The 60,948-nt window shown below is 39.9% G+C and overlaps 1 protein-coding gene and 1 long non-coding RNA gene across 8 annotated transcripts; both read left to right on the forward strand.

The window, feature by feature from the left end:
- The first annotated feature begins 25,233 nt into the window (after window positions 1–25,233).
- LOC129435013 (uncharacterized) lies at window positions 25,234–35,922 on the forward strand. Of its 3 annotated transcripts, none has more exons than XR_012369796.1 (5): window positions 25,234–25,527; window positions 32,120–32,215; window positions 33,264–33,396; window positions 33,479–33,532; window positions 34,822–35,922. It is a non-coding gene; the product is annotated as an uncharacterized lncRNA (long non-coding RNA). The 3 variants fall into 3 exon arrangements; XR_012369797.1 differs by lacking the exon at window positions 25,234–25,527 and adding an exon at window positions 31,698–32,039; XR_012369795.1 differs by lacking the exon at window positions 25,234–25,527 and having other exon boundaries at window positions 31,705–32,215.
- A 191-nt stretch (window positions 35,923–36,113) lies between these two features.
- Window positions 36,114–39,206, forward strand: LOC141364215 (uncharacterized). Of its 5 annotated transcripts, none has more exons than XM_073868316.1 (3): window positions 36,114–36,461; window positions 36,530–37,321; window positions 37,832–39,206. In XM_073868316.1, exon 3 carries the CDS (start codon window positions 37,861–37,863, stop codon window positions 38,938–38,940), a length of 1,080 nt encoding a protein of 359 aa, XP_073724417.1. In that variant the 5' UTR covers window positions 36,114–36,461; window positions 36,530–37,321; window positions 37,832–37,860; the 3' UTR covers window positions 38,941–39,206. The 5 variants fall into 5 exon arrangements, with proteins under 5 accessions (XP_073724417.1, XP_073724419.1, XP_073724416.1 ...); XM_073868318.1 differs by having other exon boundaries at window positions 36,530–36,701; window positions 36,782–39,206; XM_073868315.1 differs by having other exon boundaries at window positions 36,114–36,289; window positions 36,358–36,461; window positions 36,530–39,206.
- The last annotated feature ends 21,742 nt before the right edge of the window (window positions 39,207–60,948 follow it).

Consider the following 60,948-nt stretch of genomic DNA (forward strand, 5'->3'; position numbering starts at 1 on the left):
TTTCACGTATTGGTTATTCAATTGTTTTTCCTATTTTCTTACCATTGTCGCTTGGGATTGGGGTTAGAACAACATTCTGTTACATAAAATGACATCCTCACCCTAACCCAACTTTAACCCCAACTCCAAGCAAGAACAATTAAAATTTCTGACAAATAAACATATAAACAATGCCATTCTAACCCAAACCCAACTTTGTCCTCGCGCGAAAACAGTATAAAAATCTGCCAAAAACCACAAATCTAACCCCAATCCCAATCGACAATGGTTTAAAAAAGGAAAAAAAATTGAATAACCAATACGTGAAACTGGCACGAAAAAGAAAGTCGTGCCACGAACACGTGAAAACGCGTCACTTAAATGCTCGAAACGTTTCGAGCTGAATTCAAAAACAGTCTCGTTCCTATTTTACCATATCTGCGCTACTCATCTGACCAACGGTGAGCTCGAACTGCTTCACTGCAGAAGCTGCCTTGGAGGCTCCGCCGAGGCCATAAACCAGTAACGAGCATTTTGATTGGTCGTTTTTGTGAACCAATCACATTCTTTCTGCCCTCAGAACATGTTTGAGTAAGGAAAACTCCTATCTACATTTTTTTCTTATCTTGGAAGTAGATGTTGGCTGTTTCATTTAAAGTCACCATTATTGTGATCAGTGGTTGTTTTAATTGGACTTTGAGTCTTAGTCTTAACTTTTCAGCTTTTTTGGCTGTTATAATTACATGTGTTTAAAATGTGTTTGTTGTGGCCAAAGAAGAAACACTAATGCATTTCCATGGTTGTTAGGATATACTTTCAAATAACACTCTCTTTAAAAATGATTTCTTCTGTGATTTCTTACTAGAAGTGTTTATTTCTGTTAATAATATGATACTGTAGTATGAAATCCAGCCATCTCAGCAGTCTTTCATTCTGAACCATTTTTAAACACTGACCCTTACAAATTAACTGCTGCAAAATGTAGACACACAAACATCAAGAATCAGAGTATAAATCACAATGATGGTGACAATAGAATGAAAAACTTCATGCTGCAATGCATGATGGGTATCAACAAATTACAAATCTCATCCAGGACTCCCAGAATGCACTGGGGCATGAATAAAGAATGAACTTTTTTACCATTTCCTTTGTCACCATCGTTGTGGTTCGTGCTCCGATTCTTGATGTCTTTGTGTCTACATGGTTCAGCGGTTAATGTTTTTGTGCACACTATCAAAATCCTTCAGAATAACAAACTGCTATGAGAGTTCTCGAGCTTAAACTGTGGCATTTCATTATTAACAGATAAAGACACTTTTGATGAGTGAGGAAATCTATATTAATAAATCTGTTCATTTAAATGTTTATGTTTGACATTATATATTAACCATCAATATTCAATTACACAATTGCTTTTTCTTTGCTATAACTTATGTGTTTTGAACACGCTAAAATAAAGCAGTTCACGAGTTCGCATTAACATGTAATCGATAGGGAATGAGATAAAGCATATTTGGCGTGCTGTCCGAGGAGAGGGCTCCGAGCTCGGAATTTTAGCCCGAACCCAGAGTACTCCCCAAAAATGCCACATAAATGACAGACAGCAGCCAGAAAAAACATCCCCAAAAAGTGTAAGCGTAAAGACCTATAGAAAGCGGTGGGAAAACTAGTGGTTTGACTGGGAGGGCTCTCGCAGCATCCGACGGGGGCATTGTCTGAGATGCTCGCAGCATCGGACGGGAAAGCCCCGCCAGCAGTCAAACGGGGAGCGCATTTGCGAACTAGAACAAGGTGCGGAATTAAACGAGTTAAGGCCAATTCACTGGAAGGCCGCTGCAGTGTCCAACGAGAGCTTTAGTTGAGATGCTAGCAGCATCGAACGAGACGTCTCCACATGCAGAGGGGAAATGCTGGTGAGGACGGTGAGAAATTTAATAAGCGAGACAAGCAAAATTCAAATTAGGCATTTGACCGGGAAGACCCTCGCAGCATCTGACGGGGGCTTTGGCTGAGGTGCTCACGGCATCAGACGGGAAGTTCCTGCCAGCAGTCAAACGGAAATGCTTTACGATACATTTTTTAAATAAGCAAAATTAAGCGTCCAACCGGGAGGACCCTCGCTGCATCCGAAGGGAGCTTGAGCGAAAATGCTCGCTGCATCGGATGGGTAGGTCCCGCCTGTATTAAAAAGGAAATGCTTGATATAAGGTTTAAAAAGCAAAAATTTTGGTGTTCGACCGGGAGAACCTTCACAGCGTTCGAAGGGAGCTTTAACGGAGATACTCACAGCATCGAACGGGTAGGTCCCGCCTGCAGTCAAACAGGAAGGCTCTAGAATAGGGTTAAAAAGGCAAAAATTTGGTGTCCGACCAGGAGGACCCTCGCAGCATCCAAAGGGAGCTTTTGCGGAGATGCTCACAGCATTGGATGGGTAGGTCCTTTTGCAAATTCAACATGAAATATAAAGGTAAGAAAATTATGAGTGATGGGGCTCGACCAGCGATTTGAAGGGGCGAAACTTAAATTGGTGAAAGAAAATCCCGCACTGTCTACAAACGGGGAGCCCATACAACGACGTGCACGGTAGAGTGCAACTGTGTGTGAAAAAAAATGCTGGGAAAAAATATATACGAATACTGTACATACAGTGTATTCTCACAAGTATGAACGCACACAGATAAATATACATATAATTATTTATTCATTTTAATGAATGTGCAGGTGAAACAAACAAAACAAACTAGGCGTACACGAGATTTTCTGATATGCAAGTGGTTGAATCTAATTTGAATGATTCTGACATACGGCAACTGAGGGCCTAAGTTTGTTGATTAGAGAGGCCGTTTGGAGCGGGAGTGGTTGGAGCACTGATGCTGAATGAATTAGCTGAATGAAAATTTAATTGCTTGGATATCAGACTGGATTAAAACAAATTTTACCAAAATCTCGTAGCCAATTAAATTTGGTTGTCGATGAAAAGAGGATCAAAACAAGTTTCGACCAGGATCGTCTGTACTGCAGGTAATTTAGTAGCGAATTATATAATTGGATGGGGTTCGGTAAACTGAAAATAGAAAGTGCCCCTTCTTAAATTTGAAAGTCTTACTTTGTTTGAAGAAAAACGAGATTGTATCAAGGTTTTAGAACTTTTTAATCAGAAGTTGTAGGGTAGATGACTGGACTGAAATTTTAGATGACTGCAAATCCTGAACAGTGAAAAAAGCAAAAAAGCAAAAAACACAAAATGAACACAAATGAATTTTTTGGAGCAAAACTGGGCATCGAATTTAAGTGTTTGACAGGGAGGACCCTCGCAGCGTCTGCGGGAGCTTTAGCTGGAATGCTCACAGCACCAGAAGGGTAGGTCCCACCTGCGGTCGAATGGGGATCACCCAGCACTTTGAAGGGGCAAGACGAATATAAACAGAAGAAAGAAACTTTGCATAGTTTCTGATTGGGGGAAATGTGCAGTAATGCAAATAGCAGAGCTTAAAAAGAAAACTATTGTTATTTAATGACAATATAATGAGGTTTAGACAAGCAGCAAATGCTGATACAAATTTACGTGAAACAAGAGCTGATATGCAAGCGCTGAGCAATTAGAAAAAACACGATTGAATTGGCATGTGAACATGCGAATGTGATTGGTAACAGCGGGAATGCTCAGGTGTTGGAAATGAGCAAATTAATTAGTTCCAGGTGTGGTTTCCTTACACTGTAAAAATCCAATTAATGAAATGTTGGACGGGCAAAAAAAAAATTATATACAATTTTCTTAGTTACTAAAAAATAATTAATTGGGCCAACAATTTGATTTTTACAGTGTAGAGAAAAAAGAGTTCATGGTTAAATGATTTATCGTTGAATAATACCTTTGGAGGATAGGGTGAATATAAATCTGAATATAAATCGAGGTATCAAGATTTTACCTGGTGACTTTGTAAAAACGGTTTTGTATGATGACTTACTAGGGATGGACTTGCATCCAGTTCTGATGCCAGCAGGCTAACTACCGGTGATGGGAAAAAAAAATTAATACGATTTTGCTCCCTGGCACATTCGTGGCAGTTAAATTTGATTCCGAAGACCATCGTAAAAGCATAGCGAGGGGGCGCAGTGTTTCGTTGACAAATTTAGAAAATTTGGGCGTTTTCAATTTTATTTAGAATGCTACCAGAGCAGCATGTAGGACAGAACAAAATTTTAGATGAGAGGAGTTTACATTTAAAACAAAACTGGCTAAGGAGATTAAATACGACAACGCTATATGACCGAAATATAGCTTAAAACCCAGAAACCCGAAGCGATTGCACTCAGCGATGCCAAAATGCCAAAATGCCAGGATCTTTAAAACTCTTTGAACTGTGAGGGAGATCTGCTGGAAAAGCATCGGGTGGTTAGATTGAGATTTTTCAGCGAATATGGGAATTGCATAGTTACATTAAATAAAACCGAAAACCCAACTTCTTTGCGACTGATTTCCCCACAAGTTAAATAAACCGTGATGCGGAATTGAATGCGGTAGCCTATATTACGCCAGCGGGCGTTAAATGAATGCTGCGAATCAGGGTATTAGACTAACGTCAACTTTCCCATGGTCTATACTTGCAGGTTTTTATTTTATGGGCTGGTTAAAAAGGTTAAAGGTTAAAGCTTAAAGGTTACCTTGTGCGGCATATGATTTAAACAGCTCGGGATCTGCAGAGGCAGATTGGAATAATATATTTCGAGTATGCAGGGATCCTGGGACAGAATTAAGCAATGATTAATGTCAGACATCATTTAAATGGTAAAATCAGCGTCATAGCTCCACCATCGACTACAAAAGAACGAATCGACTGGCAGGTGACGAATATAGAGTTAGATTTTGAAATAAATAACCCCTTAACGTGAAGGAAACATGCGGAGCGCGCTGCGGGTGCTGAAAAACCCTGGTAAGCTGTATATCCATCAGGGTATGACGCGAACAAGGAACAGCTTTTAACGTCGGCGGCAAGGATGGAGCTAGTTAGTGCACTTCTTAGGGAACAAAACACCGTCCTGTAGAAGGACATACGAGCCGACACTTTAATGCCGGGCACGATAGAGGCACGGTTTCGGCAGTAAATGATCGTCTTAATAGCCGGAAAAACCATTAAAGTAAGTTCGTATTGGGGGTCTGTGACGAGAATACGCAATATATTCTAAAATAGTGTGTAATAAGCGAGTTAGGTCCGCCTGGTAGCGTATCACCAGCAGCTGGAGATAACTTACATAATGGCAAATGTGAGATCGCACGACTCGAAAAACTACAGAACTGACTGACAGATTTGATTTAATAGTATGATTCGGGCCGGTGGTGATAGCGCAAAAGTCAGCCGTTGTGATGAAAGCGTGAGCGGTTGCTTATTAGGTTTGCAACTAGAGGGAAAAGCAGAGCAAATTATTTCTGTACAGTAGCTAAATCAATACAAAACGAAGGATGTAAGTACAATACTTTAAGTGTAACGTGGAAAGAAAAATCAACACGGTCTACATTGAGATCGAGAAATCCGAGTTGCGGAGGAAAATATCGATAAAAAGGGGAAGCATATATTATATCGATTAAAACCAATGACTATTTTGGGTCCCTGTGTTAATAATCCGTGCGTTTCAAAACAATTGCATGGGGAGGTACTGAATGAATAAGGATCGGTGGTCTGCGGAGGCAATCTCCCGTTATATTTGGTGATATTTAGAACAGGTTGAACTAAAAACATAGGAATGAGAGATAATAGCGTCAGGGCTTGAGCCGCTAGCGGAGGCAGCCTCACGCTAGGAAGCACCTGAAGTTAACATCCTATGGACAAAAATACAGATGAGGAAAACGGATTGCGACGCTGGCGGATATAACAGAAATATTTGGTGAAATGGAAGCGGGAGCCACTGTTATGCGGGCGAGGGAACTGATTGAAACCGGCGGTCTAGGACGCGGCCCAGACCTGCCGAGCACCTGCCACCGGTGGTAAGAGGTATTAGGAAAAAACCCGGTACTCGGCGGAGTAGGGTGGAAGGTGGAGGGCGCAAAATTGGGCCCGGTGGCCTTGCTTGCTAGATGAGAGGCTCAATGGGAAATGGTTAGTAGTCTGAAAGGAGACATTTAGTCATAGCGTTAAACCTGCGCGAAAGATATAGTTCAATAGTGATCGTTTTGAGGCTTTTATCAGTCCCTGTTTAATGATTCGGCTCGATTGGGCCGGATAGGAACCGAGGCGAAAAATGGCGGACGTCTCGCTGGCAGGGGCGAGAGTAGGATTCGGCGTCCTGGTGTGAAGTGGAAAGTGTCGGTTAATATCCCCAAATTTTCAGGTAGAAAGAAATTAATCCTTGCTGGGTAAGTAGTGGCGGGCCGAGAAAGCATGTCGTCGCACAACAACGCTCGAAACCGGATGTGACGACACATGGGCGGGGCCAAATGCTGCAAAAAATCTTGTCACGGGACAAAGGTGAGGGACTGCCATTTATAGGCACCTCTTTGCACTGATTGGTTGGATCACATGACCATGCTCCTCCCAAACTTAGTTAAATAAACTTCATTTAGAAAAAACCAACAAGTTAACAGTCAAGAGTCAAGAGTCAAGTCCAACTAAAACAACAACTGATCACAATAATGGTGACTTTAAATTAAACAGCCAACATCTAAACCTAAGTTAAGAAAATGACTCTACAAGTAAGATGTAAAATTTAATTTTAGGTTTCAAACAGAGATGGTGATAGAGAGGATAAAGTCACAGATTGTAGCTTTTAACTCTCTCCGGTCTTACTTTTTTAACACTCTGGAGAGTGGACCTATATAAACACCGAGCAGTGTTAATTTAACTCCTGGGATTTTGCAGTGTACCTGTCATGCAGTTATATTAAACCTTTCCAATGCCATCAGTTGTTAACTTCCCACCAAACATGGAACGCCTGGGAGACATTCAGATCATGTCTGTATAACGTCCGTTAGTTCAGACCCACTTTTAAACATCTGCTGGATGTGCAATAGAGGGTCAGTGTCTGGACATCACTCTTGCACCCCTTTTGGATGTCTGTGAACGTGCCAAAATGTTCAGTGTATGAACGTCAGACTACCACCCCTTATGGATGTCTGTGGATGTGCAAAACAGGGTCCGTATCTGGACGTCACTGTTGCACCCCTCTTGGATTTCTGTGGACGTGCCAAAAAGGTTCAGTGTATGAACGTCAGACTACCACCCCTTATTGATGTCTGTGGACGTGCAAAACAGGGTCAGTGTCTGGACGTCACTCTTACACCCCTTTTGGATGTCTGTGGACGTGCCAAAAAGGTTCAGTGTATGAACATCAGACTACCACCCCTTATGGATGTCTGTGGACGTGCAAAACAGGGTCAGTGTCTGGATGTCACTCTTGCACCCCTTTGGATGTCTGTGGACTTGCCAAAAAGGTTCAGGGTATGAACGTCAGACTACCACCCCTTATGGATGTCTGTGGACGTGCAAAACAGGGTCAGTGTCTGGACGTCACTCTTGCACCCCTTTTGGATGTCTGTATACGTGCCAAAAAGGTTCAGTGTATGAAAGTCAGACTACCACCCCTTATGGATGTCTGTGGACGTGCAAAACAGGGTCAGTGTCTGGACGTCATTCTTGCACCCCTTTTGGATGTCTGTGGACGTGCCAAAAAGGTTCAGTGTATGAACGTCAGACTACCACCCCTTATGGATGTCTGTGGACGTGCCAAAAAGGTTCAGGGTATGAACGTCAGACTACCACCCCTTATGGATGTCTGTGGACGTGCAAAACAGGGTCAGTGTCTGGACGTCACTCTTGCACCCCTTTTGGATGTCTGTAGATGTGCCAAAAAGGTTCAGTGTATGAAAGTCAGACTACCACCCCTTATGGATGTCTGTGGACGTGCAAAACAGGGTCAGTGTCTGGACGTCACTCTTGCACCCCTTTTGGATGTCTGTGGACGTGCCAAAAAGGTTCAGGGTATGAACGTCAGACTACCACCCCTTATGGATGTCTGTGGACGTGCAAAACAGGGTCAGTGTCTGGACGTCACTCTTGCACCCCTTTTGGATGTCTGTGGACGTGCCAAAAAGGTTCAGTGTATGAAAGTCAGACTACCACCCCTTATGGATGTCTGTGGATGTGCAAAACAGGGTCAGTGTCTGGACGTCCCTCTTGCACCCCTTTTGGATGTCTGTGGACGTGCCAAAAGGGTTCAGTATATGAACGTCAGACTACCACCCCTTATGGTTGTCTGTGGACGTGCAAAAAGGTTCATTGTATGAACGTCAGACTATGACCCCTGATGGATGTCTGTGGACGTGCCAAAAAGGTTCAGTGTATGAACGTCAGACTACCACCCCTTATGGATGTCTGTGGACGTGCAAAACAGGGTCAGTATCTGGACGTTACTCTTGCACCCCTTTTGGATGTCTGTGGACGTGCCAGAAAGGTTCAGTGTATGAATGTCAGACTACACCCCTTATAGATGTCTGTGGACGTGCAGAACAGGGTCAGTATCTGGACGTCACTAGTCAGATGTTTTTGTCCTACATTCATAGGGTGAACCAAACAGACGTTCATACATTGAACCTTTCTGGCACGTCCACAGACATCCATAAGGGGTGGTAGTCTAATGTTCATACACTGAACCTTTTTGGCACGTCAACAGACATCCAAGAGGTGGCAAGAACTGGTTAATTCATTAACAAGTTTTATTCAGACTCAGGTTGGGGGAGGGACAATTTGACAACTTGCATGTTTTTGGCCAATGGGAGGAAACCGGAGTAAACCCACGGTGACACAGGGAAAACATCCAAACTCCACCCCAGATAGCAGACGGACTCAGCCCGAATGTGGCCTCATGATGGCACTGCTGGCATCAGCCAAGTATGGGCCAGGTGTGGCAATGATAGCACTGCACTCTAAAAAAAATCCGTAAAAAAACGGACAAAGTACTGTGTAAATATGAAGGAATTTTCCGTATTTATGTTTTACAGGCATTTATCTGTTTTTTTAATAACATGTTGCATTATGGGTGCAATAACTCCTGCTGCAATCTTTCACTTTTGCCTCTCTATCACCATCTCTGTTTGAAAACTAAAATTACAACTTGCTTGCAGAGTTCTTTCTAACATGGATGATGTTTAACTTCTAAACAAATGCTGTCAGAACAAGATACAAGTGTTCAACTATTCCAGCATCCACACATGTGATTTAGTAGACAAATCTTCTTTCTGACGTGACGTGTAAGTCAAATGGATATTTACCACAACATTTATCACATTAAATCTACAGTTTGTGTTTGTTTTAGATTCATTTGAAGTCACCACTATGGAGATTAGTGTTCCCTTTAGTTGGGCTTTTGTCCCTTGACCTTCCAGAACTGACTTGGCTCTTTTAACATTGCAACAGCGTGTTTACTTGTAGCAATTACAACTTGTTTATTGCTTGAGTAAGGGAAGTGTCTATGATGTCATAAACTTGGTTGTTTTTATGTTATGCTGCCTAACATATATGAAATATGAAATGATAAAATAAGAATAATGAACTGAAATGTATAAGAGTGACACTCTACGCTGATCTAAAACACTCTATATTTAATAAGATTGCTGCAAATGTATCAGCTGTGGTTTTTGCTTCAGAGACATCAACACTTTGGATACAAATCTCAACAATGGTGAGAGTAAATGTTAAGAAAGAGTTTTCCACAATCCTGGTACCCAGCATGCATTGTGGCGTGAAGCTTTGTTGTTGATTGGCACCGTTGTTGCGTTTCATAGGCGGATTGATGTGTCCCTAAAGGTTACGGACAATGTTCTGTAAATTTACGGACAGTGTTCTATAAATCTACAGAATGTTCAGTTTTTGAATAAACGGAAACTCTGTAAACACAACAGAAAAAGTGCCGGTAATTTTCTGCCAGGACATTATCCGTTTTTTTACGGATTATTTTTTTAGAGTGTGGATCCATGATGGCAGATAACATTTGGGCCAGTTGTGGGAGGTATGTGGCCCAGATCAGTGTAGTGATTGTGGCCCAGATCAGTCTAGTGATTGTAAGCCACATTTGAAATACTGTGTTTTATAATAAATAATTATACGAATTGAAGGATTTTCAGGCTATCTTAATCTTAAAGGGGACATATTATGAGATTTTTTTTAAGATGTAAACTAAGTCTAAAATAGGTCTGAGCAAAAGTGTGCCGTTTAGGGTGTGTCATTTAAAATGCAAATGAGCGGATGAAGTGCAACCACTGATCACAATGATGGTGGTTTGTTGCAATTGAAACTCTATTGTGCTGTCAAATATTTTATCTCTCTCTTTCTCTCCATACTAAATGGTTGTGCTGTGGTTGGATAGTGAAGATAAAGTGGGCGGTATTACCTTATTCTGACATCACAATAAGGGCCAAATTACAATGACCTATTTTTTCACATGCTTGCAGAAAATGGTTTACCAAAACTAAGTTATTGGGTTGATCTTTTTCACATTTTCTAGGTTGATAGAAGCACTGGGGACACAATTATAGCACTTAAACATGGAAAAAGTCAGATTTTCATAATATGTCCCCTTTAATGTTAATTTAACATTTATTAAATAAAATGTTAGTTTTGTATTAAAAGAAGTTAATATTGGAAAAAATAATGTTTGTCTACATTTTAATCACATAACCATGCCTTCAGATCATGGGTCAAGATTATTTTGTTCAAATGACCCTGAACTTCCAGAAGATTTTTTTCTGAATTTAAAAGTTTTGATAACGTTGCTTTGAGAAGCACAATGAATCGATTTGATTTAAACTTGCTTTTGCACGATTTCATTGTAGCAGGAGTTTATTCCTGCTGAAGATTTCTCACTTCAATGACTAAGTAAAACTATCATTGTGTACAATCAGATGTACAATACTGTAGAAATACACAATATGTTTCACTGTGCTTTTGCCTGCCGAAGTGTTAAAAGGATCAAATCTTTGTGCCAGTTAACATTCGCGTTACGTTTAGGATGCACAGTTTATTTATGCAGTGCAACAAGAACCTACACGCGGATGACATCAAAGTACTGTGAGAGCGACTGGAATGATCATGGGCAGGATTCTGATTTCAAATCGCTCTCGCAGTATTTTAACCTCATCCGTTTGTCAGTTCCTGCAACGCAGCATTTCTTTAAACACCTTGTCAGAAATGATTGAGATGGCCAATCAAATAAAAAAATGCGAGTGCCACTGGCCAATTACATAACAGCAGACAAGCTTTCCTGTTAACGCAAGCCGAGTGTTGGACTTTAAGGCGTCCATCTGCATGTTCATAATTGGAGGAAAGACACAAATATCTAAATTGAATATTTATTGATCAGATATGAAAAAGTTTACAGCGCGCCGGGTTGTTTCAAGGCCCCAATCGGCAAGCAACAACCCCCAGCATTTGGGAAAACAACTATTTATAGAGTATGTGACGTCGATCTTCTTCTTAGAATCTCCACCCACAAAGGCTGCTTTTCCTCGTGAATCTGACTCCCTCACCACACCCAGTTTTAGCCTATAGGCAAAGATAAACACACAGACAAAGTAAAAAACAACTGCTCTCCCCCAACTTTGAGAGTCCTGCAGTTTGTCAGTACTTTTCCACTTTACATATGATTGACTTCACATAGCATTTTATAATGCTTTCTTAAAAACAAATCATTAATAAAACATTCATTTATTCATAAAAAACAAACTGTAAGATAAAAGTGATTATTATGTAGAACACATTTCAATATCATGACATAATTTCATTATTCGTAAAATTGGTTATATGAATAAGGCACACATTAACTTCTTTAGATAGATAAACACATATTAAATCTTTTACTGCAATACTACTTCTAAGCAAACACTTTTATCATCATTAAAAAACATTTGTTCAGTATGTTTTCCCTTCAGGGCTTTTTACAGCCCCCCTGGCTCCCACACACATCAGCCACTTTGTGCCCTCGAGCATTTCATCCCTACATGTCAATGTCTTATTACAGGGCAATCTTCTACATTAGTCATGGGCACAAAGGCATAATCATTTATATATTTTAACACATTAATATTCATAGCAACATGTAATTTTATAAATCCAAACACCTCTACATGTAACAATCTGGAAATGAATGATTGCCAGTGAACTAATATCAAAAGCCTGCACTTCTTTGTCTGTGTGTTTTCTCCTTAAAGCTTTGCTCTTATCTCGGCCATCACCAGCTGGAAATTCCTTCACTCAAGCTACCTCCCCCCAATAACCATCCACACACAGACAGCTCTCTTGTACTCAGCACAGAAATCATTGTTTTAAAAATACACATGAATTAAGATTATAAACAGCACGACTAATAAAATAAAATCAAATCCCACAATTCCCTCTCTTGACCTCTGAAAGAGGTCACACAATTTCTTATTCCTCCTCATCCAGGTTCTGTAAGCCTAATAGGGGCATGCTACATGGGGGTGGATTGTTCTCTTTTTTTCTCTATTGCAGATACTATTAATCTGTTGCACAGGGATCTAAGACAGGGAATGCAACAACATCCACAGGTCACCAGGATGGCCACGAATACACCAATGGACAGTACTATGGAGGTTACTATTGCCCTCCACAATCTATCATACTGCATAAATCAAAGGTGTATGACAACATCCACAGGTCACCAGGATGGCCACGAATACACCAATGGACAGTACTATGGAGGTTACTATTGCCCTCCACAATCTATCATACTGCATAAATCAAAGGTGTATGACGTACTTGAATTTTTTGTGTAATTCAATTCAATTCCCCCATATCTCTGTACACACTAATCTTGTGGTGTTGTTTTGGATCTTTTGTCAATTTTCAGATTACCTCCATTGTTTATGCTAACTATTATGGTGATTATAATTGCAGTTATAACCCCTAGGGCCCACAGAACCTTCCAATTGCCATATAGCTTCATCTCTGTGGAAAAAATACACTTATGCCTATTGGCTTAATTAAAAAAAAAAAAAAACACTCTTAAATTGAAACTTAATAACAGGTAAGAGTATAGCAAAAGAAGTAAAATGATGGAAAAAATACACTTATATAACGTTTACAATCACTTCTGTCAGGATCTCCACCACCTTATGGAAATCCAATTTATCTAACCCACACCCCATCCGGGGAGTGGATACACTTGTTATTCCTTTTTCCTCACACCAATCTCTCATACATCTGAGGCTGTTGGTAAAATTCTCATATGTTGGTAAATCAGTACAGTTTTGTTTGGTTATTAAATGAAAAATCAGTCTGCCGTCGTCCTCATGAGTAACTGCACATTCACCTGTGTGTTTGTTCTGTCTTACAACCTTTTGTATTCCGTACTTGGTCTTGAATTGTACGGCTATACCTGCTCCATAGGCACAATCTGCACTCACACAGTGTGTGAGGGGTTCTGTTGCTGGGCTAGGAAAAAAATGTCAGCTTTATTATGCACAATTTTACAGAGTGTTTGTTGACTTTGTTGTTGGTGTTGTGTGAGTGTTACCACTGATATGTTACCACTGATGTTTCACTTCCTGTTTGTTCTCTCTGTATTCCAGCTGATTCACTTTCACTTTCACTTTCAACACTCTCCCTCTCTTGGACCTGAGTCCTCAGGTCCACACCGATTTCTGTGAGAGACCTGCTGGGAGAATCACATGTAACACAAGAAGAGATGGAACCAGGTGTCGCCTTTGACCTGTAGCTGGACACAATGTTAGGTTTTTGCTTTTACTCTGGGTAGCCTGGACCGTCTCGGTTCGGCCCAGCACCGTCTGAACACCTTCACTTTTATTCAATCATCATTTGTAACAGCTTGGTCTTTGTCCCGGTGTCGTGTAGCCTGGCAGGAAAAATGTTTAATCATAGCAGTTAGTTTGTAGAAATAAACATCATTAGTTAGTGGCAGGATTGGATCCTACACCAAGGCGTTCCGTGGGCCTGGAAACTGTCGACCTGTAAGCAATTCAAAGGATGTGAAACCAGAAATCCTGTTAACAGAAGAGCAAATAGACATTAATGCAATTGGCAATGCGTCAAGCCATGTTATTTTTGTCTGTGCACAGATTTTGTCAAGTCAAGTTTTAGTGTCAAAGTCAGGTTCATTATTTCAGCTTTGCTTTGGCATTGGGGTGATAAGCAGCCCCGAAACTATATGTCAATTCCAGTTCATGTTTGTCAATTTTGTCAGATCTAACTTTGTCTTGGGAAACCATGGTTGGAGATATAAGTGGCTTATTAGGCAGTTGACAACAGCCACTTCATTAGGTACCTTCACAGCCTGTATTATTTGTCAGGCTTCGCTAGCATTTATTATAGGCCGGCCTTTCCTGGTTTAAAACCCACCTATCTGCCATATGGCAGTTCCATATATACTGCACCAATCACATATGCATAGTCACTATAAATAATCACCCTCTCTTCACCAGTGTAGTGCAAGGCTTTGATAACAGCTATCATTTCAGCTGTCTGTGCTGACTGCTTACCCTCCAATTTACCACTCACTCTAGTTACAAAATCACCCTCAACCTAGTCAACCACAGCAAACCCTGCCTTTAGCATACCATCTGATGCTCTAAAACAAAGCCATCCATAAATAACGTGATTACCGGTGGGGGAGTTGTCAGTGGTACCACGAACAAACCATCTCTCAATTTGTTTACTTTTTCAGTCAATGGTATGCATTCATGTGGCTCACCCTCAGTGATAAGATCAGTCATATTTACACCCTCATGGACATAATTTCAGGTTTGGTTGGCCAGGATTTTTTGGTAAACTTTATATAGAACACCGTTTTATATATTGGTGCATACCTTGTTATCTATTGTTTGTTGTTTATAAGGCCCAAAAAATAAAATAAAAATAAATAAATAACAACATAAGTCTTTGGTCCTGGGTCAGACATAAGGCTCTATCTCACCATAGTTTAATTAGTCATTCATTTGTTCCCCGTCCGTCCGGGGGCACATTACAACATTGACAGGTCATTGTAATTTCTAGGTCCCTATCTTTTAATAACTAGTGTGTTGGAGGAATACAGAAATGCGTGCGAACTAGACTGGTTTGCTACCTTATAGGGTAGTGGTTTGTTGATAGTCACTTTTCAATTTTACCAGAAACCCATTATCCCCACCGTTGTTGAAACTTTTTTTTTTTTTTTTTTACGGTGGACTATTTAGGCCCATTATCCACTAGGGCTCTTAGTGGTCCATGAGAGGCCCAGCCATTCCTTTCATGGTGGGTTCCTGTGTGCCCCGTTATTCATCCGCATCACTCCCTTTGGCCCCATGTTGGGTGCATAGGCGCCATTAAATCTGGTTGTGATGGGTTGTGCGATCTCGGTGGCCCCCTGCCATAGCCACCTGCTCCACGCCCGGCACCACCTCCTCGGGGACCCCATCCCCCCGCAGGTGGTCCGTTAAGTGGGCTCGCACCTGAATTTTGGGGCTGTGACCAATACATGGGACACTCTCGTCCCCAATGACCCTCCTGTCCACACACATAACATGTATTCCTGCCAAAACCTCCAAAACCTCCCTGTTTTGGTCTACTACTCCTTCTTGGCCTTCCCCTTCTCTGTTCGTTATATCCCTCCCACGGGTTTCCTGTATAGGGTGGGCCTTTATATGGATCTATGGGCTGATTGGGATATTGGATGTTGTCTGGGACACTAGTTGTCATAGCTACTGGTGTTGGTTGAGCCTGCTGGGGCATTTGTTTCTTTTTTGTGTTTGCCTGTTCCAGCTGCAGTTTCAAAAGCTCATTCTTAATCGTATGTTTATGGCCCTGTCTGTGTAATACACAAGATCTCTTTCCCATGTTGTTATCATTTATATTTCTCTGTAATAGTTGTGATTATCTCTCCCTGTGTCATAATTGTTTGTTCTAATCTTTCCATTTTTCTTTTCAGGGCCTTTATTTCATCAAATTCAACATCTAGTTCACCGCTGTTTACTGTTAACACCGGCTGTTGCTTTGAGATCGAAACAGACTTTTCCTCATAAGGAGGAGGTGTGTGCAGTGAGGGGTATAGTGACTTCACTTGAGGAGGAGCCATGGGTGGGGCTGAGGGTACTGGCTCAGTGTTTCCTTGTCCTTTTACTTGCTCACAGCACAACTGTCAACTTCCCCTTTTTCTTTGATTTAATAGCCTGCATGGCAGCAGCAACCAGAGCTAATCTCGTCCAAATTCTCAAATCTGTTTCTAAGTCTTTTACAGTTGGTCCCTTTCCAAACTACTTGCCCTTTTTCCATTGCACATACACTGTTAGGCAACCATACTCATCACATTTTTTTATTTATTTAGCCATTTTCACACAATTTACAAGCATTCAAAATTTCAAAAAAGCACAAAACGTCACTCTTATCTAACAAAAGGATATATACACCAGTAGTTTTCAGGAGTTTCACCCACGCGACTACTGACCCGTCTTTTTAACAAAAATTGAAAGCGATTAACAATATGTAACACCAGTAGTTTTCAGGACTTGCACCCGCGCGACTACTGACCCGAGTATTAGCAAAACTTAAAACAATTAAAAAATATCCGGACACACCAATTCACTATTTACGGAACTTTCATCCGAGGGACTTTAACCTACTTTGGTACTTTATAATGTCTAATACATTAATGGACTCCAACCACAATTTTACCTTTATGGGATTTTCACCCAAGGGACCATTCAACCCTATTGGTACTTTATAATGTCTAATACATTAATGGACTCCAACCACAATTTACCTTTATGGGGATTTCATCCAAGGGACCATTCAACCCATCTCTCTCTTTCTATTAACCTTATTTTTTTTTAAAGTTTTTCAATCTGATCTTTTATTCAATTATTTATTACTTTCAGTTTGGATCTCCTTATCAACACAATTAATTTGGTATATGTCCAATAGCAGAATTTGATAAAACAGGCTTCTGCTTACCTTTGTTTTAGAAGACCGGTCTTTTGTGTTGAAATGGAGCCCTCCCTTACTCAATCTTAAGCAATTCGAAACTTCTCTTAATCTTCTTTTCCCTCCAACAACGTCGGGGATCACCAATTGTTGGACTTTAAGGCGTCCATCTGCATGTTCATAATTGGAGGAAAGACACAAATATCTAAATTGAATATTTATTGATCAGATATGAAAAAGTTTACAGCGCGCCGGGTTGTTTCAAGGCCCCAATCGGCAAGCAACAACCCCCAGCATTTGGGAAAACAACTATTTATAGAGTATGTGACGTCGATCTTCTTCTTAGAATCTCCACCCACAAAGGCTGCTTTTCCTTGTGAATCTGACTCCCTCACCACACCCAGTTTTAGCCTATAGGCAAAGATAAACACACAGACAAAGGAAAAAACAACTGCTCTCCCCCAACTTTGAGAGTCCTGCAGTTTGTCAGTACTTTTCCACTTTACATATGATTGACTTCACATAGCATTTTATAATGCTTTCTTAAAAACAAATCATTAATAAAACATTCATTTATTCATAAAAAACAAACTGTAAGATAAAAGTGATTATTATGTAGAACACATTTCAATATCATGACATAATTTCATTATTCGTAAAATTGGTTATATGAATAAGGCACACATTAACTTCTTTAGATAGATAAACACATATTAAATCTTTTACTGCAATACTACTTCTAAGCAAACACTTTTATCATCATTAAAAAACATTTGTTCAGTATGTTTTCCCTTCAGGGCTTTTTACAGCCCCCCTGGCTCCCACACACATCAGCCACTTTGTGCCCTCGAGCATTTCATCCCTACATGTCAATGTCTTATTACAGGGCAATCTTCTACATTAGTCATGGGCACAAAGGCATAATCATTTATATATTTTAACACATTAATATTCATAGCAACATGTAATTTTATAAATCCAAACACCTCTACATGTAACAATCTGGAAATGAATGATTGCCAGTGAACTAATATCAAAAGCATGCACTTCTTTGTCTGTGTGTTTTCTCCTTAAAGCTTTGCTCTTATCTCGGCCATCACCAGCTGGAAATTCCTTCACTCAAGCTACCTCCCCCCAATAACCCTCCACACACAGACAGCTCTCTTGTACTCAGCACAGAAATCATTGTTTTAAAAATACACATGAATTAAGATTATAAACAGCACGACTAATAAAATAAAATCAAATCCCACACGAGCGGCGGCCAATCAAATTAACCAATAGGCAGGGTTACCGTCAGGACAGGAGTAACAGTTACGTCGCGTCAATCAATCATAACGGCCACAGATCTCAAAGGCAGAAGGATGAAAGATAACTAGTAAGTACCTGAACTTAAATATTTAAACTTTTTCAATCATAATAATGTTTTTGTTTATGGGGCGGTTTCCCGGACAGGGATTAGACTAGTCCTAGACTTAAACACTTTCATGCTCTCCAAACTGAAAACAACTTCTTGCACAGACATATCTTAAAATACATCAGTGCCCTTTGTTTTACCTCAAAATTCACACAGGTAATGTTTTTAGTAAGGCATGTTTGTTAAAACTAGTTATTTTCCTAATTAAACTAAGGCCTAGTCCTGGATTAAGCTAATCCTGGTCCGGGAAACCGCCCCTAAATGTCTAACAAATGTATAAAGGGATGCAAACGTTTACGTGATTCATGTGTAATGTAATGCGTTATATAAAGACTCACTTTTTTAGGATAGCCTTTTTATGACCCTTTTATTTGTTGTGTGTTCTTACATGTATGTATGCATTACTTGTCTCATTTTTACATGTACGTATGCATTTACTTGTTTTATTCTTACATGTATGTATGCATTACTTGTCTCATTTTGTGTGCGTTGTTTTCTTATTTTCTGTTATGTAAAGCGCCTTGAGAAGCTGCTTTAAAGGCGCTATATAAAAATAAAGTTATTATTATTATTATTATTATATTGTCCGTGTGACATAAATTGATATTAAATTAGCTGTTTTCTATAAGGTTAAGAATTACTGTGATCATATTATAATGAAGTAATCGAACTTGGTTATCTGGTCTTCCTGATGTTAGAAAATGTATTTAAAAAATAATATTTATTGGAAAATGTATTTCTGTAATGTTTAATTTTATTTTTTTGTGAAAGTGTATCAGGTCTGTGTTCATCAAGAAGGATGATGGGGTGTATATTCCAATAGACACATTAAAGTAAATTAAATATTGAGGCTCATGTTTGCATCTTTGTGTTTATATATCAAAAGATTGCTCTATATGGCTAAATAGTCACATTGTGATTTCAGTAAAAGCTGATTAATACAGAGGGCTGGACAGTGGTTTCATTCATTAGGTGAGTAAGAACTGACAATAGCCTAACATTGCTTTGGTTACCCGAATTGCATTGTTGAATACAAAGGAAAATGGTAAAAATACAAATATTTTGAATATATGGAATACTGTGAAATTATTTTCTGTTAATCATCTGCTGTGTTTGCTTCAGGTAAAGAGGTGGGACAACGATGCTGACAGGACAGGAGGAGGTGACATTCAGGTTAGTGACAGTACATCAGGGCCACCATTTAATTTAATGTTAATTTGTTTGCTTCCAAAATCAATACTTGACAAATCTTTAGAATTATATTTGCAAAGCTGAATTTCTCATAGGTGGATAAAGTATGATAGCAATTGTGAAGACCTTAGACGTCGTGCAGTATATGGTTCTTCTCATAAATTGTTGTTTACTCACTCCTCTTTCATTTATATTGATTTGACTTAATTTTCTTGGAAAATGATAATGGGGATATTCCTAATATAATATTTTTAAGTACATGCTTAGAACATATCTCATTTGCTCATTTGCTTTGTATCTAAATGAAAAGTACCTCTTTAAGGTCTAAGCTATGTTACATTTTATTTAGACATTCAGCGCAGACATTTTCATCCAAAGCAACTTGAGGAAGAAAACAGAAACAGTTCATCCTAAAAGGTTCATCTTCTAATTCTCTATCTAACTGTTTGTTTTTAAGTATATTTTTATGCTTTTAATTACTTTATTATATGGCTTTTGCTTCATAACAATTATTGATTTGCATCTGTTTTCTTTTATATAACAGTGGGCTGCTGTAATGTTTACATATGAGGAGCTGAGAAGAAAAGAGAGGCTGGAAAGCAGTACTTCTTGTTGGGGACAATCCTCAATAGGAACACTTTCTCTACATTATTATTAGTGTTTGATTTTTTTTTTTCATTTTTATTAATTGTATTGTTTTAATTTTTCATTTTATTTGAAATTACCTAAGTTAGATTCATGCTAATACTTTAACTGAATCTTGTATCTTTGCTGGCTGGCTGTAGAGTCGGTTTCAAATACACATGAAGTTTCTAATTAACTTTTAAGTTCAGTTTGGTTTAAACTTGTATTTACCCATGGTAATTCATTTAAATTTAAATTCATGCTAATATGTTATATACAATGAAAACTTCTGTATTTGTGTATAGCTGGTAATTTGGGGCAAACTACGTTTCACACAACAATGTAACTGTCACAAAGGTTTTTTTTTATTATCAGTTTGTTCTAAACTTTTGTTTTTGTTTACTAAGGATGAAATTGCTTTGTAATTTAAGTTGTTAGTGTTAGATTAATTCCAATAATGTATTTGAACAAACTAGTATTTTTGTTTATTGCTGGCAGTTTATACTAGAAGAGTTTTAACACATACAATGTTGTAGTTTTATTGACTTGTGTGTTATTGATTAATAAAAAGGCAAACAATTTGAAAGTAATTTTTCGTGTGATTTATTTATTAATATAATTTGGGCAAGATCAGGCTGAGTTATGGCTCAGTTATGGAAGTTTTGGTTAAATGCTGGTTTTAATATGGTTGACCTATGGCTGAGAAGTGGTACCGATGTTAGAACCTGTTCTGGCCCAGGTTTGGGCCTATTATGGGCTATTATCTGGCAGAGACATGGGCCAGTTATGGCCCATGTGTGGGCCTTGTCTGTAATTCAGAACTGGGCCAATGTAGGGCCGTCATTCTTCGTTGTATGTGGGCCGAGGAAAAACTGGTTGTGTGGGCCGGAGCTGGGCCGGAACAAAATTGCTATCTGGGACACAGAAAGGCCACCTAGCCAGGGAAGAGAAGAGATCGCCATAACGGGCTGCTGATGAGAGATAGAGGCTACACGTGAAAAGGTGAGTAAAAACATACATTTAATGTTTTCGATTAATTTTATGTGACATGTAAATTTGTCAACTTGCGCGGGTAGCCCCATTAAAACTTGCAAATATCCCGATTGATGGCTTGGTGTCTTGGTATGTTTTGAAACCGTATTTTTAATCACATATAATCACATTATTGGAATTTATCATGTTAACCCATTTTGTTTGGTGAACAAACTTTCCATGGTCGTGAAAGCACGTTTTGTACTTTAAAATGTTGTTTCCAAACAAAGCGTTTGGAATGGTAAATATCACACTTAGGGTGAAGCGATTAAAACAGGCATTTCAAAGCTACTGTAGGCGGTAACGTTATCCCATTCATTATCGCATGTGAGCGATTGTGAATTGGATATTGCTTAGCTTGTCAGTAAACTCGCTGCGTCCCAAACCACCCAGGTAGCAAAGTATTATGGCCCAGATTTGGCATGAAGCCGGCACAGCTGGCATTTAGTCGGCACTGGCATGAGGCATGTGAACCGAACATGGCCCGGTTATGGGGGAGATTGGACCGTCTTTAAGGTGGCAAACAGGATATGGGCCAGTGGTTACGTGTATTATTTGGCCCACATATAAAATATAGAAATGTGGCCCATAGTTAATTGTAATTTAAGATATTTCATAATTAATAATATTTAAATACACACAGCTGTTTCCCCTATTCCTGTTTGCAGTGTGGTTTTATTCTCTCTATCAACAAGGTTTAATGAATACAGTTTTTTACAATTGCTATGACACTTTTTTCAATACGTTTAACAAATTTTCTAAACTCTTAACACAGTTAGCACTACATCCACCTATGTAAGCTATACTATTAACACATTTCTTGTTGGTTTAACACAAAATGCATACAATTAACACAAATTTAAGATGCTTTAACTTCTTTTACAGACAAGCTCAAACAAGACCAAAACAGTAGATTTTAAATGTCAAATTTACAAATGCTTTCACACAGCATGTCAAAACAGATAACATAATGTGCTAAACCTCACTTATAGTCAAAGTAAACAGCTATTTATATGATGAATTGAAGCATAAACATATCCCCTGTATTTTATTCCATTGGGATTGAAAAACAACTTACAGTTTTTTACGATTGCTATGACAGATTTTTCAATACTTTTAACAAGATTTCAAAACTCTTAACACAGTTAGCACTACATCCACCTATGTAAGCTATACTATTAACACATTTCTTGTTGGTTTAACACAAAATGCATACAATTAACACAAATTTAAAATGCTTTAACTTATTTTACAGACAAGCTCAAACAAGACCAAAACAATAGATTTTTAATGTCAAATTTACAAATGCTTTCACACAGCATGTCAAAACAGATAACATCGGGCCAGTTGTTCAAAAAGTTTAATCTGGATCAAAATTATCCAGATTTGGAAATCCCATGTTTTGCTATCCAGGATCAGGTAAACCATCTCACTTTCATCTTGGTTTTTCAAAGCAAAATAGGACTGGACCAACCTGATCCAGATTCACACTTTTTCAGATTAGCAAATCTGGATTACAATTGTTTTAAATAAGATCACATGTCAATGTTGATTATAAGCTATACAACAGGTCACTAAGTGTTTTACTTGAAGAGACAATAAAACACAACTTTCCCTTAATTTTTCTCTTAATTTATTTTAATTGAACATTGTCTGTTCTTCTGGCCCACAAAAAAACAAACAAATATAGTTTATACCCAAACACATGAATTTTAAGTCATAAAGAGGCTAAATGTCTGGTAGTTTACATTTGTAGAGATGCCGGTTGTTAAAACTACTTTTGACTGTTTGGTCTCTAATGTGATTGTAATCAATATACTTTACAGTGCCCAATGACAGCTAAAGATTACTTTTCTTAAAATTAAATTTTTTGCTATTGACTGCTCTATGAGGGATTTATATGGACTTTTTTCTTTCTTAATTGACTGTGAACGTTTGGTATACCTCAATGTTATACTTTATCATTATAAGGATTGAACTTATCAAGAGCAACATTTCAACAAAAAATGATACATTTATAAATATTACATGATAGAAATGTTGTATTGTACACTCACTGTAGGTTTGTATGTTTTAGTAAAATCTTTTTAGAAGTTTAATTACACATTTGTTCCTGAAATCCACCCTTCTGATGGGATCAGTATAATCCTACTTTTTGGGATCAAACAAATCCCAATCTTGCTAAAAAGTTTTGAACAGCACAAAGTCCTGATTTGATCGAGATCAAAACCCAGATTGGATTTTGTGATCCAATCCAAATTATTTCAGAATCAATTTTTTATGAACAACCCATTTTGAAATAATCTGATAGCTGAAATCCAAATGAATTACTTTTGAACAACTGGCCCATCATGTGCTAAACCTCACTTATAGTCAAAGTTAACAGCTGTTTATATGATGAATTGAAACATTAATATATCCCCTGTATTTTATTCCATTGGGATTGAAAAACAACTTATTACCAATGCAAATATATAAATCACAGCTGATTCCCACCTAGGAAACACACTCAGTTTCTTTCAATTGGATGACTATATGGTATACAATAGAGTAAAGGAGGGCCTCTTTAGGTCGATCTTGTGTTGAAAAGGAACAATATGAGCAACACAAAAATAAGATATGTCTGCACGAGTCAACTGAAGACCACCATGACAAGGGAGAGGTTTTTCTCCAGTCCCACCTGGATGTAATAGATGGTGCATTTCCAGACATCACAACTGAACACTGTCAGAGACATGGCAAAAGATTCTTCACAAGATGCCTTGCCAGAGAAAAATCAGGTGTAATGTGAATGAGAACATGTGGCCAAATAGAAACGCAATAGATTAGATGATGAAATTTTCTTTTTTGCTTTATTCTTGTTTGTATTTGTTTATTTTTTACTTTTTTACTGTAAATGGAAGTAATATTGAATATGTTTGTTATCTTGCAGTAATGTCCTGTTGTAAATACTGTAAAGTCTTTACTGCAACAATTCTACTTTTTTTCATAAACTGTACTCTAAGATGAATGACTCATTTTTGTCTTGAATTGCTGCAGCAAAACAAACATGCATTTACTAAACCCAACTAAACAAAAATATAACAAAGTTTTCAAAAGAAACTGCAGTGCAAAACTCAGTCTATAATCATACAAACAACTGTTTGTTGTATAAGGACAGACTTACACATAAACTTATGCAGCTTTTGTTTTTCCATCTTATGTTTGTGTTTTTCTTGACATTGTGTTATGATTGACTAAATGTTTCTGTTGGAAGAGAACATGTGTTGGTGATCTGGTATAACTTGTTGATTCTGAAACATGTTTACAGTGTTTTTGTAAACAGTGTGAGAGTTTAGTTTACAATGTGTGATTTTGAGGATAAAATTAACTGTTTTGCCAGTTGTGTGTTTTAGGTGTGTTGGTGTGTTGGGAGTTTGGAAGATTTGTTGAAAGTATTGAAAGGGGTGTCATAGCAATCGTAAAAAACTGTAATAGTGTAAAGGAGGGCCTCTATAGGTTGGTCTTGTGTGGAAAAGGAACAATATGAGCAACACACAAAAAAAAGATATATGTCTGCACAAGTCAACGGAAGACCACCAGGACAGTTTTCCTCAAGTCCCACCTGGATGCAATAGATGGTGCATTCCCAGACATTACACCTGAACACTGTCAGGGATGGATAAGACATGGCAAAAGATTCTTAGTAGATATCAGGTGTGATGTGAATGAGAACATATGGCCAAATAGAAACGCAATAGATTAGAGGATGAGATTTTCTTTTTTTGCTTTATTCTTCAGTGGCTTTTTCTGTTTGTATTTTTTTTACTTTTTACTGTAAAAGGAAGTAATATTGAATATGTTTGTTATCTTGCAGTAATGTCCTGTTGTACACTCTAAAAAACGTTGGGTTGTTTTTTCAACTCAACTGCTGGGTTGAGCCCGTTGGGTTATTTTGTTGGGTTGTTTTATCAGTGTTGGGTAGTTTTTGTGTAACCCAACTTGTTGGGTTATATGTTGGGTAATTTTGAAGCAGAGCCAACTTAATAGATACATATAGCTGTTTCTCAATTTTACTTTCACAAAATGTATTTTAAACATAAGTTCAGGCGAGAATATATATGTATAATGTTCAAATTTGCAGTCGGTTTGTAAAGTGAACGCCAATTTTAAAGTTTAATTTCAAAAAGTCGGAATGTTACCGGCGCGACCACTGGGTGTCAGTGTTGTTCTTCCCCAGAGAGAACTTCTCCCTTCCCCCACACAGTCGCGTCAGAGTCCTGTCACAGCTGCAACCACGCTACCTGACACGGAAATTTACATCACCTCAGGATTCATAAACGGGTTTTCATCGACTTATCTTTGATTTATTTGAAGGAAAAGGTTTGTGTCATTGTTTTTAATCATTTAAACTATTTCTGAATGCAAAAGTATGCAAAATGATGGTTCACAATTCAATTCAATTCAATTTTATTTATATAGCGCTTTTCACAATACTCAATTGTTTCAAAGCAGCTTTACATTAATAGAAGCAGTAAAAGCACAGAAAAACAACAGAAAGCATAACATAATACACAATAGCATAAGCAGTCAAATTTGCTGCGGCTATGACGCAACATTATGAGCGAGCATATTACTAACGTAACGTCTAGAAGAAGAAGCTAAGTTAAGCCAAAGCAGGCTACCTCCCCGGGGTAAAAAACCGCCTAGGAGAAAAAAAACAAAAACCCCGGGTTGTTTAGCCGAGGAAATAAAAATAAAAGTCCTAGGAGGGAAAAACCCTTGGGAGATATACATGTATATACACACATATAAACGGATAAGGAGCTTAAGCGGAGATTAAGCAGAGATTAAGCGGATATTAAGCGGGTCCTGCCGGTGGTCGTTGGTCAGGCATCAGCTGGGCATCACATTGAAGGACGACCAGTAGATCAGAGGTGTGCCGACTTTCACATCTACCGGAACTGGGTCTGTTTGTCCCATTGTCCTCAGGGTCAATGGGACCCAGGGACGAGACAGGGAGAGAAAAACAAAATCATATTAGCGTAGGGGCCGTTCACGTGTAATGCAAGTGTCACACAGTGATGTGGTTTAATCAGCTTAGTTTCAGACAGACTAACTATTGAGGCATAATTGTTTTATCCACAGTTGAGGATTTTGCAAATTGGGGGCCCACTGCGACGGTATATATGGTAACTAAGGGTCACCTTCCGATTTTTAAGTGAAAATGAAACCTGTCGACCCGTTTGACTAAGGCCTGTAACCCCACTGTCGTCGTTAATGCAGGTTCAGTGGCAAACGGGTCTATATTGCATACTATTTACAAGATCACGAGAAAACGCCAACATCGCAACGTGACCATACGTGTCAACCCGTTTGACTAAGGCTGGAGGCCCCACTGTCGTCGTTAATGCAGGTTCAGTGGCAAACGGGTCTGTATGGCATACTATTCACAAGACACAAGAAAGCGCCAAAATCGCAACCCGACCATACGTGCCAACCCGTTTGACTAAGGCCGGAAGCCCCACTGTCGTCGTTAATGCAGGTTCAGTGGCAAACGGGTCTGTATGGCATACTATTCGCAATAGAAAGAAAGCGCCAAAATCACAACCCAACCATACGTGCCAACCCGTTTGACTAAGGCCAAAAGCCCCACTGTCGTCGTTAATGCAGGTTCAGTGGCAAACGGATCTGTATGGCATACTATTTGCAATACAAAGAAAGCGCCAAAATCACAACCCAACCATACGTGCCAACCCGTTTGACTAAGGCTGGAAGCCCCACTGTCGTCGTTAATGCAGGTTCAGTGGCAAACGGGTTTGTATGGCATACTATTCACAATAACACGAAAGTTCCAAAATCGCAATCCGACTATAGGTTAAGATAAGGTTTTTATTTATTTATTTGGTTGGTCTGTGTTATGACCGCGAGTGCTTTGTTCCGTACAGATAACTATTTCGAGTTAAGTACTTTTACTAGACAAATTATGCGAATGCTTTGTTGAAGAGAAAAGTTTTAAGTCTAGATTTAAAATTATCGACTGATTCTCGGACATCGGTTGGTAAATCATTCCAGAGCTTAGGGGCTAAGTAGGAAAATGACCTTCCACTTTTAGACACTTTTGATAGTCTAGGGATAATCAAGAGACCAGAATTTTGCGACCGTAGTGTGCGTGATGGATTGTATTCTGATAGTAATTCTCTAAGATATGAGGGTGCTAGGCCATTTAAAGCTTTGTAGGTGATTAGTGATATTTTAAATTGTATGCAATATTTAACTGGTAGCCAGTGTAAAGATGCCAGAATTGGGCTTATGTGGTCATACTTTTTAGATCGAGTAAGTACCCTTGCGGAAGCGTTTTGAACTAGCTGAAGCTTGTTTACTTGATTTGCATGGCATCCCCCGAGTAGCGAGTTACAATAGTCTATTCTAGAGGTCATAAAAGCATGGATAAGCTTCTCTGCGTCAGATGTAGACAATATATGGCGTATTTTCGAGATATTTCTAAGATGGAAGAATGCTGTGCGGCAGACGTTGGCGATATGACTATCGAAGGATAAGTTGCTGTCGAACATCACACCTAAGTTCCTAACCGTGGAAGATGGCACCACAGTGCAGCCATCTATGTGCAACTTGTAATCTAACATATTATGTTTGTAGCGATTCGGTTTAATAATAAGTATCTCTGTCTTATTGGAGTTCAGCTTAAGAAAGTTATGTGCCATCCAGTCACTAACATCGCTAAGGCAGTCTGTTAGCTTAGAAAACGTGTGTGTTTCGCTGGGATGTGAGGAGATGTAAAGCTGGGTATCATCCGCATAGCAGTGAAAACTTATGTTATGTTTCCTGATAATGTCTCCTAGAGGTAACATGTATAACGAGAACAGGATGGGACCTAAAACCGAACCCTGCGGTACACCGTATTTAACCAGGGAGTGATATGACTCTTCCTCGTTTACATAAACAAAGTGATAGCGATTGGTTAGATACGACCTAAACCAGGCTAGCGCCTGACCACTGATACCAACATAGTTTTCTAGTCTATTGAGTAAGATTGTATGATCTATTGTGTCAAAGGCTGCACTAAGGTCTAATAATATAAGAATTGAGATTTCACCACGATCGGATGTTAATAGGAGGTCATTTGTAACTCTAAGCAACGCTGTCTCTGTGCTATGGTGGGGCCTGAATCCTGATTGGAACTTTTCATATGTACTATTATTTGTCAAGAATGTGCTTAACTGGCTTGCCACTACCTTTTCTAATATTTTCGAAAGAAAAGGGAGATTTGAGATTGGTCTAAAGTTATTAAGCTCTCCCTGGTCAAGCTGCGGTTTTTTAATCAGCGGTTTAATAACTGCTAGTTTGAAAGCTGTTGGAACGTATCCTATTTCTAGCGATGAGTTAAAGATATTTAGAACCGGGGTTGACACTACAGGGAATACCTCTTTAAGCAGTTTTGTGGGGACGGGGTCTAATATACAGGATGATGATTTGGACGATGTAACTAGTCTAGAGAGCTCATCTATTGTAGTAGGTTTAAATGAATCAAGATGTTCGTATGGTAGTCTAGTGTTAAGTGAACTAACGGGTAGAGTGGTGGCTGCCTGGGTAGCTACGATGTTGTCCCTTATAGCCGTAATTTTGTTAGAAAAGAAGTTCATGAAGTCGTTACTATTGTGTTGAAGTTTACTATTGGTTTCTGTTTGTTCTTTATTTCTAGTCAGTTTTGCAACGGTGCTGAAGAGGAAACGAGGGTTATTATGATTCTCATTTATAAGCTTGCTAAGATAGGTAGATCTGGCGGTTTTAATAACCTGTCTGTATTGTTTAACACTCTCTTTCCATGCTGCACGCCATACCTCTAACTTTGTGCTTCTATAATTTCTTTCCATTTTCCTAGTTGCCTTTTTGAGTGCTGTGGTGTGATGATCATACCATGGAGCTGGCGGTTTTTCTTTGATTCTCTTTTTTTCGAATGGGAGCAACGGCATCCAATGTGTTAGAACAGACATTGTTTAGGTTTTCTATTACAATATCTAGATCGTCACAGTTATCTGCTACATGTTTAGTTTGGGACAGGTCTGGAAGAGTGCTAATAAATCTATCTTTAGTGGTGGAAATTATTGTTCTGGCTAATCTGTAGCATGTTGTGGATTGAGTGATCCTATCTAGAAGTACAGTGTATGACACAAGGTAATGGTCAGAAACTGCATCACTCTGAGGTGATATTTTGATGTCATTAATATTGAGCCCGAGTGACAGAATTAAGTCTAATGTGTGCTTACGAGTATGCGTTGGCCCTGTCACGTTTTGTCTAATATTGAGAGAATTTAGAACATCCATAAATGCACGTCCTAGTGCATCTTTTGGGTTATCCACATGAATATTAAAATCACCAACGATAAGAGCTTTATCTACAGTGACTACAAGCTCAGACAGGAAATCTGCTATTTCTTTAAGGAAATCTGCATGGTGGCAAAAGAGAGCTGTTTGTGGTTACGATCGGTTATTTCCATATTTAACAACAATAGTTCGAATGATTTAAATTTTACTTCAGATTTTTGGTTTACTTTAAAAATGTTGTTGTATATTGTAGCTACACCACCCCCTCTCCCCTTTAATCGAGGTTCGTGTTTATAATAATAGTCTTGTGGGGTGGATTCGTTTAAACTAATGTAATCGTCTGCTTTAAGCCAGGTTTCTGTTAAACAGAGTGCATCTAAGTTTTGGTCTGTAACTATTTCATTGACAATAGGTTCTTTATTGGTAAGCGATCTAATGTTCAGAAGGCAGAATTTTAACATTCGAGGTTCATCTGTTAATGTATTGTTTTCTAATTTTATATTAATCAGATTTGTACCAGATGTGGCAAGCGGTGCTCTGTATTTATTTGTTCGGGGAACAGATACAGTTGAAATGTGTTGATATTCTGGTAAGATTGACTCGAAGTGCTGGGATATAACTGATCTTGACATATCACGGCAGCTAACAGATGGACGGTTAAGCCGATCCGTCTGTTGCCTGACTTGTACCCTGGATAGTCAGACTGTATTCGAAGTAAGACTATTGGTCAGATTTATAGAGAGAATCGCACTTCCTTCCTGAGATGGATGGAGGCCATCTCTCTTTAGCAGGTCAGGTCTCCCCCGAAAATGCTTCCAATTGTCTATAAACCCTACGTTATGCTGAGGGCACCATTTTGACATCCAGTCGTGAAGAGACAATAATCTACTGTAAGTTTCATCCCCCCGGTAGGCGGGGAGGGGACCAGAGCATATTACATTGTCTGACATTGTTTTAGCGATTTCACATATCTCTTTAATATTATCTTTGGTGATCTCCGACTGGCGGAGTCTGGTGTCATTAGTGCCGGCATGAATAACAATTTTAGAAAACTTACGCTTAGCATTAGCCAGCACTTTAAGTTTTGATCTAATGTCTGAAGACCTGGCTCCCGGTATACAATCGACTATGGTGGCTGGTGCCTCAATGTTCGCGTTCCTAAGTATCGAATCTCCAATGACCAAGGCACTTTTAACAGACGTCTCAGTCGGTGTATTGCTTAGAATATCGAACCTGTTTGAAATTACCAGGGGGGTCTTGGGTGGGCACCGGAAACGACTTTGCCGCCTGACAGTCACCCAGTTAGTCGGCCCCCTTGACTCAGATGATGGAACCGAGCTATGTGTATTACGTTTAACACTAGGCGCACCCGAAACAGTGTTTGTAGCATTAGCGGTATTAGCGTTTGTAGCATTAGCGGTATTAACGTTTGTAACATTAGCGGTATTAGCGTTTGTTACATTAGCGGTATTAGCGTTTGTAGCATTAGTGGTATTAGCGTTTGTAGCATTAGCGGTATTGCTGTCATCAACTAGCGCAGTGGTTCCCAATCCTGGTCCTCGTGGCCCCCCCGCCAGAAAGCCCCACATGTCTCCTTATTTAACACACCTGATTATACTCATCAGCTCGTTAAGGAGACATGTTTACCATTTTTGAAGTAGGCTGATAAGTTGAATCAGGTGTTTTAAAAAAAGGAGACTTTTTTTAAAACTTTCTGTCAGGGGGGCCTCGAGGACCAGGATTGGGAAACACTGAACTAGCGTTTGGATGCGCGCTTCTAGTTCTGCAATCTTCTCCGTCAGCCTTACTACTTCAATACACTTAGCACAAGTAAACCCCTCTGTGCTGATGGAAGAAGCTAAACTGTACATGTGGCAAGTAATGCAGGTTACAATAACAAGCGGAGTCTTACCGCTTTCATGTTGGGTGATGGCGTCTTCGGTCGCCTGGACGCGGTCCGTGAAGCTACATCGCGAGGGAAGCTCACTCGCAGCACGCCCCGATCGCCTGCGGACGTCTGTAGCCAGTGTGATGTGAGGCATGCTGAATCTGCGACGGCCGGGCAGCGGCTCCTCCACGGCTTCCCGATCGCTTTCATTCTGGGCGATGGCGTCTCCGTTCCCTCGAGCGCGGTCCGTGAAGCTGCTATATTTAGAAATGGTAACTAAAACCGGCCTGTCACAAGACATAACTCTTATTAAAAGTTTTATTAGCGTCCGTTGGCTAGTCTGTAATGCTCAGTAAATCTATATGCTTGTTTTTAAATGATTTAAATATTTCGTTTGATCAAACGTTTTATGAAATATGTCTAAAACATGGCTTTTAATAATTTTAGAAACGTTAGAATGTAACGTATTCTAATGGTTTAGAAATTCAGTTTAAAACAGATAACGTTAATATGAGGAAGAAACGTGTACGTTTTAAATAAATAATCGTTTGTTGTAAAAGTTGAAATCAAACTGATGCTTTTAATATCATGTTTAGATCATGAAACTTTAGCCTTGAGTTCAGAGACAGGGTCACACATTGTGAACTCTCATTTGGTCTGTGTAAGTTACAGACATTTTTGTCTTTTTCAAATGTTTTTGATGATGCCCACTTAAATCACAGTTTTGTCTCTTTTCCTCAGACCCTGATGGATAAAAGATGGATATTTTTTTCCTGGAGAAGCTAAAACAATGTCACTTTGAGGTTCTGATACCAGCTTTTACAAAGTTATTTACAGGTAACATGAAAATGCACTTGTTTTTTATTATTTAAAGTGATATGTTGATAATACAATGAGGCATATCAAAGCATTTCTTTATTAAGAATCCCTGCTTATTTTCCTGTGAGTATGTCATTTTCAAAAGTGGTATGTTAGGTTGCACGATTAAAGGAATAGTTCACCCAAAAGTTACATTAAACTCATGATTTACTCACCCCCAAGCCATTCGAGATGCATATGTCCATCATTTTTTAGACAAACACATTTTTAGATATTTTAGAAAATGTCTTAGATCTTTCAGTTAATCAAATGTAATGTTACAGGGTCCACTCCTTCACGTCCAAAAAATGTGCACCCATCCTTCACAAAAGAAATCCAAATGGCTCCACGATGATAAACAAAGGTCTTCTGAGGGTAATCCGTGCCGTTTTTTTGTAAAAATATCTATATTTAAACTTTATAAACAAAAATAACTAGCTTCCAGTAATACCGCCATCTTAGACTACTCTGTATTCAGGACAGCTCTCATCTTGAATGCGGACGCGACCAGGATGGCGCCATTAGCAGAAGCTAGTTATTTTTGTTATAATTCTACAACAACACTGCACGGATTGCCCTCGGAGGGCCTTTGTTTATTATCGTGGAGCCGTGTGGATTTATTTTGTGAGGGATGGATGCAAGTATTTTTGGACTTGAAGGAGTGGACCCCGTAACTTTGCATTTGATTAACTGAAAGATCTAAAACATTTTCTAAAATGACTGAAAATGTGTTGGTCTGAAGGGTGATGGACGTATGCATCTTGGATGGCTTGGAGGTAAGTAATCATGGGTTTAATATCATTTTTGGCCCAACTATCTCTTTAATTGTGTACAATTGTCAAGCCCATCTCATCGGTAAAGCCGGTTCTGTGATTAGAAGTAAAATGCCATCATCTGAAAACAGGTGAAGCACCATTTACTACACGCAGCCGTAGTTCACTGACAAGCTAGCCCATATAGCATTCATTATCGCATAAATTTACATTAAAGTTTTATTGAAAATTAATGCATGATTTGTCATTTTCAGAGTTCACAAGACTTCTCTGTGTTATTCCCTGACCATGCCGTAAAAGCTATTTGAAACTTGGGCACTGCATTTTACAGACAGAATCCTGCAAATTCCCAGCCAAGAACCAAGAGCATCAACAAATCACCTCCAGGTACACTTGGGAATACAATAGTTGTTTGCTGAGTATTATGACAGTAAAGTTACTAATTTAACCTAAACATTTTTCTCTACAGAACCCCATGATGATATTCCAACTCCTGTCTACAAAAGTGGGAAGAAAAGTTTATGTAAGTAATGGAAGTATTGCACACTTTGCTTTGCAAGCAACCTAAAACATTTAATATTTTGTTTGTGAACTAGCAAGAAGACATGTTTACAAGTAGGAATAGAGTGAAAACTCGGACAAGAAAAATTGTCTTTTACTCGCAACTCTAAAACATTAACTTTAGGGACAAACGTTAAAGGAATAGTCTACTCATTTTCAATATTAAACTATGTTATTACCTTAACTAAGAATTGTTGATACATCTGTGTGCGTGCACGTAAGCGCTGGAGCGCGCTGCGACACTTCGATAGCATTTAGCTTAGCCCCATTAATTCAATGGTACCAATCAGAGACAAAGCCAGAAGTGACCAAACACATCAACGCCTGAAAAGTCCGCTTCCCTTCTCCCTCTCATAATGGGAGAGGGAGGATGTTACTGCGCCGAGTCGAAGTACTCCCAAAAGTGCTATTACGCCATAAAATATAGTTCCTCTTTTAAATCCGCTTAGAAAAGCGCTATGTTTTATTTTGTACCACCAAACTTGCTCGTATAAACGTTGATGTGTTTGTGTTCACTTCTAACTTTATCTCTGATTGCTACCATTGAATGAATGGGGCTAAGCTAAATGCTATCGAAGTGTCGCTGCGCGCTCCAGCGCTTACGTGCACGCACACAGATGATAGAGGGATGTATCTTCTTAGTTAAAGGCGGAGTCCATGATGTTTGAAAGCCAATGTTGATATTTGAAATCACCTAAACAAACACGCCCCTACCCCAATAGAATCTGGACCTTCTGTTGATAGACCCGCCCCACACATACGCAACCCGGCATTTGATTTGATTTGATTGGCTATAAGTGTGTTTTGGTAGTCGGCCCGTCTCCTTTTCCAACGCGTTTTTCAAACATCGTGGACTCCGCCTTTAAGGTAATAACATAGTTTAATATTGAAAATGAGTAGACTATTCCTTTAATGTCCAGCCCTGTATTCATATACTATTAAAGTGTTGGCTATATTAAGTAATAAGGGCAAGTATGTAGGTTGTTGCAAAATCTAAAAAATCAGGCTTACTGCCAGGTAAAGTGACGTGGCAGAATCTGAAATTACTGTGAATCTGAGTTATTGGCATGAACAAAGAGTATATTGTAAGGTTATTGAAATAAAACATAAATTTATACATTTCATTACAATTAAACTAGATTACATTTGTGTGTATGAAATATGAATTGTTTGGTTTTGTATAATAATGCTGCATCATGCATTTAGCGTCTTTGCCTGCATTCTAACAAGTGTTTTGTATGTTTCCAACAGGTTGGGACCAACATGGTTGCATTCTTCTGAGAGGCTGAGGTGACAAAACCATTCCCATTTGTCCTTGAATTGGAAGATGACGATCTCTGCCATCAAGCCTTCGTTGTTTTTGACAGACAGTCACTCCAGCAATACACACTCCTTGGTGATGTTGTTGACATGTTTTAAACTTTTTTTATGTTTTGGACTTTAATTTTACTAAGCAGTGCACATCAGTGTGGGTGTTTTTGAAGACTGTTGTTTACAAACTCCCAAGAATGGAATCCCTTTCTATAAGAAGTCTGTGTAGTTATTTGTCATGCTAAGATTTTTCATGTTGATCATATATTGACTGTTTGTGCAACTTAGTGTTGATCTTATGTGTAAACATTAACCATTTCTTATTACACGGTTCTCTAAAATGCTAGTTTCTGATTGGCCAGTCGTGACATTCTACTACTGCTCAAAACTAAAAACTCCAATGCTGCAAATCATTTTGACAGGTACAGTGTTATATTACACAAAAAATAAATATCAATGTCTATTAATTACATATCCGACATTAAATTTACAAATGATTAAACCAATGTGTTTGTGACATTTGTTCTGAAGAATCTGTTGGGGCTTTTTTCTGTGATGACATGCTGCCAATACATTATCCCTTACTTGTACAACTTTTTACTTGATCTAATTGTAATGTTAACCGGGCATCTGTCATTTTAGATTGTGAGATATAATACTAATATTTTTTTTATTAGAAAGTTGATTGTTTGTGTAGGGCTATGTACTCTTTTATTGTTCATGTGCAATAAATATGCTTTTTCAATTAAATCTATGCTTTGTTATTTATAGACACCACAATGAAAGGTATGAAAGCAATTTAAACCACAAAATTTCAGCTTTAAACACATTAACCAAACGTTGGGTTGTTTCAACCCAACAAAAAGTTATTTCTACCCAACAGATGGGTTAAAAAATCAACCCAACTGGTTGGGTTAATTGTACAACCCAACTTGTTGGGTTAAAATAACCCAGTGTTGGGTTGGTCCATATTTAACCCAACGTTGGGTTGCAAAACAACCCAAGTTGGGTTAATTTTAACCCAACGTTTTTTAGAGTGTAAATACTGTAAAGTCTTTACTGCAACAATTCTACTTTTTTTCATAAACCGTACTCTAAGCTGAATGATTAATTTTTGTCTTGAATTGCTGCAACTAAAACAAACACTAATCACAATAAGGTTAAAATGACTTAAAATGAAACAAAACATCAACATCTAAACCTAGTAAGTGAATTGAGTTTTCTACATGTGGCATGTAGAGATCGGGAGGTCATTATTGGGTATTAGTTTATTCATTGGTTGGGGCCGATAGAGGGGGTTGGATTACGCATATATAAACAGCATACGTGTGGGTGACCCAGACGAGCGTCATTTCCCGGTATCCCGTTTCGCTTCCGGCATATGGACTGAGGGCTGTTGTTATCTTGGGTATGTGAAACTATTACCGCTATGTGCATCTCTTTAAAACATGGATTATACATTTCGGTTTTCTGCAGCTGTGCAGGACGATTGCTGCAATTGTAAACATCTCCGTGGCTGCAGATATTGTGGCTTTGACTTCACGGCGGCGTGTCTCATCTGTTTATGCGATCACATTCAGGTAACGTTGTGTTCTAATGGCGTGTTGACTGACTTGCATTTCATTAGTAACTTATGCCTTTATCATAGTCAATACGAGGCTGCGTATGGGCGGATGACGACTGTATACGCCAAGTTATTCTCCTCGTGTATCCTGAGCTCCACCAGCTGAGTGATTAAACTGAAACTAAAACTTTGCATTGCCACTATGGAGTATTATCTTCACCTCCACTGATTCCCGGGTCCCTGTGCCTGTTATTCGGTATGTCTCACTCATGTGGGTTTATTACAGAAATGTATTGTGACGACTGATTAACATGATTAGTTTTCCCCATGTTATAGAGTGATAGGGGTATGCAGTGACGTCACCGCTGTCTTGTTCCGGGTTGAATATTCGCGTTCGTGAACGTGAATCCCCTTTTGATACGTTTGTGAATCCGCTTATGCGGTGGGAGTGCTTTTGCACTTATATGGTCCAGTTATGTTTTCAGTTGATTTATTTGTTGTTTTGGGTTAATTTTTGTATTATTGCCAGCATACTGGCGTGAACATATGTTTTCTTTCTGTTTGTTTCAGTGACAATTGGTTTTGTTTCTTTATTCTTTAATTCAATTTAATTTGGTTAATTTTGTTATTGTGTGTTTGACAGGCATTAAGTGTCAGCTGTGTTGCCTGCCTAAACTTTGTAAATCCTCCTTGTTTCTGTTTGAGTGTGTGTGTTTGTGTGTGTGTGCTGTGATATTTTGTTTTACAGGAGCTGCAGACCTTTGATGAAGAGCAGGGCTAAATAAAGTTTTTCTTTAGGTGGTGATGGTGTTTCCTCACGGAGTGCTGTGATTTGCCGTGTGCACTGGGGCTTTTGGAGTGGTGTGAGTTTGCAGTGTACGTAGAGTAAAGGCCTGTACGGCCGGTCATTTAGCCGAGGCTGCAGCTCCTTGTGTCGTCCTTCTGGACCATTTGTGTGATTGTGGTCCCAGTTTATGCATCTTGTGAATGCATTTTAAATTTCTCCTGACTTTACAAATACAATAAATACTCTATTTTTATACCAGTACCTCTGTCTCCATTGCCTATTTGCCACAGAGTGGGGAACTTGTGCATAATGTTTTCAATCAATTCCTTGGGTGAGATTCCCAGGGTGGCGTAGTCAGGCATTATTAACCCTTTGGGTAATTAACTTATTCAAATTTATTTAATTCATACCTTCCCTCTGCCATCTGGCCACAAACTGGCGTAGTGTCGGCAGGGTCCTGCTTTTGTGGTTTTTCCTGTTTTGGAGACATTGGTATTGGTTGGGTTTAGTGTGTATATGTGTATTTGTTTTTGTAACGTGTATGTAGGAACAAGACAGCGGTATATGTTCAACTGTTTTCTCAAATCTTATTTTTGCAGGCAATTTAATTGTTTGCTTACTGTTCAAGATGGAGGGAGAATTGCAGGAGCTACGGGACCTGGTGACTCAGTTGAGAGTGGAGAATGAGAGGTTGAAGCAGGACCAACCTTCAGTAAGTTCCCTAGCGAGTAACACCACACAGGGCAATGACGCGGTAGCAGCGGTTAGGCCTACTTTGCCAGGTGCTGGTGCCACATCAGCAGATAGGTTTGTTTTTGTCCCTAGAGACCGGAAATGTCCAAAATTTAGTGGAACGTCAGGTATAGGTATTGATGAATGGGTCGAAGAGGCACAGGCTTGTATCCGGGCCTGTTGCTTGTCTACGGCTGACCAGGCGTTCTTTTTGTTCGATCACTTAGAGGGTGAGGCTCGGGAGGAAATTAGGCATCGTTCTGACGCCGATAGAAGTAATCCAACTCTTATAGTCGAGGCCCTACGTGAATTGTATGGCTGTTCGTTGTCATATGTGGCTTTGCAAGAGGCCTTTTTCTCACGGAGGCAGCGGGAGGGGGAGACCCTTTTGGAGTTCTCCCTTGCCCTGATGGGCCTCCAGGAGAAAGTTAAGCAGCAGTCGTCCTCCGCCATGCCAAATGCAGAAATATTGTTGCGCGACCAATTTGTTGAATTTGTGTTAGATCCGGCATTGCGTCGTGAACTTAAACAATTGGTGCGCCGGCAGCCATTATGTACCTTTTTGGATGTCCGGGGTGAGGCGATACGTTGGGAACGGGAAGGGATGCCCGGGGGAACGAGACCTAGGAGCCAATCGCTTCCGGTAGCATATGGGTTTCAGTGTGGGGTACAAGGGGAGCCACAAGCTGAAAGCAGTAGTTCACGTTCAGAATTTGCAGAATTGCGCGAGATGCTTAAGTTGCAGCAAGAGCAAATAGGTCAGCTTACACAAGGGCTTGCCCGATTACAGAGCTTTCAGTCCCGAAATGCCTCTCCTCGTCGTGGTCCAGTAATATGTCGGCGATGCCAACGTGAGGGTCATTTTGCTAGGGACTGCGATGGACAGCGTGCTCCCCCTCGGTCGAGGCCTTCTTCCAGGTTTGTGCCTGCAACCCGGGAAGAACCAGCTCATTCTGTACAGCGGTCGGAAAACTAGTACCCACCGAACTGCAGAGCCACTGTTCGGTTGGGGAGTTTGATGGCTCTATTTTTACTTCCGTGCCTCAGTTAGTTTCGTCTTGCCCTCATCTCGTTGCCCTTTTTGGGGGTGTTTCAGTTCCCTGTTTGGTGGACACTGGATCGATGGTGTCCACCATAACAGAGAGCTGTTTCCGTGAGTATAGCGACCAGTGGGGACAGGGAGGGATGAAGACATGTCACTGGTTACAACTTCGTGCCGCTAATGGTCTTGCAATACCATACGTCGGGTATATTGAGGTGGAGGTGGAGCTGTGCGGTCGGCTGGTACCAAAGTGCGGGGTCCTGGTGGTCAGGGATCCTTCGGGTGGGCCGTGCACTAGAGTCCCAGGAGTGTTAGGGATGAATATCCTACGGCGCTGCTACCAGGAGCTCTTTGGGCAGCATGGCCCCGCCTTATTCAGCTTGCCGTCAGTTTCACAAGCCCCAAGTATTATGGTTCAGGCCCTTCAGCATTGTCAGCAAGCTAGTACCCAGCCCAGTGAGAGTAGTGTGGGCCAGGTTAGAGTGCGTGGCCGTCGCGCATGTCGTATCCCTGGTGGTACTATAAAGTTAGTGGCTGCAACATGTTCTAGGCAGTTTGCAGATACCACTGTGCTTTTCGAACCCTTGGAGGAGGGTTTGCCTTCTGGATTGTTGGCCTCTCCTGAGTTGATAAAAGTCATTCATGGTACGGTTTATGTACCTGTAGTGAATGTAGGGACGCTGGATGTGTTGCTTTACCCTCGTAGCATTTTGGGTAGTCTGAATAGTGTCTTGGTGGTTAGCTTGCCCACTGAGGTGGTAGAGGTACAGTCTGTTGCTGCCACTGATGCCCAGGGCTCCCAAGTGCTCTCTGCTAGTGGTCAGGGCTCTCAGGTAAGTGCCGTATTAGATCAGATTGAAGCCATTGACTTATCTATGCTCAGGTGTGAGGAAGTCACTCAGGTTAAGGCACTGCTTCGGAACTATCATTCAGTGTTTTCTGCACACGAGGGCGATCTGGGGTGTACCAATTTGATTACCCATGAGATCCCTCTGGTTGACGATATCCCAGTGAGACAGCGTTATCGACGAATACCTCCTTCAGAGTACGAGGTTGTTAAAGCCCATATAAATCAGCTGCATGAGGCACAAGTGATCAAAGAGAGCAGTAGCCCTTATGCCTCGCCAATAGTGTTGGTGAAGAAAAAGGATGGTAGTCTACGCATGTGTGTAGACTACCGTCAGTTGAATTCAAAGACTCGTAAGGATGCCTTTCCTTCACCGCGCATCGAGGAGTCTTTAGATTCCCTAACTGGGGCCCGCTGGTTTTCCACCATGGATTTAGCCAGCGGGTACAATCAAGTCCCAATGGCTGTGAGAGATCAACCCAAGACTGCTTTTTGTACCCCCTTCGGACTATTCGAATACAACCGTATGCCCTTTGGGCTTTGTAATGCCCCTAGCACTTTTCAGCGGCTGATGCAACGATTATTTGGTGATCAGCAAGGTCAATCGCTGCTGTTATATCTTGATGACATTGTTGTGTTCTCGTCATCTGTGGCCCAACATCTGATGCGGTTGGAAGTTGTTTTGAGTCGATTAGAACGGGAGGGGTTAAAGGCTAGGTTGGAGAAATGCTCGTTTTTCCAGAAGTCGGTAAAATACCTTGGGCATGTGATCTCCTCTGAAGGGGTGTCTACAGACCCCAGTAAAGTGGAGGCAGTGTCACAGTGGCGTCAACCAGAGACTGTTGGTGAGTTGCGTTCCTTTCTCGGGTTCGCAAGTTACTATCGTCGATTTGTCGAGGGCTTTGCAAAATTTGCCGCTCCATTACATCGGCTAGTCGCTGAATTTGCAGAGGTAAGGCCCAGAAAGCGAGCTTCCCAGGACTTCAGGGCGGCATGGACCGATCAGTGCCAACAGAGTTTTGAGGGGCTGAAAAGTAAACTTACATCAGCACCCGTTTTGGCATATGCAGACTTCTCCCAGCCTTTTATCCTGGAAGTGGATGCCAGTCATGCAGGACTGGGGGCTGTCCTTTCCCAGGAGCAGGGAGGCCAGGTGCGGCCCATTGCCTACGCCAGTCGCAGTCTTCGGCCCACTGAGCGCAATATGTCAAATTACAGCTCAATGAAATTGGAGTTTCTTGCGCTCAAGTGGGCCATGACTGAAAAATTTAGGGAATACCTATTAGGGCAGAAATGTGTTGTGTTTACAGACAACAACCCCCTAAGTCATTTGGCGTCAGCTAAACTGGGCGCTACAGAGCAGCGCTGGGCTGCACAACTGGCCTCCTTTGATTTTGAGATCCGGTATAGGTCAGGGAGAAGTAATAAGAACGCAGATGCCCTCTCACGACAGAACCCACCATGCTCCCTTAATTGGGGTTTGGGTATTGAGACGTTGGGCACTAGCGTGCCTGTGGAGGTACATCAGGCTTTGGAAGATAGGGTGGTCCTTCCGGTTACTCAGGCGGTTATGATGTCTTTTCCCAGTTATTCAGGTGAGGAGATGCGGTCTTTACAGAGGACTGACCCTGTGTTTAGTGAAGTCCTGGGGTTGTGGGAAAGTAAGAGGTTCCCTAGTGGGGAAGAGCGCCGATTGCTGTCAAAGCCAGCCTTAGCTCTCCTTCGTCAGTGGGATAGGTTAGTGGAACAGGATGGGGTAGTCTATCGTCGAGTTCTCCGTCCTAATGGTGGGGAGGAGTTCCTGCAGGTATTGCTACCTAGCGCACTGCGTATGGAGGTGCTGACCTCGCTGCATCAAGATCATGGCCATCAAGGAATTGAGCGCACCACGGAGCTAGTCAGGCAGCGCTGTTATTGGCCTAGTTTGGCTTTGGAGGTAGCTCAGTGGTGTAGGGAGTGCGAGCGATGCCAAGTGGCTAAGGACACACAGCCCGCCGCCCGGAGCTTCATGGGTCATTTACTGGCATCTAGGTCTAACGAGATTTTGGCAATCGATTTCACGGTCCTTGAGCTGTCTCGGACCGGGATAGAAAATGTATTGGTGATGACTGACGTCTTCACCAAATACAGTATGGCTGTCCCTACTCGGGACCAGAGGGCCGAGACCGTTGTTGGAACATTGGTGGTGGAGTGGTTTTACAAGTTTGGGGTTCCTGGTCGGATTCATTCCGACCAGGGCCGCAATTTTGAGTCTTGTCTAATGCAACAGCTGTGTGCCTTGTATAACATTCAAAAGTCTCGCACTACACCTTATCACCCAGCGGGAAACGGTCAGTGTGAGCGATTTAACCGTACGTTGCATAATCTCTTGCGTACTCTCCCAGTGTCAAAGAAACGAGATTGGGTGTCTTGTCTTCCACAACTGTTGTTCTGTTATAATTCCACTCCCCACCAGTCCACCGGTGAAACGCCCTATTTCTTGATGTTTGGGCAGGAACCCCGGCTCCCTGTGGATTTCCTCCTTAATAGGGTCCAGGAGGTGGTACCAGGTACTGTACATGACTGGGTGGTGGAACACCAAGCCCGACTTCAGGTAGCTTTTGAGGGGGCTCGTGAACGGTTAAGGCAGGCTGCGGACCGTCGTAAGGCCAATTATGATCAAGGTGTTCATGATGTCCCGTTAAAGGAAGGCCAGCTGGTGTACCTCCGAGATTATGCTAAGAGGGGTCGTCAGAAAATTCAGGATTTGTGGAGCTCTGTTGTATATCGGGTAGTGAAAACACCCAAGGCGAGTGGCGCTGTCTATTCAGTAGCACCACTGGGTGAGCCAGACAGGGTTAAACATGTTCACCGGTCCTCATTAAAGGCATGTGTTCAGAGGGAGTCACTGGTATTTGAGGGTAATCAGACCCATCAAGGTTCTGAAATTAACCCTCCACTGGAACAAGCGAGTGTGCAGGAGGACGAGTCTGAACCAGAATGGTTGTTGGTTATTCCAGGGGGAAACTAGGTACCAGGAGTATCACATTTTGCTGAACTAGCTTGTGTAGAACCATCGTCCACAGGTTCGTTAGCACCTTCAGGAGTTGTGCCAACACCTTCCGTTGCGCCTGATTTAAGGGTAAGAGAAGCCAGTGAGTTATCTGCAGACTTGTTGGTAAGCGTTCCGTCTGTTAGGGATGAGAATGAGGGTCGACGGCCGCGACGAACCACCGCTGGCCACCACTCTAATGTTTACCGCCTGCCTCGGCCTGTAGGTAGGGTAGTGTCGGAGGCCCATACAGCTTCTACTGTAGCCTCAGCAATTTTTAGGCCATGGGATTAAGTTGATCGTCGGGGCGACGATGCAAGACCTTGGGGGTGGACTGTGGCATGTAGAGATCGGGAGGTCATTATTGGGTATTAGTTTATTCATTGGCTGGGGCCGATAGAGGGGGTTGGATTACGCATATATAAACAGCATACGTGTGTGTGACCCAGACGAGCGTCATTTCCCGGTATCCCGTTTCGCTTCCGGCATATGGACTGAGGGCTGTTGTTATCTTGGGTATGTGAAACTATTACCGCTATGTGCATCTCTTTAAAACATGGATTATACATTTCGGTTTTCTGCAGCTGTGCAGGACGATTGCTGCAATTGTAAACATCTCCGTGGCTGCAGATATTGTGGCTTTGACTTCACGGCGGCGTGTCTCATCTGTTTATGCGATCACATTCAGGTAACGTTGTGTTCTAATGGCGTGTTGACTGACTTGCATTTCATTAGTAACTTATGCCTTTATCATAGTCAATACGAGGCTGCGTATGGGCGGATGACGACTGTATACGCCAAGTTATTCTCCTCGTGTATCCTGAGCTCCACCAGCTGAGTGATTAAACTGAAACTAAAACGTTGCATTGCCACTATGGAGTATTATCTTCACCTCCACTGATTCCCGGGTCCCTGTGCCTGTTATTCGGTATGTCTCACTCATGTGGGTTTATTACAGAAATGTATTGTGACGACTGATTAACATGATTAGTTTTCCCCATGTTATAGAGTGATAGGGGTATGCAGTGACGTCACCGCTGTCTTGTTCCGGGTTGAATATTCGCGTTCGTGAACGTGAATCCCATTTTGATACGTTTGTGAATCCGCTAATGCGGTGGGAGTGCTTTTGCACTTATATGGTCCAGTTATGTTTTCAGTTGATTTATTTGTTGTTTTGGGTTAATTTTTGTATTATTGCCAGCATACTGGCGTGAACATATGTTTTCTTTCTGTTTGTTTCAGTGACAATTGGTTTTGTTTCTTTATTCTTTAATTCAATTTAATTTGGTTAATTTTGTTATTGTGTGTTTGACAGGCATTAAGTGTCAGCTGTGTTGCCTGCCTAAACTTTGTAAATCCTCCTTGTTTCTGTTTGAGTGTGTGTGTTTGTGTGCTGTGATATTTTGTTTTACAGGAGCTGCAGACCTTTGATGAAGAGCAGGGCTAAATAAAGTTTTTCTTTAGGTGGTGATGGTGTTTCCTCACGGAGTGCTGTGATTTGCCGTGTGCACTGGGGCTTTTGGAGTGGTGTGAGTTTGCAGTGTACGTAGAGTAAAGGCCTGTACGGCCGGTCATTTAGCCGAGGCTGCAGCTCCTTGTGTCGTCCTTCTGGACCATTTGTGTGATTGTGGTCCCAGTTTATGCATCTTGTGAATGCATTTTAAATTTCTCCTGACTTTACAAATACAATAAATACTCTATTTTTATACCAGTACCTCTGTCTCCATTGCCTATTTGCCACAGAGTGGGGAACTTGTGCATAATGTTTTCAATCAATTCCTTGGGTGAGATTCCCAGGGTGGCGTAGTCAGGCATTATTAACCCTTTGGGTAATTAACTTATTCAAATTTATTTAATTCATACCTTCCCTCTGCCATCTGGCCACATACAGCAATTTATTAACTGAACATTCAGAAATAATGTTTTCTAAAATAATAAAATGCAATGTTTCTCTATCATTTACATAACAATTAAACAAGTAAATATAATAAACAGCTGTTGTTTTAAACATTGTGTGAACATTAAAACATGACATTGTCATAACGTTTAAAAATGGTAAAATGTAATATTACTCTAACGTTCAGACAACAGAAACGTTCATAGAACTTGAAAAAAACTGGACACTTTTAACGTTGGCAGAATGTTTTTGGGAACATTGGGAACTTTCAGGGAGCGTTCTTAGAACTTTTTATTTCTAGCTGGGTATGCATCTGGTCAGGATGCTCTCACTGTAATATCAGGTCCTTTAGCTTTCCTAGAAGAATAAAAAGACAAAATACAGAATAATTATGTTAACTATTCGTAAAATTAAACAAGTTTGAGACATAATAAAAGATATTATATAAAACTGATAAATGTGTAAATAAAATATGAAAAACAACTTGAATTAACACTATTGTATATAGTTATAAACAGTATGTTTGCTGCCTGAAAATAACACACACACACGCACGCACGCACGCACGCGCGCACACACACACACACACACACACACACACACACACACACACGACGTTTGGTTAGACGTTCAATAAGCTACACACATACATGTTATTTTTACTTGTTTTAATGAAGAATGTGGTAATTATTGTCCTCCTAGAACACTATCTAATGACATTTGTGTAACTAAGCCAGCTAACACAACGTTTCACAGTTTATTATGTATTTCGTCAAGTTATTTGAGTCTATAGGCTAATAATAATGGAAAGGCAAAAACAAATATGCAATTAGGATATTAAAATAAACAAAAAAAAAACTTACATTTGATCGATGTAAACTCACAAAAGCTCCACGGACGAATTGAATGTAAACCGAAAACACTTTTCAGACCGGTGCATCACTTTTTGTGACCCCCCTGAAACACTTCCGTTGTGTTGTGAGATTTGGAACGCGTTTCTGTTATTGTTCGTGTTGTGAGATTTGGAACGCGTTTCTGTTTTTGTTCGTGTTGTAAGAATTTGCAACGCGTTTCTAATAATTTCATCTACTAATTTTTTTAATCATTATAGAACATTAAAATCAATCACGTGGCTTTAGCTTATGTCATTTTTGTTGTTTATACACTTAATGGACTTAAAATTAGAATAATGCAGTTGTTGTGCAAAATGGATTAATGACACATTTAAACAAATAATTTATTAAAACTTAAATAGATAAAACATGCCATTTCAGGTGTAAATATGATACCAATATGTCATTTTTCCGATTGAACAGTATTTGATATGAAAGTTATTCAACACTTTTATTTTGGAGGTTTCTGCATGAAAGCAGGGGTGTTCAGATTGTTAGAAATGTAAATGCCATGAAAAAGACAGAAAGCTCTATAATATTTCTCTATAAAATTTCTGTGAGCTGTGCACACCATGGCCCCTTAAAAAAATATACATCATGACGCCCCTGGACTTTATCGACTGTTTTTGATTATCAATTTTTTTTGTAAATCATTCCAGATCTTAGGGTCTAAAAAAGGATCTATCACCTTTAGACATTTTTGATACTCTTGGGCAGTGCTTTAAGTGGCCCTAAAGAGGTGCCGGTACTCTATTATTTTTTTTTTTGCTGACTCGACTCCTATATTGAAGGGGGTTTATATTCAGCAGTCAACAGACGACCTTGTAAAAAATAATAAATCCTTTTATAAGTTTGTGGATTTGCTTGAGCTAGAAATATCTACTGAACATATATAAAATGTGCAAAAGGTAGATATGTGAGTAAAATTTTCAGCATGGTTAAAGATAGAAAGAGCTTGAAAAAAAACTTTAAAATGATACCAAGACCATGTCCATGGGTTCAAGAATAACAAAATACTGGACATTTGAAACTAGAAAGTCATCAATTTATTTTGTCCCATTGTTTTCCATTTTGCGGGTGTTAAAACTCCCGTGGTCGTCGTCGTTCAAATTATTTGAAATTTCGTTCACTTGTAGTTAAGCAATAAAACTAAATGTCTATTACAATTTCAAGAATGTTTTTACTCTGCACATGAGGAAATCCGAAGGTGCTTGAACCAAACTGACAGCCGTGACACAGCAGAGTTTGTCACGTACCTGCAAAAAGGGTATTGGATAAAGCTTTGCGTCTGACCTGCAGTGATATCATTCTGGCTTGGTGGGATGTCAGGCAGCGAGTCGTCTGATTCTGACTTTGTTCTTTTACTACTCAGAGTCTAAAACAAGGAGGACATATTAAGTGTTCATTGTATTTTCATTTTAACCGAGCAGCTATGGTTGCACGTTTCACACACAAACACACACCACTTTAGTCCAGACCACACTGACTGACAGTCAGCGGCAAAAGCGACGCATGTGCTTTTAACTTGGAAACGCAAGGGTGTATGGGTAATGTAGTCTCTGCTCTTGGTGGGAGGAATTAGGAAGCGTACATTGTGAAGGGCGCTCTGAAAAGCGGCTGCGCAGCCAAAGGATTAAATGAAACCTCTGATTTTTAAACAGATGTGCAAATGAGCCTTCCGGTACGCTTAAAGCACGTTCTGGGCGCACGGAGAGGTGGTGGTACGCTCAAGAGCTACAAATATAATATGACAGATTACAAGTTGCCCATAGATGGCTGCACTGTGGTACCTTAACCTCCACGGTTAAGAATTTAGGTGTGATGTTCGACAGCAATTTATCCTTCGATAGCCATATCTCCAATGTCTGCCGCACAGCATTCTTCCATCTTAGAAATATCTCAAAAATACGCCATATGTTGTCTGCATCAGATGCAGAGAAGCTTATCCACGCTTTTATGACCTCTAGAATAGACTATTGTAACTCGTTACTCGGAGGATGCCATGGAAATCAGGTAAACAAGCTTCAGCTAGTTCCAAACGCTTCGGCAAGAGTGCTTACTCGATCGAAGAAGTATGACCACATAAGCCCAATTCTGGCATCTTTACACTGGCTACCAGTCTGCGCAGCCAGAGCCGGAGCCCGCGCAGTCCGCGCAGCCAGAGCCGGAGCCCGCGCAGTCCGCGCAGCCAGAGCCGGAGCCCGCGCAGTCCGCGCAGCCAGAGCCGGAGCCCGCGCAGTCCGCGCAGCCAGAGCCGGAGCCCGCGCAGTCCGCGCAGCCACTGCCGGGGCCGCCGACAGAGCCCGTGCCGCCGACCCGTCCCGCACTGTCGATTCAGCCCGCGCAGTCCCAGCTGCGTCCTCGCCCCAAACCCCTGTGGACTGTCCGGTTTAGTATCTTGTGGACTTATGTGTGTATCATTTAGTTTTGTTTTTATCTTGTTTTTGGCACCTCTTGTTTAGTTTTAGTCTGATGTGTTCTAGTCTTGTCATGTTATAATGTTATGTTCTCTTGTCTTGTGTGTTCCCTTTTTGGACACCAGGTGGCGTCCTTTGAGGGAAAGGCCTTGTTAGGACTCTGCCTTGAAGTCTTGTTATATTTGTATTTTGTCATGGTGGCAGAGTTCTGGCAGTCCCTGGCCTTGTGTGGAGGTTCATGCCTTGTTTTTGTGTTTGGGCATGTGCCTCCGGTGTCTTGTCATTTGTCCCCGCCCCCTCGTCCTCCTGCTTATTGTTAATTATTACTTATTCCCATCACCTGTTCCCGCTCGTTATCTTGTTTGGTTTTCTGTATTTAATGTCAGTGTATCTTTTGTTCTGTGCAGGTTCATTGTGTTCTGTTCCCACATTTGTTGTGAGCATGTTGAGTTGGTGGTGTGGTTCTGTGGTGTGGTGGTTGGTGCATGGTGGTGGAAGATCATTCCTAATTAATTTAGTAATCAAGGCTTTGTTTTCTGTCGGTGGTGTAGGTGGGATCCAGCACTTTCAGAGCAGTTTGTCATTGGGGAGTTTGGGAGACTTTGGACAAAAAATATCTGCTGTATAACTGGGACGCACAAACATCAAGAATCAGACTATGAATCTCAGCCATGGTGACAAAGAAAATTGGAAAAAAAATCTTTATTTACCCATGCTGCAGTGCATGCTGGTAGTCCTGAATGAGATTTGTAATTTGTTAATACCCAGCATGCATTGCAGCATGAAGTTTTTCATTTATTTGTCACCACGGTTGAGATTCATAGTCTGATTCTTGATGTTTGTACGTCCCAAATAAATAACGGATATTTTTTGTCCAAAGTTTCTAAAACTCTTTAATGACAAACTGCTGTGGAGGTGCTGGATCTCATTTATATTGTTGACAGAGAATACACTTTTGATTGGTAAATTAATTAGGAATGATTTTTTACCATTATGTACCAACCACCACACCACAGAATTACACTACTAACTTAACATGTTCATAACAAATGTGGTGTATTAAGAAAAAGTTAACACAACCAGGAAAAAACTAGCAAGCAAAAGACAAGGCTCAAGAGCCCAACTAAAATGAACACTAATCCCAATAATGGTGACTTAAAATGAAACAAAACATCAACATCTAAACTTACATATAATAGATATATAATATATTATTTTATTATATTTATTATATATTATATATTTATTATATAAAAAATAAATATAATAAAATGCAATGTTTCTCTATCATTTACATAACAATCAAAGAAGTCAATATAATAAACAGCTGTTGTTTTAAACATTGTGTGAACATTAAAACATGACATTGTCATAACGTTTAAAAATGGTAAAATGTAACATTCCTCTAACGTTGAGACAACAAAAAAACGTTCTTAGAACGTCAAGAAAACTGGACACTTTTAACGTTGGCAGAACGTTTTTGGGAACGTTAAAAACTTTCAGGGAACGTTCTTAGAACTTTTTTCTGTTAGCTGGGAACATGCTCATCTAGGACATATTTCTCAATACTTAGGTCACTTTTGCTAAACTCTTCACACAGTTCTCCTAACCAACTTTCAGCTTGGCAAAGCAGTTCATTTCACATTCAAAATCCACTACAACTACCTTATTCATGTCTCAAATCAGCTCATTCTTTCAGAACACTAGCAAAGGTTGAAAGCCGACAAACACACTTTGTCAACCACAAAACAATGACCTAAAAACACTAACAACATCCCAGCCAACATGTCCATGTGGGCCCCACATGGGTTTTCTCTGGGTTATATGGGTGTCATGTGGGCATGGGCTCAAAGTGGGCACTTTAATGGGGTTATTATGGGCCCCAGTTTGGTTTAGATGGTGGGCTTGAGTTAGGCTGCCCATTATTATTTATTAGTGGGTCTTGATTGGGCCCCACGTGGCCTATATAAGTCTTAACTTTAATTATTAAATTTGGTTTGTAATTGTTTTAAAAGTAACTGCCATAATTGTGTATTTACTAAGTTTATGTTATACAAAATGCACAGCATGTTTGTCAAATAAGATTTTTTGTTTAAATGTCATGGCCTTATTTTTTTAATGTATATATGTGCAAAAAAAACGTTTTTTAATAATATATCTAAAAGAGTAAAAGCACTTGCATGACGCTGTCCCCTCCCCCATACGGATTGCCTTAGGGCTGCACGATTAATCATTTTTTAAACCAAAATTGCGATGTGAATGGATGCGATTTTCGAATCGCAAAAGCTGCGATTATTTCGATTCAACACTATCAAATATAACAATCATCTAGTACGCAGTTTTTGACAGTTCGCTTCATGCGCATTTTACGTTTTATGCAGTTTAAACCAATAGAGTGCATTAACACTGAGGTGCTGACTACACGTCAGATAACACCATTTGGAAAACATGAGCGAGCAGCAGTTCAACTCCTCAACAAAGTGTACGGCCATATGATTTCCGTGATGCGGAAAACACGGAAAGAATCGCGAAATGCATACAAATGGAATTAACTGCACAACACGGAATGTCATGAAGTTGGCAGATTTTGGATTCAGTCATTTTAAAAACCCATTATAACTCATTAACCGGCAAATGAAAGGACAGAAATGCAGCAAAACATTTCCCTTTTGTGTAATGAGAGAAGAGAGAGACGCAAGAGAGTGGCAACACTGTTATCGGAGCTCCGTCGAGTTCATCATCCAAATCCTATTTTCTTACTATCTTGTTACTATCTATATAATATAACTTACTAGTTCATCTTAGGAATACTTTATCGTGACGATTATTCAACAGTATTTATAACTAAATCGATTTATCACTGGTAAACACTTAGTGTTAGCATATAGCCCGCTAGCATCAACAAACTGAAGTTTGTTTACCGTTTCCTCACTGTTTGTTTACTGTAAATATGCCTTCCTTTTCGGTCTAATGGCGGACTCATCCGATGTATGCTTTTCAGACTTTTCCTCACCAGAGCGGGAAGCTGTGGAGGAGTTGTGGCCCGGCATTCGCAACAGACGGTACAGCGTGCCTCACATCACCCTGGCTCCAGACACCCGGAGACGACCGAGGCAGCCAGCGAGCGAGCACCGGTCTCGATGCAGCTTCACGGACCGCGTTCAGGTGAACAGAGACGCCATCGCCCAAAATGAAAACGGTAAGACTCCGCTTGTCATTGTAACCTGCACTGCTTGCCACATGTACAGTTTAGCTTCTTCCGTCAGCACAGAGGGGTTTACATGTGGTAAGTGTATTGAAGTAGTAAGGCTGACGGAGAAGGTTGCAGAACTAGAAGCGCACATCCGAACGCTCGTTGAGGACAGTAAGACCGCTAATGCTAATGTTAATGTTTCAAACACTGTTTCGGGTGCGCCTACGGTAACGCGTAGTACACATAGCTCGGTTCCGGCAACTGAGTTAACACGGCCGACTAACTGGGTGACTGTCAGGCGGCATAGTCATATTCGATGCCCATCGAAGTCCCCCCTAGTAATTTCTAACAGATTCGACATTCTAAACAATACACCGGCTGAGACATCTGTTAAAGGTGCCCTTGTTATTGGAGACTCGATACTTAAGAACGTGAACATTGAGGCACCAGCCACCATAGTTGACTGTATACCGGGAGCCAGATCGTCAGACATTAGATCCAAACTTAAAGTACTGGCTAATGCTAAGCATAAGTTTTCTAAAATTGTTATTCATGCCGGCGCAAATGACACCAGACTCCGCCAGTCAGAGATCACCAAAGATACTATTAAAGAGGTGTGTGAAATTGTAAAAACAATGTCAGATAATGTAATTTGCTCTGGTCCCCTCCCCGCCTACCGGGGTGATGAAACTTATAGCAGATTAGTGTCTCTTCACCACTGGATGTCAAAATGGTGCCCTCAGCATGACGTAGGGTTTATAGATAATTGGAAACACTTCAGGGGGAGACCTGACCTGCTAAAGAGAGATGGCCTTCATCCGTCATCGGAAGGAAATGCTATACTCTCTAGAAATCTGACCAATACTCTAAACTGACTACCCAGGGCCCAGGTCAGGAAACAGATAGATCGGCCTACCCGTCCATCTGTTAGTTGCTCTGACATGTCAAGATCACATATATCCCAGAACTTAGAGTCTATCTTACCAGAGTATCAACACATTTCAACTGTGTGCGTTCCTCGAACAAACGAATACAGAGCACCGTTTAACTCGTCTCGTACAAATCTTACTAACATAAAATTAGAAAACAATACGTTTACAGATGAACCTCGAATGTTAAAATTCGGCCTTCTTAACATTAGATCGCTTACCAATAAAGAACCCATTGTCAATGAAATAATTACTGACCAAAACTTAGATGCACTCTCTTTAACAGAAACCTGGCTTAAAGCAGACGATTACATTAGTTTAAACGAATTCACCCCACAAGACTACTATTATAAACATGAACCGCGTTTAAAGGGGAGAGGGGGTGGTGTAAACCATAAATCCGAACTAAAATTTAATTCATTTGAAATAATGCTATTAAATATGGAAATAACTGATCGTAACCATAAACAGCTCTCTTTTGTCCTTGCTACAATCTATAGACCTCCGGGCCATCATGTAGATTTTCTTAAAGAAATATCAAATTTCCTGTCTGACCTCGTAGTCACTGTAGATAAAGCTCTTATCGTTGGTGACTTTAATATACATGTTGATAACCCAACAGATACATTAGGATTAGCATTTATGGATATTCTATATTCTCTCAATATTAGACAAAACGTGACAGGGCCCACGCATACCCGTAGGCACACATTAGACTTAATTCTGTCACTCGGGCTCAATATTAATGAAATCGAGATATCACCTCAGAGCGATGCAGTTTCAGACCATTGCCTTGTCTCATACACGGTACTTCTAGATAGGATCACTCGAACCACAATACGCTACCAACTAGCCAGAACAATAATTTCAACCACTAAATATAACTTTATTAGCACTCTTCCAGACCTGTCCCAAATGAAACATGTAGCAGATAATCCTGAAGATCTAGATATTGTAATAGAAAACCTGAACAGTATTTGTTCTAACACATTGGATGCCGTAGCTCCAATTCGAAAAAAGAGAATCAAAGAAAAAACGCCAGCTCCATGGTACGACCATCATACCGCTGTCCTTAAAAAGGCTGCTAGAAAAATGGAAAGAAATTATAGAAGCACAAAGTTAGAGGTATGGCATGCAGCATGGAAAGAGAGTGTTAAACACTACAGACAGGCTATAAAAATCGCCAGATCTACGTATCTCAGCAATCTTAATAAAGAAAATCATAATAACCCTCGCTTCCTCTTTAGCACAGTTGCGAAACTGACTAGAAATAAAGAACAAACAGAACCCACTAATAAACTCCCACACAATAGTAACGACTTCATGAACTTCTTTACTAAGAAAATTATGATTATTAGGGAAAACATTGTAGGTACCCAAGCAGCCACCACTCTACCCAGTAATACATTTAACGCTTGCCTACCATACGAACATCTTGAGTCATTTAAACCTACTACAATAGAAGAGCTATCTAAATTAGTAGCGTCACCCAAATCATCGTCCTGTATATTGGACCCTGTTCCCACAAAATTACTCAAAGAGGTATTCCCTATAGTGTCTAACCCAGTACTAAATGTCTTTAACTCATCATTAGAATTAGGCTACGTTCCAACAGCTTTCAAACTAGCAGTTATTAGACCGCTCATTAAAAAACCAAACCTTGACCAGGGAGATCTAAATAACTTTAGACCAATCTCAAATCTCCCTTTTCTTTCCAAAATATTAGAAAAGGTAGTGGCAAGCCAGCTACGCACATTCTTATAGACGGTGGGCCGAGGGGAGATTTCGTGTTATCAGACGATCTCTGGTGATGGATAACCCAGTTTTTTTTATGTAACCGCTACGCTTTTCAACAAAGCAAATAAAAATTGTTGCCACTTACATACCTTGCACATTACTATAATATCGGTAACTTTCTTCAGGTTATTTTCCCGGCGAATAGAGCAAGCAGCTACGTTTGGGGTCCGAAATTCATGACGTATTTGTTGCCTTCATCCAATAGCGTGCGGGGAAAAGTGATGACGCGTGTCAACACACTGGCGAGTTTCGCATGAAAGATTGAACTTGTTAACTAATTTTAGCCACTAATGCAGTTTTAATATTCAGTTTGACACAAAATGTGAATGTAGAGGTAACGTTGCCCATTCTTACTGTTTTTATTTTATGTAACCATCTTTGTCATGTCCTGTAATCTTTAATAAATACACCGTTCTGATATCTGTTATCGCTTGGAAACACAACGTCATAAAGCAAGACAGACAATTATTTTCCCTGCTTTATCATGTTTACTGGAAAGAAATGTCAAAAAATGAAGTGCTGCATGCATGTATCTGAGGGTAGTGGACCCACCATTCCCTTCACAGGCACAAGTTGGCAGAAATTGATTTAATCAGTGTTTCTGTGGAAAGACCTTGAATGCAGAGAAAGCAATATACAAGAATACAGGCATATAAGTTACAAAGCCAGGAACCGAAAAACAAGTTAGTCACACTAGCTAACACTAGCTACCACAGGCAGTGCTACAGCTATTTTAGGGTTGCCAACTTTCTGAAATGGAAATAAGGAACGGGGGGGGGGGGGGGGGGGGTTGGGGGGGTTTGCCTGACATGCCCCCACGGAAGAGAATTTTGAAAAAAATAACCCCTGAAATAAAGACTTCTGGTGAAAATAGTGGAAACTAATTTATACATTTAGATAAATATATTTCATACAACTTCTTAGGCCTAAATATTTAATGAATAGCAAAGTATGCCTAATAAGTATACAAGACTGAACCACATAGATGTGAAATATAAAGGCTATCATGATCATTTTGCCAACACCATGGTTTTATTTAAGTTTATAATACGCCCTCTTCAAAGACCCCACCCCTTTTTAAACCTTGAGCTATCTAAATCCATAATTATTTAATAAGAAACCCATCAGAAATGATTGACACATTATGAGACGGGAGGGACCGGGAACAGAGGGAGAGCACTGGAGAGATATATATGTGGATATATATGTTAGGCTACTATCTCTTTTAATTATAATCACTTTCTTATCAACTATATTTGAGTTTTAAAAATCCACATAATTACATACCATATGAGCCTCTGGAGATGACTGTTGGACAATGAACCTTGACATTGCTCCATCCTGTGCCCGCAGCCTCTCGCTCCTCTTGTGATTATCTCCTCATGCGTGTTGCTTTATATCACACACTCCGCCATGACAAACAGAAAAAACGCGACGGCATATGCTACAATTGGCCTTGTATTCATTGTCCCTCACGCATTTCAGCCACGGGTAGTCATTTTCCCATTCAATTCTATATTTTTGTTCTCGTTTCTTTTACGCCGGCTGCTCGGATGCAGTCATTTTTACATTTCCCGCTGTTGTCACTTGTCGTCATCGTTGCTATGATACGTGACATCACAATGACTGAAACGCCCAAATAAAAGGGCATTCCCTGATGGGGCTGCAAGATGTTAAAACGCTATACGCTGATAGACAAACAGAGGGAGAAATTACCGCACCGTCAGGGTTTTCTCATACAAATGACGCGGTCTTCGTTCATGGCTGACATATTATAAGCTATGTGTCTGTCATGTATTTGCACTGAATTAATTTTCATAAAATACGGAACAAACTGCGTCCCGTATCAGTTCAATACGGAACAAGAATTTTATGTGTCAAATACGGGACGATTCCGTATTATACGGAACGGTTGGCAACCCTAGCTATTTTACAAATATCACAAAGATAAAAAGTGAACAAAGGAGAAGAGAGGAAGTTTTTATTGAAGAAACTGCAAAGGAAGGTTGGTAGTATATTGTATAGACATGCAGTGAAGAAAGTAGCATGTTTACAGTAGTATAAATTAAATATGCAATGTTTTAGCAGTAGCCTTTAAATAGCAGAGCAAAATTGCATCAAAGACAAATGGTTTAAGATTATTATAACAGTTACATAGAAAATCGCTGGGGGATGGCAACATATACAGTGTATTAGGGGTGACCCTGAATAGTCGAAGATTCGATGCATCGATAGGAGAAGCCTGATTCGACTACCAATCTCACAGTCGAATCGTCGCAGATGTGTTATGAAATGAGGATCCTTTAATTTTGGCCGTATATGGTGCACTGTGCACAACTCTGATGTCACATATAACAGCTTTCTCCCAATATATTAATATACAGCATATTATTATAATTCTGCAAATAATATGTGAAGTATCAGCTTTCAATAAATATTTTTAAAATGCGTTAATAAATCCAGCAACCCCTGTGACCGGGCTACACGTCCATAAGAGGTTTCAATGTTAATAAACCATTGCCTCTTTGTTTCTACATTTAAAAGCAAAAGCTGGCAATTTTGACTATATGTTCATTCTTTTAATAATTTCTTTATTTTATTTAATTTTATTTATAAATCACTCTGGGTTATCTGATGTATCTATTTGGCTTGTGTTTTGTTTTCGTGCACGCACATATTTGTTCTGCACTTTGTTACTTCTGACCTTATTTTATAAAAAAAATGTATTTATTATAAACGTAAATTCTGATCTAATTTAAATCTGTACATTCTGGATTGCTTTTTGTTGTATAGATTTTGCACTATTGCGTGCTGGCCATGCTTGCGCATGCAATTTAGCCGAACGTGCTAGGTGCTCTGCGTCTCATATTTAGAAGTTCATCAAACTAAACATTAAAAAAGGGATGTTTTCGACGGGTATAAGTTTTTAAAATGTATTTAGAACATAGTGGTTATCTTGTCAAAAGTTTAACTACAAAACAGGTAAGCCGTTTCTTTAAATTTCGGTGATGAAACGGAAAATATCTGCACCGAACCTATATTTATGCCTGACACGACGGTCTTTCTTGTGATTTAATATTCTCGTCTGTGTTCACTTTCAAATGATAGAAAAGAGATTCCTGAAATAAATAATATCATCAGTTGTTTCTGTATCTAAAGTGAATGGAGATGATCAAAGTGAAAGCAAGCAGGTATTTCTGTGCTAAATAATAACGCGTAGTGTCTATAAAATCATTAATTTCAGTGTTTTTATGAATTGTATATAAAGCTTATAGTTTTTATAATTTGCAGTAACAATCACAAATTATTTGTCATTTCTCATTTTTTGGTCATGACTGCTTTGACGCGATTAATCTCCAAATTAAATAAAAACACTGAATTAGCCGAGGTTTCCAAGGCAGGATCACCTTTGTTACATTTTTAGGTTTAGTTATCAAAATGTTTTTTTGTGTGATGTTCTATAGATCGTGGCTTTAAAATGTTATGAGGAATAATTAAACAAATGTTGCCTTACATTTTATCTTAAAAATATATAAATGCATCGTCAGTTTTGTCTTCGTTCATCACTTGAAAGACAGTTTTGGTCACTTAATCAGAAACTTGTTTATGTGTGCTGCGTGTGAAAGAAAATAAAAGTTATCAATTTGTACCTGGTCTGACCCCCTCCGAACCCATGCACACACACACACACACAGATGATTCGACTATCGGTCGACTATGAAAAGATTCAACAATTCTGATTCGAATATGTAAATCCTTAGTCGAGGACAGCCCTACAGTGTATATACATACACATGTGCAGTGTAGTAAAAGTATAAGAGTAGTACAAATGTAGATGCAGTGTATTAACAGTAATATAATAAAAACAACCTACAAAATTTACCTTTTCAATTATGGCATCGTTATTATCAACAAGACCAGACACCTGGGGTCTCATTTATAAATCCTTACTAAAAGTCCACTTACGCACAAAAGCCAAAAATGGCATACGCCAAAAAATACTAAGACAAAACAAAGCACTGTTCCCTTTATAAATCACAGATCACCTGCAAGTGTTCATACATGAATCATCCTCAAGTCCCACCCTGCAAGCCCATCTCCCATTAAGTTTTTTTTAATAGATCACAACCTTGGGAACTGGTGTACGCACATTTCCAGCCCCGTTTTGTGCGTACGGCAGTTCCCACACAAAGGCTGCGATCCATAAAAAAAAAAAAAATTAATGGGAGATGGGCTTGCAGGGTGGGACCTGAGAATGATTCATGTATGAACACTTGCAGGTGATCTGTGATTTATAAAGGGAACAGTGCTTTGTTTTATAAGTATTAATATTTTTTTTGGCGTATGCCACTTTTGGCCCCCGTGCGCACGTAGACCTTTAGTAAGGATCCTACGCCTAGTTTTATATATAAGACCCCTAAACGATGCGAAATTGGTTTATTACCCATGTTAAGGGAACAGGTGGAACCAATATATGTAGCATGAGTTTTTCCCTGATGAAAGTTAAACCCCATTCACACAGACCTCTGGTCCCAGAAAATACCCATAAAATTGCCAGACAAGCGTCTGTGTGAACAACAACTGGTTCCGTTAATCTTCTGGGATCGTTGCCGGAAAGAGGACCTAGTAAGATACGCGGGTAACCCTCTGTGTGAACAAGAAGCTGCAAGAATGCCGTAACGGGCGTGTCGAAGTCACAACAAAGTTATGGTTCAGCTCCGTACAACAAGATAACATGCATATAAACATTCACCACGAGAAATGTTGCAAACTAGATTGAAGCAGTTATGAGGAAATGATAAATGAGACGCATAAACAATGACGTACGTGCCGTAGTGAGGACGCGTGTGTCATGGCAACATGAAGTTGGCTCAACTCTTTAAAATGAGGGATTTACAACATTCACGACGAGAAATGGCAGCAAACTGGACTGAAGCAGATATCAGGTAAGTTAGCTCCTTACTTACTGCGTTGAAACGGAGATCATTCAGCAGCATAAAAGAATATCGCATCAAGTGCTCATTTGAGCTATAATTAACGAAAATACCCGCACGTCAACCCAACAAGATAATATCGTTCAGCTCCTCAAAATGCAGGTTTTAAATGCATATAAACAATCACGATGAGAAATGTCTGAAAACTGTATCAAAGCAGAAATCAGGGAGTTCGTCAAATATCCACTCTGAAGCTGAGATCATTCACCAGAATAGAACTGTGCGTTCACGCGCTCCTTTGTAGTCTTATCATAAACAAAAATGCACGCGAGTTGTTTCTGGAGAGAGAAATAATAAATAATATGCAAACTTCAGACGCTGCATAGAAAAGAAGGCGGGACTTTCAACAGGTCACGTGTCTTTCCGGGACCATCACATATGCCGGGTTAACTTGGCAGTGTGAATGAATAAAATATCAAGCGGTCCCGTAAAATTCCAGGATGCTTGTGCCGTGTATCTTACGGAATATCTGTGTGAAAAGGGCTTTACAAATCATTTTTCTTCAATCAGTGATGTGCATAACCTAAACATATTGTTTAGCACTTTTTTAGTGGTAGAGGCAGAGGATGGAGAGGCAGCGCCAGTAAAAACACAGGCTCTAAGGTCTTAAGCCCATGGTCTTTACACATCCAAGCAGGCCCCACACCTTGCATTATCTGCAAACATAAGAAGTATACGGTTCAGAAAAACAGCAGTAAAGGGGTTCAAATAAAATTAACAGTATAAAAACAAGGTATCACTTCACCTGCCCTTACAAAAATTAACCATTGTTTTTCTACAGTTAAAAATGGTTACTGTAGTAAAACCATGGTAACCACAAAATAACTATTGTTTTGACAACTATGGTTTTCAAAAACCATAGTTAAATCGTGGTTAGTGTAGTAAAACCATAGTTTTGCTGATAGTTATCAATACAACAAAATACCTTGGTTACTACACTTTTACCACAATAAAACCATGGTTAATTTTCGTAAGGGTGCTATCGAGATTATACCCGGTACCTCACCACACAAAAACACGAGAACATTAACTAAATGGGTACAAGCAATTCTGCAAAACAGTCATTGACGAGAGGCTGTTAACAACGTGAACTTTGACTGTCAAAGCTAAATTTACTTTTCAAAAAAACTGTGGAAAAAACAGAGGGAGTGAACATTGCAGCTTATAAAAACTATAATACTGTGAAAAGCATAAAATATATCGTAATGTACATTTTCGCTGCTCTAGTTGTCTACACCAGTGTTTCTCAAACTTTTTCAGCCCAAGGACCACTTTATCTTCCAATTTTTTTCTGAGGACCACCTAACAGAATCTCACTTTAACACGCACCCAAAAAAACAACAAAATAGGAAGGATAAACTAAATTTATTTTTATAAATGTATTAACTGTTTCAAGTCAAAAACGAATTATTCAAACACACATGCAATGATATGATCAGAAAATAGTACATGCATTTTTATTTAATTTGAAAAATTTAAGTTGAAATAAACTGCAGTTTAATATGAACAAAAACTGCAATTAAACATACTGTAACAGCCCAGGTCCCACTTAATGTCATTCCAAAGAGCCATTAAGTGACTGAGGTGGTGGGTATATGAAGTGTAACTATGGTTGTAACTATGGTAACAATAACATGCTGGAAATTAATGTTCCCCTTAATGTCCACTATCAGTGAAATAACTGGAATTTTACAAATGAAACAAAAACTGGTAAATTACAAAACAAATAGATCTGTGGATTTTATTTTTTGAGATTTCCATCTAAAACTTAACGTGAATATTAATGAGACGAGTGGTGCTGCTTATCACACATCAGTTTCCGAATGTCTGGCTCCAAAGAGGAGAGTTTCAGTCTCATACTAGGCTCTACGTTTAGTCTGTTGCGCTGTTTTGTTTTCAAACCAACCAGTGTGGAAAACCCAACCTCACAGTTGTATGTAGTTG

Source organism: Misgurnus anguillicaudatus, chromosome 6 (assembly GCF_027580225.2).
Source record: "Misgurnus anguillicaudatus chromosome 6, ASM2758022v2, whole genome shotgun sequence".
NCBI lineage: Eukaryota > Metazoa > Chordata > Actinopteri > Cypriniformes > Cobitidae > Misgurnus > Misgurnus anguillicaudatus.

Excerpts from the sequence above, each read along its gene's own strand:
- LOC141364215 (XM_073868314.1), top strand. The coding sequence starts at position 37,861 with ATGGAGGGAGAATTGCAGGAGCTACGGGACCTGGTGACTCAGTTGAGA.